The sequence below is a fragment of the Carex rostrata genome, chromosome 19 (genome assembly GCF_964058835.1).
Source record: "Carex rostrata chromosome 19, lpCarRost1.2, whole genome shotgun sequence".
NCBI classification, from domain to species: domain Eukaryota; kingdom Viridiplantae; phylum Streptophyta; class Magnoliopsida; order Poales; family Cyperaceae; genus Carex; species Carex rostrata.
Genome location: NC_135936.1, coordinates 8,965,872 through 9,037,960, shown reverse-complemented (window position 1 = coordinate 9,037,960; position 72,089 = coordinate 8,965,872). Strand labels below are relative to the sequence as shown.

The 72,089-nt window shown below is 31.9% G+C and overlaps 5 protein-coding genes, 2 long non-coding RNA genes and 1 other non-coding gene across 10 annotated transcripts; 4 read left to right on the top strand and 4 right to left on the bottom strand.

Annotated features, from left to right (window-relative positions):
- Positions 1-3,011: 3,011 nt before the first annotated feature.
- On the top strand, positions 3,012-5,086 carry LOC144571422 (putative GTP-binding protein OBGM, mitochondrial). Its single transcript, XM_078320706.1, has 4 exons — positions 3,012-3,279; positions 3,399-3,481; positions 3,579-3,641; positions 3,732-5,086. Exons 1-4 carry the CDS (start codon positions 3,012-3,014, stop codon positions 4,755-4,757), a joined length of 1,440 nt encoding a protein of 479 aa, XP_078176832.1. The 3' UTR covers positions 4,758-5,086.
- Positions 5,087-5,347: 261 nt separating this feature from the next.
- On the top strand, positions 5,348-5,420 carry TRNAK-CUU (transfer RNA lysine (anticodon CUU)). The gene has a single exon. It is a non-coding gene; the product is annotated as a tRNA-Lys (tRNA).
- An 8,839-nt stretch (positions 5,421-14,259) lies between these two features.
- On the bottom strand, positions 14,260-15,191 carry LOC144571696 (uncharacterized). The gene is made up of 2 exons (XR_013517556.1): positions 14,605-15,191; positions 14,260-14,472 (listed from the first exon to the last, which is right to left on the bottom strand). It is a non-coding gene; the product is annotated as an uncharacterized LOC144571696 (long non-coding RNA).
- Positions 15,192-16,236: 1,045 nt separating this feature from the next.
- LOC144571767 (uncharacterized) lies at positions 16,237-17,867 on the bottom strand. Its single transcript, XR_013517576.1, has 3 exons — positions 17,660-17,867; positions 17,439-17,585; positions 16,237-16,614 (listed from the first exon to the last, which is right to left on the bottom strand). It is a non-coding gene; the product is annotated as an uncharacterized LOC144571767 (long non-coding RNA).
- Positions 17,868-27,677: 9,810 nt separating this feature from the next.
- On the top strand, positions 27,678-31,543 carry LOC144571480 (multicopper oxidase LPR1 homolog 2-like). The gene is made up of 6 exons (XM_078320774.1): positions 27,678-27,951; positions 29,355-29,701; positions 29,804-30,217; positions 30,335-30,580; positions 30,769-31,213; positions 31,373-31,543. Exons 1-6 carry the CDS (start codon positions 27,739-27,741, stop codon positions 31,424-31,426), a joined length of 1,719 nt encoding a protein of 572 aa, XP_078176900.1. The 5' UTR covers positions 27,678-27,738; the 3' UTR covers positions 31,427-31,543.
- A 103-nt stretch (positions 31,544-31,646) lies between these two features.
- Positions 31,647-36,914, bottom strand: SOS4 (pfkB-like carbohydrate kinase family protein). 3 transcript variants are annotated; one of them, XM_078320775.1, is made up of 13 exons: positions 36,724-36,914; positions 36,513-36,612; positions 35,961-36,054; positions 35,539-35,643; positions 34,991-35,074; positions 34,821-34,894; positions 34,641-34,705; positions 33,366-33,429; positions 33,127-33,192; positions 32,962-33,018; positions 32,779-32,823; positions 32,250-32,303; positions 31,647-31,961 (listed from the first exon to the last, which is right to left on the bottom strand). In XM_078320775.1, the coding sequence occupies exons 1-13, from the start codon at positions 36,831-36,833 to the stop codon at positions 31,821-31,823; spliced, it is 1,059 nt and encodes a 352-aa protein (XP_078176901.1). In that variant the 5' UTR covers positions 36,834-36,914; the 3' UTR covers positions 31,647-31,820. The 3 variants fall into 3 exon arrangements, with proteins under 3 accessions (XP_078176901.1, XP_078176902.1, XP_078176903.1); XM_078320776.1 differs by having other exon boundaries at positions 36,513-36,616; positions 36,724-36,905; XM_078320777.1 differs by having other exon boundaries at positions 36,513-36,608; positions 36,724-36,850.
- Positions 36,915-45,301: 8,387 nt separating this feature from the next.
- On the top strand, positions 45,302-47,166 carry LOC144571863 (myb-related protein 308-like). The gene is made up of 3 exons (XM_078321252.1): positions 45,302-45,512; positions 45,988-46,117; positions 46,533-47,166. The coding sequence occupies exons 1-3, from the start codon at positions 45,380-45,382 to the stop codon at positions 46,756-46,758; spliced, it is 489 nt and encodes a 162-aa protein (XP_078177378.1). The 5' UTR covers positions 45,302-45,379; the 3' UTR covers positions 46,759-47,166.
- A 2,411-nt stretch (positions 47,167-49,577) lies between these two features.
- Positions 49,578-50,381, bottom strand: LOC144571862 (uncharacterized). Its single transcript, XM_078321251.1, has one exon. It carries the CDS (start codon positions 50,244-50,246, stop codon positions 49,764-49,766), a length of 483 nt encoding a protein of 160 aa, XP_078177377.1. The 5' UTR covers positions 50,247-50,381; the 3' UTR covers positions 49,578-49,763.
- Between the last annotated feature and the right edge of the window lie 21,708 nt (positions 50,382-72,089).

Below are 72,089 nucleotides of genomic sequence, written 5' to 3'. Positions count from 1 at the left end.
TTCATTTCGTAGAAATTAAAAATTATATCATGTTTTACATAAATATGCAGTGTACATTGGATATTAATTGTGCTGATGCCAACAGCGAGCATATTTTACATGTTTGATTCCAAGAGTAGCCCGAAAAAAGTTTACAAGATCATCAAAGCGCTTGAGGGGTAAGTTTTTCATACTGCTAAGTTTAATTGTAAATTTTTGCTCTCTTTTTTCTTTTCTTTTTTCCGATTCCATGAGGTTTTGGACTTGCAAATCATGTTCTCTTGCATATATATAAGACATACATGTTCTCCACTAGTGCAACCCACAAAGCATCGAATTTATGCGCTCTCACAATTGAATTATTTTTCAACAGCCCATTCCTAACAGATTCATGTACCGAAGGACCTGGAAAAACTAGGTGGAAGCGTTCAAATGTTAAGGTAATAGTAATTAATTCAAATATTCAATGGAAAAGAGATGATGTGAATAATTCATATATTTCGACGTCATATATGTTTGTATCATTCGACTTTTTGGATAGTGTCCTAATTTGAAATTTTTTAATGCAGTGCCCACAACAAGATGGAGGTTGGGAATGTGGATATTATGTCATATTATTTGTGTATGACATAATAACTTGATTCCTTGATATTTTCCGAATCTCACGGTATGCATTTTTTTTTTTTGGCAAAAGTATGCATAATTAATTTATCTTACGCCAAAAATATGAAATTTTGATATTTTATCATTTCAAAAAATGCAGGACTTCACCAAAGAGTACAACGGAGTAAACATCAAATACATGCGAACAATGTGGGGTAAATATTTTTTGAAGGAAGTATTAGAGGTGAAAAGTAAATCAATTTAGGATGTGTTGTTTAAACATGCTTAACTTAGATATTTAATTTAGGATGTGTTGTTTTGTATTATTTGGTGAACTTTGTAATTTAAACATGCTGAACTTAGATTTTTAATTTAGAATGTGTTATTTGATCTCTCTATATATATAGGCCAGCAAAAATTAATATACGATAGCTGGCCAAATTACAAAATTTATTTATTTAAAAAAAAAAAAATTAGCGTCGGTTATTTATTTATTCACTAACACTAATACGTATTAGTATCGGCTCATTAATATAAGGTCGACACTAATACTCATTAGTGTCGGCTAATAATAATTACAGGGAAGTGTCGGTCTATAGATTTAGTGTCGGCTCACTTGTATTAGCCGACACTAATGTTTATTACTGTCGGCCTTTTAATAATTAGCCGACACTAAGGTCTATTAGTGTCGAGTGATAATTAAAGAGCCGACACTAATATACATTAGTGTCGGTTTAATAATATAAAGCCGACACTAATTTGTATACCTTTAGTGTCAGGTTTTTATAAGTATCAGTATCAGCCCCATTAGTGTCACCTGATATTCGATATTAATACCCATAAAGAACCGACACTAATTTCAAGTTCTCCACTAGTGCTCAGTGTTTAATCTAGAGGCCATCCAGCTGTCTGGTGGCAGATAACAATTAACATGACATGCTAGTAAAATGGTTCTTGTTGGTGTTGATGTGTATATGTTTTTGTGTGGTGTCCTGAATTATATTAGTGCATGGCCATTATAAGCTTGTGATTTGCAAGTACATGAATGTCGTCATAATTGCATGTAACGCGGTGGTAAATTGGATTGACATGTAGGTTTGGATGCGGTAACAGTGTTGAATTGGTAATGAATGCAGCGGAGATACATTATTCTAAAATTATGTGTTCTGCCATCATGCGAACCTATTCAATCCGGGGCTAACTTTTGTGCGTCGTTAGAAATATTTGCTAACTTCAAGTTTACTTCTGATATTTTTGCCCTTCTTTTTAATCTTAAAAAGGGGGCAAGAGTTGCATAAAAAATGTCAACTCATTTTTATTCTAAGCCAATCATTCCTAGCGATTCTATTATTTTTTCTGGCGAAAATTCAGTAAGACTTCCAGTACTTGTGTTTTGCAGGATTTGAGTTAATTTCACAAACAATAGTTCACTTATCATCTGTGCGGAATGCTTTTTATTGTGTAATGTTTTGTGAGCACTTTAGTTTACACCGGATGTGAAGCCTTCCACTACTTGGCTTGTTATTAGATCATTTTCTTAAAATTAGCTGTTAAAAGTACATTATAATAATAGAGGAGAAGAATTGAATGAAGTAAAATTTGAAATATGTAAATTATTTAGTATTACTTCAAAAAATAAATATACAATCGTGAATAAAAGTTTTAGCAAAAAATTATTTAATATGTGTTTGTATGTATTTAACAAAATCGTGTGAACATTGTTTTTTTAGTTGGTGTGTCAACTGATATGAAGAAGACAAAAATACATGCATATCATATACACATTGAATCAATAAATTAATAATATAGGACATATTATTATTACATTTTTTATTATATAATATATATATAAAGCAATTATATGAACTCCATATTATCTTACGTCTTCGAAACTAGAAATTAAAAGAAGGAATAATATGCATTGAAGATGTTTTCTTTGATAGAACAAAATATGAACTTTACATAGCCGTTTCTATACGTTCAGTCAATGTTAAACTGTTGAGGACATCTTTTTGGTATGAGAATTGCGAAGTTTAATATGAAATGAAACAATTTAATAAGATGATTTCTTCAATTTAAAATATAGCATAAGAATTATTAAATCCAACGTTATTTCGTGATTATTTGAATAAAATATATAAAAAATAATATAAATCATAAAGATCAAGAAAGAAGAAGATATGTATACATATCAATCATCAATCTATTGTAAAAAATAAAAATGTAATAATACATTTGCATTTCGAACACCACTGTTGGGCTTGGGCCGAAGCCCAGCTGGAGGGGTACGCCGTAATTGCAACAATAAGAGGAAGCAGATCGAGCGGGGGCAGGGCATGGTCGTCATGATCAATTAGTGTGTTGCCATTGCCATTGCCATTGCCATGTAACTTGCTCTCATTTTGATCGAAACTAGAAGAGAGAAGAGCATGTGGTGGCGTAATAATTTAACTGTTCGTCATGCCCATGCCCTGTTATCTAGGAGGTCCTCTTCTACTAACGATATCACTTGGTGGTCTGTTTGTTCTTCGGTCGCATCTTACTCAGACGATGCTCCCATCAAAAACGGAAAGCTAGCACCTTTACAGGAGAGAAGAATGATTGATAGGTTTCGTGTGTGGGCCAAGGGAGGAGAAGGTGGAAATGGCTGCTGTAGCTTTAGGCGAACCCGAACTGACAGGCGTGGCAAGCCTGATGGTGAGATAGATCCTCATTATCTCTATTCATAACTTATGAATCATAAGTGAGCGGTGCGCCCACCAACTGTTTGTGTTAATTCCTCAGTTAACCTTTTCTTTTCCTTTTTTGCATTTTAGGTGGGAATGGAGGCAGAGGTGGTGGTGTTTTTGTGGAATGCTCTCAAGCTGTTTGGGATTTCAGTGGATTACAACACCATGTGGTAGCTTTACAAAAACAAAACAGACTTGTCTATCTAGAATAAAAGAGAAAGACAATGAATTATGGTAACCTCTTATTCCTTTTTTTTTGTTATTCAGAATGCCAAGCGAGGTGGGCACGGAATTTCTAAGAACCAGATTGGAACACGTGGATCAGATAAGGTTTTAGATTTTATCATGATATTCCATTTTCCCCTTTCGAGTTATAAGACCTTGAGATGAATTTTAAGTTTCAAATAATTACTGGTGCAGGTAGTTCATGTACCAGTTGGGACAGTAATTCACCTTGTCAGTGGTGAAACCCCATCATTCATAGAAGACAAATCGACCTCATCCTTAAACCCATGGGATATTCCAATAAGTACTGATGAAGAATTGCAAACAAACCCTGAAAATGTCTCAAATGAAATTTCCAATCCTCTTGAGCCACTTACAAACAGAGCAGAAGAGTGCATTTCATCTGAAAAGGAAACAGAATTGGGACTCGAGACGGAGACAGAAATGGAAGAGATAAAGTATTCGATTGCAGAACTTACTATGCCAGGTCAACGGTTATTAATTGCAAGAGGTGGTGAAGGTGGTCTTGGTAATGCATCTCTACCCAAAGATCACAAATTTCAAGATAAGACTGATAACAACAGTGACACTGGGTTTAACATAGGTAAACCAGGATCTGAGAACATTCTCATATTAGAACTAAAGAGTATTGCCGATATTGGGCTTGTCGGGTTTCCAAATGCAGGTAAAAGCACTTTACTTGGTGCACTCTCTAGGGCTCAACCAGCTGTTGGAGATTACGCATTTACCACTTTAAGGCCTAACATTGGCAACTTGACTTACGGCGATTTCTTTTCCGTGAAAGTGGCTGACATACCAGGGTTGATCGAGGGAGCACATGAAAATAGGGGTCTGGGCCATGCCTTTTTGAGGCATATAGAGAGAACTAGTATTTTAGCCTATGTGGTAGACTTATCAGCTGAGCTGAGTTTTAAAAAGGGCATTTCACCGTGGCAACAGCTCCATGATTTGGTGGTGGAATTGGAATGTTATAAGGAAGGTTTGAGTGAGAAACCGTCATTAGTGGTTGCAAATAAGATAGATGAAGAGGGGTCCGATTTAGTTTTAGAAGAGTTGAAGAAACGGATTTGTGGGGTGGATATATACCCAGTTTGTGCTGTATTGGGGGAAGGGGTGGATGATGTAAAAGAAGGAATTAGAAGGCTCATGGATGGAAGAGATTGTAGGAGCCTTAATTTGAGTAGCATTAAGGTTGATTAGGTTAAATTAATTATTTTATTAGCAAATAGCAACTCGGGATAGTTAGTTGTGTATGTTTTATTTAGAAAGGACAGCGAATGAAAAGATGTTAATTTTTGGCTCATAACTCTTTTCTGATAAACAGTTTATGGAAGTGAAAAACGAAATGGAATAGATGTTGAGAATCAGAGCAGCTTATTTTTAGGGGGCTTTTTATGTGATGTACTTGTTTTAAAGACCCATTTATTATTATTATTTTTGAGGCGAAAGGACCCATTAAATTGATACAGTTCTCAATGCTGTTCTGACTGTTGTACTTGATGGCATTTCTAATTTTTACATCTTGATACTGGAATGTGCTATGTACTGAACTTGTTGTGTGCTAATTTTCATATGGTGTCTGGATTTCACTGAAATCGGTGGAGTAATTCCACTTTTGTTCAACTTCTTTTTTCTAATATACAGTTCTCAGGCTGTTCGGACAGACTGTTGCACTTCATGGCTGTGACCTGTGACTGTGAGCAAACAACCGCTGCATCACAGTGTGTACAGCCTTTTTCTTTTTTGAAAGAAAGAAATAGTTTATCGTAATGATTACAAAATAATATGAAGCCCGTCTAGCTCAGTTGGTAGAGCGCAAGGCTCTTAACCTTGTGGTCGTGGGTTCGAGCCCCACGGTGGGCGTTAGAAGTTCAACCTCTTTTTTTTTTTTCGAAATAATTTGATTAAAGGATTAACTGACTTTCAGCCAAATACAAAAAGGAATTAGTAACAAGAAATTCTTTCTCTGTTGAACTAAACAGAATTTTGTGACTCAAGCCAATATAAATTTCTACGAATGAAGTCCATCAGAAGATTAATTTTTTTATTAATCTTGATATTTAAAGGGTTTTATACCAAAGGGGATGAGACCCTAAAAAACGAAATTTTTATTAATAGAAAAAAAATATAACACTCTAGAGTAGTGTTTGGTAAACGGTCCGGGCAAAACCCGGGCACAGGCACGGGTAGACATGGTCACGGGCATCACGGGTGTCACGGGCGTCACGGGTGTCACGGGCGTCATGGGCACACGGGTACAACGGGCCAAGCATCACGGTTTTTTTTTTTTTCAAAAATCCTGCCCTGCCCGTTTAATATCCGTTCCCGTCACGGGTTCGGGGCAGGATGGTCCGGGTAGGGGGGTCGGGTTGTCCGGTCCGTTTTTTTTTTCCTATTTTTTATGTTTTTTTTCTTTGAAAACCAATAAATTATAAATCCAAACTCATACCAATTAAAATTCATTTGACATGGTTGTATATTTGAACTCAATAATTTTTGTTATAATAAAATATAAATCAACAATTTCTTAAATCAATTCCTTTAAAAATAATTAAGCTCTTATTTTAAAACAATAGATTAAAAAATAAAAGTTATCCTCCTCTTTTATTCCGGACTTGAAACCAGTTATGTAAAATAACATAGGCAGAGTTCTAACTTTTTTTTGTTAGTAATTCTTCGTTAAAATGAATAATTTAAAAACTAATTGAAATGCTTAGAAATTTATAATTAAAAAAATAATTTAACCTATTTATTTAGTTCGATAATTTAAATCTAGCATTTGGTCTCTTCTTTGATAATTTTATGAATAATTAGGTGGATAATTAGATGGTGGCATTTGGGAGGAACTATCAGGATAATTGGGTTGATAATTTTATGGATAATTAGGTGGTGGCATAACCGGGCCAAAAATATCGGTTGAATATCTCTCGATTTGTTCTTCCACCGATTCGCGACGAGGAGTTGTCATTTTTTAAACCTATTCAAAAAAACAAATCTAATTACTTCACATATTCACAAAAAATAAATCTAACATATTTATTTAACCTATTAAAAATAAATTCGAATTTCAAAAATAAAATCTAACCTATTCAAAACAAATCTAATTACTTCAAATATTCAAAAAAATAAATCTAACATCTTTATTTAACCTATTAAAAATAAATCCGAATTTCAAAAATAAAATCTAACCTATTCAAAACAAATCTAATTATTTCACATATTCAAAAATATAAATCTAACATCTTTATTTAACATATTAAAAATAAATCCGAATTTCAAAAATAAAATCTAACCTATTAAAAAAAAACAAAGCTAATTACTTCACATATTCACAAAAAATAAATCTAACCTATTTATTTAACCTATTAAAAATAAATCCGAATTTCAAAAATAAAATCTAACCTATTCAAAACAAATCTAATTACTTCACATATTCAAAAAAAAAATCTAACATCTTTATTTAACCTATTAAAAATAAATCCGAATTTCAAAAATAAAATCTAACATATTCAAAACAAATCAAATTACTTCACATATTCAAAAAAATAAATCTAAAATCTTTATTTAACCTATTAAAAATAAATCCGAATTTCAAAAATAAAATCTAACCTATTAAAAAAAAACAAATCTAATTACTTCGCATATTCACAAATAATAAATCTAACCTAATTATTTAACCTATTAAAAATAAATCCGAATTTCAAAAATAAAATCTAACCTATTCAAAGCAAATCTAATTACTTCACATATTCAAAAAAAATAAATCTAACATCTTTATTTAACCTATTAAAAATAAATTCGAATTTCAAAAATAAAATATAACATATTCAAAACAAATCTAATTACTTCACATCTAACAAATCTAACATAAACTAAATAAATCTAACAAATCTAACATAAAATAAATCTAACAAATCTAATTACTTAACATTAAATAAATCTAACATAAACTAAATATAACATTCAATTTAAATTCTAAATTTCTCTACAAAAATAAATCTAACATCAAATTTAAATTTTAAATTACTCTACAAAAATAAATCTAACATTCAATATTTCAATCTAACAAAATTTAATCTAGCAAAATTTAATTTAACAAAATTTAATCTACCAAAATTTAATCTAACAAAATTTAATGTAACATGAAATAAATGTTACCTTTTTAATCAAGCGGGAAAATCTTCGAGAATACCTTTGTAATTCCGTTTCCGTTTAGTATGACCGACAAATTTTCTATCATTTTGAATTTATTTTTCTGAAAGCTGGTATCAAGTATTGCATTAAATAAAGAGTTTACATCTAATTAAAATTTGTGAAATTTTATTGAACCTTTCAATTTAAATATCTATTAAAATATTTTATTAATTTTGAACCTACGAGATTTCTTATATATGAAGAATATTATTAGATCCGAACTAATGCATATTACTGGTGGTCAATTAATTAACTAACATTATTAACAATTGAGTAGAACTAGGGTGTTCTTAAGTTCATCAAGCTCCTTTGTGAACTCAATTTTAAAATCAATCGGATTGACTTCAAATTAAGAATCCAAACTGTTGAAATTCATCTACCTTACGAGTGATGCGTCTATATGCAAAAAATTTTAACTTTCAAACTAATTTTATAATCAATGGATTTGCCGATTTGATCAATAAAAATTCGGATGACTCTTGGTTTTTCTTCATTGGTGTGCGTTGAGTTGTTGTTACCAATTATTAGCATTACTAATTTTCAGTTTGCATGCCGAAAGAGACATTTAACATGTACTTTCCTTAATTAGTTCTTACTCACTAACAGAACCGCGTGCAAGGAATTTTATTAAAAATCTATCAGGATCTTCCTCATTATTGATTAAAGAATAGACTTAGTTTTATGAAAACTAAGGGTGTCAATGATGCCTTTTTAGCCGTTTACCTGACCTGTATCGTATTCGATAAGGCAGGTATGGGTAAGATTTTTTTTTCGTTAGCTTATTGGGTATGGATATGGGTAAAAAAATAATTTTGTTAATCAAATGGGTAAAGATAAGGGTATGGATAATGACTATTTCGCACCCGTTACCCTATAGAGTAACTATAAAATTTACACATGTGTATATATATATATATATATATATATATATATAGAGTAAGGCTATGCTACTTCGCGAATTAAACAGATTGTTTTAATTCGCGCTTATATCTCTAGTTTCGAAGTCAAAATAGCTGATCCAAACCGTTAGATGTTTAATCTATATTAAAATGTGCTTGGAGACCAAATTTTACATTTTTTGAATTTTTTTTACTATTTATTAAGATGGTTTGAAAATCGCTGTTTTTTAATGGTGCAGAATTTTAATAAAAACAGCGATTTTCAAACCATCTTAATAAATAGTAAAAAAATTCAAAAAATGTAAAATTTGGTCTCCAAGCACATTATAATATAGATTAAACATCTAACGGTTTGGATTGGCTTTTTAGACTTTAAAACTAGAGATATGAGCGCGAATTAAAACATCTCGTTTAATTCGCGAAGTAGCGTAGCCTTACTCTCTCTCTCTATATATATAGAGTTAGGCTGGGGTGCTATGGATAGCATAGTGGCCTCCCGTGCTACGGCTCAATATTCAAGTTTTCAAAATCCAAACGGTCGATCCGAACCGTTCATCTTATTCTCCATATTAATATCTGCTTGGAGACCAAATTTTATAATTTTCTGAATTTTTTTACTATTTATTAAGCAACTTTGAAAATCGCTAATCCAACGGTTTTACTGTTTTGTGCAGCCACCGTTGGATCAACAATTTTGTAAAATACTTAATAAATAGTAAAAAAATTCAGAAAAATGTAAAATTTGGTCTCCAAGCAGATATTAATATGGAGAATAAGATGAACGGTTCGGATCGACCATTTGGATTTTGAAAACTCAAATATTGAGCCATAGCATAGAGGCCTCTATGCTATCCATAGCACCCAGCCTAACTCATATATATATATATATATATATATATATATATATATATATATAGAGGAGGGTTCAAATGCATCCAAATTTTTGTGCACCAAAATGCACCCTATCATTTTTCTCTATTTTTAAAGTCCGAATAGTCAATCCGAACTGTTAGATGCGATCTATATATTAAGATGTGCTTGGAGACCGAATTTTACATTTTTTGAAATTTTTTTACTATTTATTAAGCCACTTTGAAAATCGCTGATCCAATGGTCCAGAAAATGTAAAATCAGCGATTTTCAAAGTGACTTAATAAATAGTAAAAAAAATTCAAAAAATATAAAATTTGGTTTCCAAGCACATCTTAATATATAGATCGTATCTAACGGTTCGGATTGACTATTCGGAGTTTGAAAACAGAGAAAAAGAATTTGAAAGATAAGGTGCATTTGGGTGCATATGCATTGGATTGTGATATGAGTTGGATTTCAATTGCTTCTATAGGTGTTGCATATGCATTTCTTTTATCGAATTGTTGAATTGAAACTCGTTGCGGGTTTATTTAGTTCCGGTAATGGATTTCTTACAAATCCAGTAGCCCTGACTAAATTCCGCACTGAGAAAACGGTTGACAAGTTTTCTCACCCCCTATCCCCTCGGGGAACTTTATTCTTTTGTATGTGTTTGCAGGTAAACGCGAATAGAAGGGATTCAAGTGCTCGACCAGTGAGGTTTAAGCCGCATAGCGATAGGGTATGCCTCACATTGAGTCCATTTTGATGTCGATAGGGTTTTGGTATGGTATTTGTGTATAACCATGTTATCGGACCGTGTCGAGTGGTTTTGTAAACCTAATTGTATATTAAACGGTTACTGTGATTTAATATGAATTTTTTTTATGTTTTAAACTGTGTATAAAATATTAATGGGAATGATTTATATTGATTTGGAAATATGGGGATTGATCGATTTGAAATCGGAGAAAAGAAATGGTAACCCTTGCGGGCCGCAAGGAGAAGGCAGACTTTGGGATTTTAAAGTGATTCCGGGCCGTAACCAATGGGCTTGCGGGCCGCAAGAGGTGTGCAGAAATTGTTGTTTGTTGTTTCAAAGTCTGATTTAAATGGGAATTGATTTGGGATTGTTTAATCTTTCAATTATATAGTTATTGCACGAATTTATATATATACTATTGAGTATATTTTGATAATCTATAAATGTATTTGTATAAACATGATTTTAAATCGAATTAAATGATAAGTGGTGATGTTGTAAACCGATATTATGTTAGATTTACACCGTAATTGCCTTGTGAATGTATAGTCATCTATATATTCACGGCGTAACTGCACGACCCCTAGTTCCGGGGTGTGACAAAACATAGTAAACTTTTCATCTACTGTTTAAAGAAAATTAAACAAGTATTATATATATATGAAACTTATATATACTTCATGAAATTTATAACAAAAACTGGTTCTTCTAATGAAGTGCCTGTTCAACTAATTCATTTTATGTCAAACTTCTTTGATTTGACGCATAAAAAAAAATAGAAAAAAATTCAAACTAATTTTAAGTCCCTAATGCGGAAAAGAAAACATAAAATTAGGACAGTAAATGAAAACATATATGCAGTTTCAAAGCTCTTGTCAAGATCACTATGAAATATTTGCATGTTTCTAGAACAATAATGGGATTGTACTCTAGCCGGTTAGCTAGGATGCCGAATTTTTTTTTCTTACCGCACTGATAAATCAAAATTAATTGATTATCATCTAATTGGTCAGATCTCAAAACATACTACCTACGCATATTCAGTCGGCGCACCAAATTAGACAAGTGTGCAAACTGGATATGTGCACCAATTTGGTATGCATAATGAGTTCGCACACCAATTCGGTTCGTATACTGAGTTCGCACACCGATATAGCCTTTGACTTAGAAAACTATAAAAAAAAAAATAGAGAAAAATACCATCCGTGCTTTTTGAAGATATGGTAAACAAGAAAAAGGACAAAATCATGATTTTGATTGAAATGGCATTGCATATACAAGTGGTGTGCGAACTCAGTATGTACACCGAATTGGTTCACATCCGCAATCTTTGCACCATTCTAATTTGGTGTATCAACACGTGGATGATAGATTTTGAGAATTGGCCAATCAGATAGTAATCAATTAATTTTGATTTATTAAGGTGGTAACAAAAACAAATTCCGGCTAGGATGGTATCAACTATACACAGCCAGAATTATATTTTTCTTTATAATTAATTGTACTTTTGCCGGTTAGGATCGATCCACTTGAGTCTAGTTGGTAAGGATTGGGAACCGGTACCCAGTATTCTGAGTCCGGCATGTTGGAAAATTTTGAGACACTAACTCCAAGTTTGGTTGTGGCCTAAAGCTAAGGAGGCCTAAATTGGTTATTCCAACTTAGGCCGGTCTAAATTATTCATGTTTGGTTGAGGCCTAAAGTTAAACCATAGCTTAAACTATTCCTGTTTGGTTAGAGTTAATGGAGAACTAAAGTTTTAAAAGCCTAAATTGGTTAATTATTTATAATAAGATACTAATTATATAATATTAATATATTAATAATAATTGTAATATATTATATATTATTATAAAATTGATTTAATATACTAACAATATAAATATTAATTATATATTAATAATAATTATTAATAATAAAATATTAATTGTATAATTATAAATTAATAATAATTACTAATTATATAATCTTATTAAAATAATAATTTAATATATTAACAATATAAAATATTAATTATATAATTATATATTAATAATAATTATTAATAATAAGATACTAATTATATAATATTAATATATCAATAACAACTATAATATATTATAATATTATTATAATAATGATTTACTATAATAATAATATTAATTATTATTAATTATTAATAATTAATAATTATTAATAATAAGATACTAATTATATGATATTAATATATTAATAACAATTATAATATATTGTAATATTATTATAATAATTATTTAATATATTAACAGTATAACATATTAATTATATAATTACATATTAATAATAATTATGAATTAGAAAATATTAATTATATAATATTAATATATTATTATATTATTATAATAATTATTTAATATATTAACAATATAGGGTATTAATTATATATCAATAATTATTATTAATAATAAGATACTAATTATATAATATTATTATAATAATTATTTAATATATTAACAGTATAACATATTAATTATATAATTACATATTAATAATAATTATGAATAAGAAAATATTAATTATATAATATTAATATATTATTATAATAATTATTTAATATATTAACAATATAGGGTATTAATTATATATTAATTATTATTATTAATAATAAGATACTAATTATATAATATTAATATATTATAATATTATTATAATAATTATTTAATATATTAACAATATAACATAATAATTATATAATTATTTATTAATAAAAGGATATTAATTATATAATATTATTATAATTATTATTTAATATATTAACAATATAAGATATTAATTATATAATTATATACTAATAATAATTATTAACAATAATATACTAATTATATACAAATAAAATATTATTATAATCATTCAAGTTAGGCCACGAGGTGGAATAAAAATTAAACCACCATGTGAGGTGGCTTAATTTAGGCCGGCCTAAACATCGGCTTATGCCATCTTAGGCCGGCTCATTTAAGGCACGTTTGGTGGAATAACGAGGCTTAAACTCCTTATTCCACCATTTAGGCCACAACCAAACATGGTGTAACAGTGAGATTACGGATAATTCGTATTGGATTATAATACTAATTATATATTTGTTTGATAAGGTTTGAGATATTATGTAAAAGAGACATAAGATTGTTCTTGAACTTGCTTGATATTTTCTTTATTAGTTAGTATCATATCATGTCACCTCTCTAGCTATATATATATATACTAGTAATCGTGCCCGTGCACAGCATCGGGAGCAAATTATGTAGTAGAAATCATTAAGCTCCTTAATAAGGAGGAGAGATAATTTAAATCAAATTTGTAGAGAAAAATAGTTAAATACTATATTTATCTACAAGATAACACATGTGAACTCTAATGTAGTGGTAAGAATTTTGGCACCAATAGAATCCAACTGGGTTTGAATCCCGCCTTCAGCAGAAAAAAAAGGTAAATATAAAATCACCCTCTCATTCTTTCGTACCGGTACCGATACTGGTATTGATATGGCGTGTATTTCCAAGTCTTAATGTGCATTGGTGTTGTTCTCTATATGGCATGTATATCTATGAAACTTGAGTATTTGTTTGAGTATAATACATTTATGTATGGAATTCACTACCCCAAGCACCTTCATGTGAAAGTGTTGATTTGTTTGTCAAAGCTTATCTGCTGAAATCAAAGAAAATAATGAAATTGTGTGGTGTTTTGTAATTGTAATAACTGTTTATGGCTTCAATCAGCACATAGATGGTGCCACTGTTAATTTCTTTTATCATGCATCTACAAAGCTTGATATGTGCAAGAACTTTAGTATTTCATCCTAAAAATATCCAAGATGATTACATATTTTTAAAATTGTATCACATCCAAGATTTATTCTCTTTTTCTTGTAAGCAATTCTTGCGCGCTTTCAATCACAAATGATATAAAGGGCCACATATATAATTTCAAGATTCAAAATTGTCACATATAATTTTAAGAGAACAACACACAAAACAGATTTCCAAAACCAAATAATATACATTTAGCTATACATATTCTTGACATAGCGTCTCTTGTTAGACTTCCTCTTACACAGATAGTTTCTTATCAAAAAGATTTCATCATCTATTGGCGTGCTAGGATCTTATTCAAACTTTCTTTTTATCTCTTCTCACTCACTCAGAGTCAAATGAATCCCATTCACTTTCAAGTATGAGTCCATTCCATATTCCTACAACACAATGCAAAGATGTACATGATGAAAGTAAATGTAATATTCAAGTAACTAATTGATAAAGTCAATAAAATACAACACAAAATTAAAACTCGGTAAGACTTTAAATGATTTCTCAATATATAGTACCTTAACATTCCTTGTAAGACCGTCCATGCCTGTTAGAATGCCATAGGGCCATCGCTTTATACCTTTAATCCTGCACCACGTCTTAAGCGTGGTCTGGCTCACTCGAAGCTCTTCTACAACTTCATTTTGTGGTTTTCTAATCATTGGACAAACCAACTCAATAGATAAATATCCAACGTTTCTCCTAAAAGTTATAAAACTTTACGAGCAGTTTGAGCCTTTTTGTAAACAATTTGATAAATTGTTAGTGCCTCATTTTCAATTTAATCTTTGGGTCTTATTCTTTCTTTAAACTCCCTAGTTCTAAAGAGATCTACACATGACTAAAGAAAGTTATTGAACTTTTTAAAAATTATTTTCTAATAGGACTATTTTGCCCTCATATGGCAGAATAACGTGAGATCCATTTTATAACTAAGAACTAAGAATAATTTATGGTTTTAATTTGTATTTTATCTAATAGGACTATTTTTGCCCTCATATGGCTTCAATGTAGCTCAAACACAATATTAATGGTAGCTAGTTTAGGCTTGGTAAAGATCGGTACAGAGGGAGATATTGTACCTGGAGCTTCTAGTCAACTTTGGTTATTATAATAGAATTTTTTTGATAAAGATCAATACATAGCTAGTTTATAAATTTAGAATTTAGTATAATAGAAAAGCTTACAGGTAGAAACTGGTACAACCCAACCCTTTCATAATTACACACATTCAGCTCAATTATGTAGTTGTAAACAGCTAGTATGCCAACATTTGTGTACCGGTAGTGCTCGTAAGGCTGGAAAAAAAAAATCCTTATTTGTTGAATTTGACATTCAAGTGTATTGAACAAATATAACCAACTTGATCCATGCATGATAATACATTGTAAATTATATAAATGACTTGCATATTTTTCTTCATTGTTTACACAAGGCAGTCAGCTTTGCCCCAGTATACAACAAATACCAGAAAACAAAGACTATTTACAAAGACATGAGAAACCATATATTAAGAACTATTTACATATGACTATTTTACCAAAACAAAAGTGTAGATTAAATAACACTACAAAAATAAAAGAAAGAAAAAACACTCTTCAATTAAACTTTGTCAATAAATGATATCCGAAGTCTGAGCAATATATGTACAAACAAGTGTAGATTAAATACACTTATAGTACAATCTCAATTTCGTCAAATATCTAAACTCTCTCTTCCCTCTCTCTTATAGTACAATCTAACTAAGTAATTACACAAATATAATGGTACATTGGTTTTTAAAAGGTATTACAAAACCAACAATTACCCAAAATGAAAAGAAAAAAAAATCTCTTGTCGGCTCACTTCAGTTAATCCATTTTTAAATATATCATAACATGGTCCACACTGGTAATGCTGAGTGAGTTTATGGTACTATGCATAGCGCGGATCGATCTGTACTATGTATCAATAGCTTTGTTTTCAGAGTTCAAACAATCGATCTAAACTGTCAACATGATCTCCATAGTAATTTTATTGATTTTTTTAGTATTTCTTCAGATTAAGTTATTTCGTTTATCTAAAAAAAGTAAAAATATATACAATAGTGTAAAATTTGATCTACAAGTACATTTTCATATAGAGATCATGATGTTGAACGGTTCAGTTCGAAAGTTTTTAGACCTTGAAGATGGAGATAGTGATCCATAGTATGAACCAATATGTGCTATGCATAGTACCGTAGCATCACTCCTATAAAAATGTATAATTTTTTGTTTTAATATCTGGTTCTGTTGGATGTAGTGCTTTATGATTTTCAAGTCAGTAGATGGTGGTACTTATATAGCTAATTCATACCATTTTGACTTCAGTTTCATACCCACAAAGTATTCAGTGATAGTTTAAACCCCATGCTTAGTAATTGTGATAGTGATAGAAAAATATATACTACTGAATCAAAACAAAGTACCTTGTAGCTCCTTTGCAGTTCAAAACTAACTTTTCTGAGTTTGTAATGCCTTACACTATGGGAATTTGCTGCATCAAAACTGTAAAAGACACATCAAGGTTTCAAATCATCAATTTTTGATAAATTCATACTTGTAAAGATATGTCATTATATGTTAAATGTATATTTTTTTGCAGGGGATTTGCTGGTAATTTAATTTTTAGCTGCTGTCCACTGTTCTGACAACCTGATTTCACAATTTTACTGTGATTAATTGACTTGGCCAAAGTAGGAGTTATTTATATGGAAATGACCAGCAATACTTGAACCCCATACCTAATTAATTTCAGAATTTTCATGGTTCAGGAGCTAATATGAACAGGTGGTTTTCTAACTGACAAATTTCAGACTGACAGCAGTTTTTCTACATTAGCCTCATTTTCAAAAGTTGGATTTCAAATATTCACTATAAATCGTAGAAAATTCCAAATCAAGAAATTCTTTTTTCAGTGTGTTCACATGAGTGTCCTCTATGTTTATGTATAACAATTTTGTCCAACTCGACCTGGAAACAGTGTTTTTCATTTTCTCTTCAATTGGAGGCTATTTTTGGGATGCAAAGTACCAGTTTAGGTGTTTTTGTAGTTTGCTTGTGTTGGTTGCTGGTACAAGTGGATGGCTAAGCTTAGGGAACTGTTTAAAGGTCATTGAGAGATTAAGATCAGGTTTTAGTGCTTTAGACCCATTGTTTATGTATGACGGTAAAGAAGAAACAAGAGCAATCATTGAAAGATAAAGATCCAAAGTTCAGATTCTAAATTGTGCTTCCTGTGAAAACAACAGCAATCATTGAAAGAAACAAGAGCAATCACTGTTTATGTATGACAGTAAAGAAGATAACCTTAAAATTAAAATATGACTTACTGTGAAAAGGAATATGAAAATCTGAGGTAATTGTAGCCATGGCAGTGACTTGCTGAATCTAGCCATGGCAGTGACTAATCAGCAATTGTATGACATCATCTTGTATTGATGACCTCTCGGCTAGTTTCTTTAAAAAATAGCTAACATCTACAACATATTTAGACCTCTTAAATAATTAGACAATTAATCTTGGCAAAGATGAGAGAATGACAAAAGAAAACCTGATTTAAATCTCAGACTGACTGACTTGTGGGCTCCACAATCTCTAACCCTCGCACCATCTCTAGCCAATAGCCTGAGCCTCTGTTGCACAAATCCCACTCTCCCTTTCAAATATACCTTTCAAATATATAAAGTACATCCAGTAATATTCACTGTAAAAAGTTGGAGATGGCTAGAAAAATGAATTCATATACAGTTTGGTACCTGACCTGGCCTAAACCCTAAACTCTATGAAAAATTGATTTTCTAGAGTCGTAGTGCAGACGGTGAAGGAAGGCGGAGTCGCAGTCCTTCTTTCCTTTCTCTCTCTATTTCTAGGGTTTTTTTCTTTTTTGGAAGAAGGGATCGGGAAATGAGGGGTGGGATCGGGGAGGGAGGCGCACCCAGCGAAATTTTTTTACAGATATTAGAATCGAAATGGTGCGCAGTAAGTATGGCATTACGTGTAGCGGGTAAATATTTAACTAAATATAGACTTCTACACATAAGAAAAAAAATTTAATAAAAAATAGATAAATTATGTAATTGAAGGGCTGATATTCAATCCGAAAATTCAACTTTTAATCACAACCCTTGCAGGATCTAGACATTAAGCTCCTTAATAAGGTAGGGAGATATCTAGATAATTTTACATCACAGTTTTATCGTTTTTTCTTAAATATTTTTCAAGTACACTCTAGATCACTTATATATATAATTAAATTATTAGCATTCGAGAACACATTTCTTCTAAATATTTTCATACATACTTTAAAACTTCAAGATATGTTCTCACAATATTTTAAACTTATTTATCTAACAAAATAAAAAAAAATTAAATTTATTCATTTAACACGGAAACTTTGTATACCACCAACTTCCATTAAATAATTATTGACAACCCTGTTTAATTTACGTCACACTACTAATACCAAAATCATCTACCAAACCTCAAAGACCACAAGTATAAACTAAGTAAAGTACTTGTTTAGTTTGACCAATAGTATGTAAATGTGCCGTTTTTTTTTTTTTTTTTTTTTTTATGTTTTGAAAGAATTATATATTTAGATCAAACAGATATCGATCACATATATAGTCCTCTTGGAATTAATGAATTTATGGTCCAAACTCTTAAAGTCTTCGGATCTACGCTGTTCGCCTGTCACGATTATGTATAGGCGTATAATTGGCAAGTTGACACCGGAAGTAGTCAAAGAAGAAATCCAAAGGTCTACTGGACAGATTTCTAGTAATTTCTTTCCTTCTTATATATATAAATAAAAGGAAAGTGATTGATTAAGCTTCTTGAAGATAACATCAGCACTATATAATCGGAAAAAAATATTAACTTATTAAGCCTGTAGGTGCCAACTGTCAACTGTCAATGACCTTGGACAATTTCATTGGAGAAGGAATCAACATTTGAAAAATTCATAGCGTGCATGCATGGCATCCGCGCGCATGTTATTTTTAAGTTCATTAATGAACAAGTCAGCAAATGGAACTTTCTTTGTAATTGTATCCATTCGACAGTTTGCAATAGCTGTTACGTTATGAAATTTTTACAATTAAATTCGAATGATTTAAAAGAAAGAATCGATAAATCAAGTTAATAAAATGGAAGTTTAAACCTTAATTAAGGTTCCCCTAAATAAGTAAGTTAATTGTGAATTGAAACCGCGTCGAAATTTCGAGATTTCGGAAATTTTATAGCCCCAGTGCGGATTAGGTTGACCGCAGTGCGGGTGGAAGCCATCCGCAGTGGCTCAGGCTTTTTCTGGAATTTTGCCAAAAAAATGACTAAGTAGTGAGTGCGGGTGAGGGATCCGCAGTGCGGATGAGTTTAGCCGCACTCATGAATTTCTGTATTGCACTGAATTTTCCTGAAATCGGCTAAGTAGTGAGTGCGGATGAGGGTGAACCGCAGTGCGGATCAGGTTCATCCGCAGTAGGCTCGGACTTTTCCTGGATTCGGCTGACAACCGACTAAGTCTCGAGTGCGGATTAGGTAACCCGCAGTGCGGATTGGCTAATCCGCATTCAGGGTAATTTTAACCCTAAAACCCAAATTAAACCTTCTCTCTCTCTCACTTCACCATTATCCCCATTTCTAAGTTATTTTCGGTTAAGAGAGAAGGAAAAGATCCCGTGAGTTTCCGTTTCTTCCAGACTCCCGATTGTTGCGAGAAATCGAGTTTGGAACCGAGAAAGCAGCCGAGGATCTCTCAGAACCCTTCTATTTGGTATTTCTTTCTCTCCTTTTTACTTTCGAAACCTCGAATTTTCTTGATTTCTCGGATTCTCATTTTAAACCCGAGATTTGTGCTCGAATTGCTCGAGGACTAGTTCCTCTACACTCCTTACTAGTTTGTTTGTCATTCTTTTTCCCGATTTCTTCCGATTTATGAAATCTGATTTCTAGGGTTTCGTGCCAAAATTGAAAGTTGGCATAATCGTGATTTGATTTGCCTAACCCGACCAATTAGACTTGTAATCGGTAGGGTTGCCTCCTGATCGTGAATTTTTAGAACATTTAACGGCCGATTTGAGGTTTTGACCAAATTAGGGTTAACCAAACGGTGGATTGAATTGAACCGAGAACCAAAGTAGTGAAACGGTGATTGATGGTCACCAAATGGAGTTTGTATGGTCCCGAGGACCTAGATGAATTTTGTGTGGTTTTAGAGGATTTTGGTAAGAAATAATGAACCGAACGAATTGATACCAAAAACATCGAAATTGATTAGGGAAGGTATAAGCCCTAGAAGTAACTCGAGTAAACCTCTCGACCCTGAACCAATGTTAAACCTAGTATACGTATGATATAGGTGTAGGCTCGGTCGAGCAAGAACTTGCGAGACCATACGAGACGTCCGATCCTTAGCTTAAGCGGTACGCTCGTCAAAAAGGTGCGGGATTCTTGGACTTGTTTGATACTTTATTTTCAGGAATTAAACTGTTTATTCGTTTGTCATGTTGAATGATTAATTGTTGCATATTTTGGAATTCATACTGCATATTGATTCTTGCATAAATGAGAAGGATTGAATGGTTTTAGTTAAGGTTGATTGGCATGTTGGTACGGTTATTAATTGTTTAGTTCTATGAATTGTTCTTGTTGTGAATGAATCTGCCAGGCCGACCTGTTTAGGTGGCTGGTTAAGGTAACGGTGGCCTATCCGTTGACCGGTGTTTATGAATTTGCCAGGCCGACCTGTTTAGGTGGCTGGATAGGGTGACGCTGCTGACTTATGCGTTTGACCTGTTAGAATTTGCCAGACCGACCTGTTTAGGTGGCTGGATAGGGTGACGCTGCTGACTTATGCGTTTGACCTGTTATGGATTTGCCAGACCGACCTGTTAAGGTGGCTGGATAAGGTGACGGTGAGCTATCCGTTGACCATGTGTTATGATTTTGTGAGACTAACCTGTATGTGTGGCTTTGAGATATATTTGCTTGAGATTTAGCAAAGTTGACCTGTATAGGTAACTTTGATTCCGTGTGTTGCATTTGTGTCAAGTTGACCTGTATTGGTGACTTGTAACCGAACCTTAGGAAATGGTTAAGCCAAACAGCAATTGCAGATGGGTGTCCGATAAAGGTTCAGCTTGGTTGGCCATCTGTAGGCGCTTGTAACCCTACAGATGTGGGTTTGATAACGGTTCAGCTCGAAAGAACATCTGTAATTGCTACCAGCCCTAATGAACTGAGTTAGGAATCGAGTTAAGCCAAAATAGATGTTGTGTTTTGAAATCCATATTGAAATTCCGTAAACTGTGTTTCAGGTTGATTAACTGTTGTCGAGTAGTGGCATTCTGTTATTTATGTTTTCTTATATATTGTTGCATTGTTATTGTTTGGGTTTCATTATTGAATATAGAGTTTGATTGCAAGTCCAATAATTCATATGTGGCAAAATTCGCACTGAGAATTTATTCTCACCCCCACCTTCCCCGTTATTTTACAGGTATTGGTGCGATGGATTCCGGAGAGGCACGAGAGTAGTAGGCCTTAGTAGCTTACCAGTATACGACCCTAGATATGTTTTGTTGTATAGATTTAGGGTAGGCCTCGTGGTTGGTATCCGGATGAGATACTTAGATTGTATTATTTACTGTCCAGACTGTGTACTCTGATTTTATATATTAGAAACTTGTTTTGAATTGCGTGTTGTTGGTTTAAATTTTGATTAGCCTTGTAAGCATACACGGCATTGTATGCTTACGGCGGGGGACTGTTACTACCCGTGGCCGCGGGGTGTGACAATAGCTGTAATAAAAAAAAAATAAAAAAATCATTTTTCTAATTTGATAATTATTTCCAACCCTGTTGGAAGATTCTCTCGTTAACTCCAATATTCTTTTCTATCTCTAGTATTAATTGAACATGCGTATTCCATATAGAGTTTTTTTTTATTCATATAGAGTTGATGTCCATCATTATAAATATATATATACAGAGAGAGAGAGAGATGGGCAATAGTCGAACTTTAGTTGATGTCCAGCATTAATTTACATACCATTAGATTTACATATATTAGATTTACATTTTTTTTTAAATATTTCAGTAATTTTTTACTTTTTAGTTATTGCACCATAGTCGAATTTAGTCTACATGTTTTATTTTTATTTTTATATCTGTAAATATCTTACCTCGATAACTATTATTAATATCCTATTCAAGGAGGAGTATTCATAAGAGAAATTAATATATATATTTTCAGCCTTTGACCTTTATTTGATATACTTTGTATATTCACAAGGGGCAGAGAGAATGAATTCGTATCCTCTGAGATATCTCAAACTTTGAGTGACATTATGAAAAATCCCAACCGTTTAAATATGCTCTGCATGAATCTCAAAGCACACATAATACTGACCCCTACATCACCTCCGAATAGGCACTGGACACGTCCAAAAGTTGAGATATCTCAGAGGATATGCACTCATGTGAATTCATTTAAATTAAAAAAGAAAAGAAATTAAGAAAGAATATTGGATTTAACCATTGAATTCGATTCAAATTTTTAAATTGAAAATGTTGAATCTTATCTTTCTACTAATATAAAAACTATAGTACTCTTTCTACTTCTCTCTTAAATTTTAATATTTTATTAATTTCCACTATTATAGAAATGGTCATTGTATACTGCACATTGTACACGGATTTGGCAATTTTATATAAAAAACGTGTATCAAATAAGATTTTTTGGAAGCCCGAAATATCTGTGGAATTTATACATAGATATTTATTAAAGAATCAGTGTAGAAAGCCTTGAGAGAGCTACACGGACGTTTATTAGGAATTGTACACGGATTATTGTTTAAATAACAGTATAGAAAGCCTTAAGAGAGCTACACGGATATTTATTAAAGAACCGTGTAGAAAGGTAGGAATTGTACATAGATGTTTGTTTAAATAACAGTGTAGAAAGCTTAAGAGAGCTACACAGACGTTTAATAAAGAGCCGTATAGAAAGGTAGGAATTATACACAGATTTTTGTTTAAATAACAGTGTAGAAAGCTTGAGAGAGCTACACGGGCGTTTAATAAAGAGTCGTGTAGAAATGTGGGAATTATACACTGCACATTGTTTAAATAACAGTGTAGAAAGCCTTGAGAGAGCTACACTGATTTATACTTAAAAATCCGTGTAGAAAGGTTATTGTAGGGTTTTGGTTATATAAAAGGCATTCTTCCAGTGTCGTTTTGATTAATTAATACTCTCTCTCTCTCTCTGTATTGAATGTTGGTCTAATTTATGCGTACAAGGAGGCTGGATCTGAGATCTTTGAAGTTAATTTGTATTTCTCCTCTCTATCTTGCTAAGGTTAGTCATATATATATATATATATATATTTCTCTTTTCTTTCTCTAATTTTCTGTAACTTATTATTGCTTATTTAGGTCAATTATTAATTAATGCATGCATGCTTGATTTGTTTAGATAATATAAATAATTAGTGTATTGTGGTCCAATAATCGTCCTATTGATGTTTTTAGGTCCATGTCTGTTCAAAATTAATCCAATAGGGATTAATTTGGATAGTCCCCGGTTTGGGACTGCTCTTTGAATATTGTGTCTCATTTAGGATGTGAACACATATTAGTGGGATTTAATTAGTATTTGAGAAAAGTTCAACAGTATTTCTCCTTATTGCTCCTACGAGTATGTGGTTTGTATGCATACTTGGGGAGTTAAGGGGAAATGCTGCCAATTTTTTCTCAAATACTAATTAAATCTTACTAATATGTGTTCACATATGAGGCATAATATTCAAAGAGTGGGTTAGGATTGTAAACCGGCCCTTTGTAAGCCCAGAATTTGGAACAATTTATATGTTGACCATCATGATTAATGAAAATTATTTTTTTTAATTTAATTTACATATGGATCGAAGTTAGATGTACGAATTGCAACGTGATAGTGCAGAATATTTAGCTCGCGTTGATGAGTTTATAAAATTTGCTGAGAGTTATAGAGTGAAGACAAAAGATGATGTCATTTTGTGTCATTGTAGAGATTGTAAAATTTTTATAAGATTTGGAGACTCGGAAGAAATTAGAGCTCATTTGATTTGTCGGGGATTTAAGAAAAGATATATATGTTGGTTCATGCATGGTGAGAAAATTGGGAAAAGTAGCGGTACCAATAATAATGTTGAAAATGATGAGAATGTAGAAATTTTTGATAATTTTGAACTTGATTGCAACGATGATTTTGAGAATGTCAAAAATTTTGATAATAATGTTGAACTTGATTGCAACGAGGATGATGAGCTGGAGATGAATATTGATGAAAATGTAGAACATGAGTTTACTGAAAATCTAGAGGACATGTTATGTGATGTTGAAGATGAAATTAGTGATAAAAATTATCAAAAATTTTAGTATCTGTCTAATGAATCCAAGAATCAGTTATATCATGGGTGTACAAAATTTACAAAACTGTCAGCTGTGTTGAAATTATTGAACTTAAAAGCAGACAATGGTTGGAGCAATAAGAGTTTCACGTTTTTATTAAAGCTTTTACGAGAAATGCTCCCAGATAATAACGAGTTACCATGTACAATATATCAGGCGAATAAATTGATCTATCAAATGGGTTTGAACATCAAAAGAATACATGCATGTCAGAAATGACTGTGTATTGTACCGTGGAGAGTACGAGGCCAATAATGTTTGTCCTAAATGAGGTGTTTTATGGTATAAACGTAAGGACCAGGACACTAACGATTGTAACAATGAAGAAAAAAAGGGTCGGCCTCTAGCTAAGGTGGTGTGATATTTTCCAATAATATCGAGATTCAAACGATTATTTGCAAATCCCAAACATGTGAAATTGTTGCGTTGGCATTAAGAAGAGCGCAAAAAGGACAGTAAACAAAGACACCTGGCTGATTCTCTTCAATGGAGAAACATTGATAGAGAGTTCACCGAATTTGGTGGCGAATCACGAAACCTTAGGATTGGGGTGAGCACAGATGGAATGAGTCCGTTTGGAAGCATGAGCAGTCGGCACAGTACTTGGCCAATTCTTATATGCATCTACAATCTTCCTCCTTGGTTGTACATGAAACGCATGTATATAATGATGTCATTACTAATCCAAGGACGCAAACAATCCGGAAATGACATAGATGTATATCTCGCACCATTAATTGAGGACCTCCAAAAATTGTGGAGGGATGGCTTCCAAGTGTAGGATGCGTATGGCAAAGATCAATTTAAATTGCGGGCCATGGTATTTTGCACCATAAATAATTTCCCCGCGTACAGAAATTTATCAGGTTACAGTACTAAAGGAGAAAAAGTGTGATCTATCTGTGAAGATGACACGCAAGTGCTGAGGTTGAAAAATTGTAAAAAAAATGTTTTTATGAGACACCGTATGTTTCTTTCTATTAATCACCCATATCGTAAGAAGTAGGTATTCAATGGAAAAATTGAGCTTCGAGTGGCACGTCGTCCATTAGATGGGGCATGTACTGTTTTCAAGCGGGTTAAAAACCTTGAAGTTATTTTTGAAAAATGTGCCAAAGTACTACGGAAAAATATTATTACATGAGATCTGACCACAATGAAGGATTATAGGCCGGTGTTTAAATAGTGGAAAAAAAAAGAAAAAAGGAAAAAAAAGAAGACAATGTATATGATTTATTTTTTTTGGGTAAATAACGGCGCGCTATCTCGAAAGTTGTAGGCCCCAGAGACATAGACGTTAGTACCGAACACTGCAAACAACTCTCGTGTCAAGTGTCTCTAAACTCTACTATTTACTTTTCATACATTTATTTAGATTAAAATTATTCTAGTTTCCGTCAAAAATAACTCATAGGTATATTACTTAAAAGTAACTTAGAATAAAAATTTAAAAAGACCCACATCACCCCTATCTAGGTGCCTTTGAGACCAACATATCTCCCATCTTTCCAACATTAATCTCTTCATCAACTTACAATTATTTATTTATTTTCATATTTATATTTTATTAATTATTAGTTATATCTTAAAGTTCATATAACTTAATTATCTGACAATTATTCGTTTTGTATCTATATTTGAATCTGTATTCGTAGATTATTTGCTTCGTATCCGTATCCATTTAAGATGGCTTTGATTTTACCTTTTGACATCTGTTTACTATCCGTATATGTATTCATATCTGCTCTTTGAAATGTGGATATGGATATGATTTCATCACTATCCACTCCGTATTTGCTCTGTTTTCACCTCTAGAAGTGTGTCATTAAATAACTGGCTAGTGAGCTTTATAACTGACTCTATATAATTATTTTTGCTTGTTTTTTTACGACATAGATTGATGGAACAACGGATGAATGTGAAAGTGTCATTTTGTTGTGGCAACTCCGGTTCAACGCGCGACAGAGACGTGACAAACTATTTTGAGTCTGAAAACATTGAGCTCAAATATACAAGAGCTCGAATTATTAGTATTTTTTATTTTGTGTACATATATTATTGTTATTTTAATTAAATAAGGTGGAAAGTAGCTAATATTTATTTTTATTCGAAAACTATGTAAGTATCATTATATATATGTTGATCATATAGTAAAATTAAAAAATTAACATTTATATTAAAAAAGATGTGCATCTTATATTATTGACTGAATTATATAAATTTAAATACACGCCAAAGCATGTTTGAATCAAGCTCAAACATGTTAGTTCAAACATTTTGAACTCAAATTCAAACTCCGCAAATAAAAAAATAAAAAATTAACGATCCGAATACAAATCCTAATAAAATTTAATTAGACCTACAAACTGAATTTGCAGTGCTACGTTATTAATTTGCAAAAGATTTCTTTAGCATCCTATCGGTTAACATGCAATGTGAAATACAGTAAAGACTCAAGAGTTCCTCTCAAAAAAATCTAATTAATTAATTGAGCAGCGATCTCATTATGTTTATTCAATGCATGCATGTCTAACATGCATGGACCACGCGCTCTCTCTTCCTTCTTTTTTATGTTTCCTTTAACTTTAACAACTAATACACAAATATATATATAAAAAATGATAAATATTGTTTTTAATTTTCCATTTTTTTGTTTTGTTCTAAACTTGTAATTCTGCTAAAACACCAAAGAAAAAGGATTCGTATCCTCCCAGGTACCTGACTCAACACAATTGAAATGGATGGGTCAGATTTACTCTCAGCCGATCAGGATTCGGGATGATAGAAGGGCAGGATTATTTGTGCTTTGAGATGCGTGCCAATCCATTTTCGGACCGTCCGATTCAATTCTACGCAGTCAGGTAACCTGAGGGGATACGATTTCAAAGAAAAATATATGGGTTTGCACCGCGCATTGCCCCATGTATAATGGGAAAAGCCCTGCTAGCTGAAGAATTGGAGAACTCACCAAAAAGCCAGCGGAGAATTAAGAGAGGCCGGGGATCTTGGTCAATCATTGTTTTCACATGCTCTCCACTCTTAAAATGTACTTGGTCAATCTTCTCATCGTTTCCTAGCTCCTTATATCTGACTTCTGAGAGGGAAACGAGAGAGAGAGAAAGAGAGAGAGAGAGATTTTTTGGCGGCCTCTGGCAAGCTTTTTGGAAAAGAATAATGGGAATGACACATTTGCTGACTTCCCTTTACCTGGTAATAGTACTGCTAGTGCAAATACGAGGTGACAATGGAGATAATTTACTGGATCCAAGTACTCTAGAGATGTTTGTAGATGAACTTCCTCAAATGCCAAAGATCAAAGGGTATGACATCAAGAATGGCATGTTCGTTGCCGGTAACCTCACCATCGGCATCTATGATACTACATGGGTAATTACTAATTATAACGTTTTCTGTCTCTCTCTGATGACCCTCTATATATATTTTTAGTTTTCTCTATGCATATATATATAACAGATCACATATATATTTTGGTTATTTCGTCCACTTTTATGCCTATATAAAAAGCAAAATAATATATTTATGCTGGAGGAGGGATATATATATCCACTTGCACCTTTAATTTTTTGATGACATTAGATTACATCCTATATTTTCCAAGTCCAAACAGTCAATTCAAATCGTTCAATATGATGGATATGTTAAAATGTGCTTGCAAATCAAATTTTACATTTTTTTAAATTTTTTTACTATTTATTAAGATGGGTACAAAAATTCAATGGTCTGAATATAGCGATTTTGTTAAATACTTAATAAATAGTAAAAAAATCGAAACACGTAAAATTTGATCTACAAGTACATTTTAATATATCCATTATGTTGAACGGTTTGGATTAACTATTTGAACTATAAAAACTTTGAAAATGGAGAGTGTAATTCAGTGCCACAAAAAAAAAAAAAGGTAATTAGATCCCTCGAGTAGGTACAAAAGAATGTCAGCATGGAAAAAAATCTTAGAATAGATTATTAGTATATAACAAAATTAAGCTTCTTTTCTTTACTTAAAAAAAAATAAGCTTCTTTTCGCAAAATATTTATGTTTTCTGTTCCTCTCACCTTGTCATGTATCAGCTGTTCAGGATGATGATGAGGAACGTATTTACTGTTGTCTGTTATATGGTCAACATAATTGGTCATACCCCTAACAATAGTTAGAGAAGCCTAAACCAATTATATTATTTAACACTTTACTATAATATCCTTTGTTCTATAAGTTTTTGCTTATTAATTTGTATGAACAGTACTCAATGGCTCTAATTAACAATCATTAACAACGCGGCCTTTGTAGCTAAGTAGAAGTTTCACATTGACTTTATATATAATAGCTGACAAAAATAGGAAAAATAATTTTAGAAGGTAAAGCCTTATTCTGCGTGACATATATACTGACATATTATAAGAATACATAATTCAGACATTGTAGTGGAGAAATTCTATTCCTTCGCCACCAACTCGCAAGAAACGGCACCTGGCAAAAGCATTTAATTTGTTTTTCTTATGTATAATTCAACCTAAGTATATCTCTTTTCTTAATGAATACAAGGCCCCCTTTAGTACGTTACTAGAATAAAGTGGTAACCCCGCTTTCCTACCTTCTAAAGTTGTCTGATTTTCGCATTGTATGGTGATTAAAAAAATATGGATTTTCATCTATTGGGCCCAAAAATGTTCACTGAAATCTTAACCCATAACTATATTATTAATTTACACTGAATTTAAAACTTCACCAAAAGTTAAAATTTTGTTTTTGTTTCCACATATATGACATGCAGAAATTTCACCGAGACATGCCACCCACACGTGTGTTCGCCTATGGCACGTGCAAGGAGGCTGCCACTGTGCCGGGACCGACAATAGAGGCCCTGCAAGGCACACCCACACATGTTACATGGCTCAACTATCTCCCTTCACAACATTTCCTCCCCAGGGACCTCACAATTCCAACTGCCATGCCTTCCTCTGGGGTCCCAACTGTGACTCACCTACACGGTGGGGTCCAGCCACCCACCTCCGACGGCAACTCCCTCGCCTGGTTCACTGCCTCCTTTGTCTATAAGGGTCCCCATTTCTCGTCTCCATTTTACTACTATCCCAATTCCCAACTTCCTGGCAACCTCTGGTAAATTTTCTGTTGAAACTTGATACTGTTATTGTCATTTATATATATATATAAGCTTTGAAAATTGATTAGAATTTCTTTTGGATTGTTCTCAATTAACAGGTACCATGATCATGCTCTTGGCCTCACTCGAGTCAATCTCCTATCAGGCATGATTGGTACGTACCAAATCACCTCTCCTCACATAGAGGACCCACTCGGTCTCCCGTCTGGACCAGAGTATGATCGTCATCTTGTAATTTTCGACCGACAATTTCGTGTAGATGGATCAATCTACCTGAATTCCACAGGCAACAACCCAAGCATCCACCCACAATGGCAGCCAGAGTACTTTGGACCAGCAATTGTAGTCAATGGAAAGGCATGGCCCTTTTTGACGGTCACTAGACACAAGTACCGGTTTCGTATATTGAATGCAAGTAATGCGCGGTTCCTACAACTCTACTTATCTAACGGTCTCCATTTTACACATATTGGATCTGATTCCAACTACCTCCACAGGCCTACTGTTTCAAGGTATAAGGATTTACCGTCATAGGTTCAGCTTAGATATTGCAATCTGTTACTGTGCTTATTATATTCATTCCTTATTGATTTTCTGAATAATAGTTAAATATGTGACCGAAATTTTAGGAAGTTCCTTCTAGCCCCATCAGAGATTGCTGATGTCATAATTGACTTTTCTCTCTCGACAAATAATGATGTCATCCTGCACAATGATGCGAACTTTCCCTTCCCTGATGGTGACCAGACCGACAACATCACCGGCACTGTAATGAAATTCATAATAAAACCAGATAAAGTTTATGATCCTTCGCAGATCCCGTACACTCTCCTCCAACTTCCTACTCCTCTTCTCAGTGAAGCTGCTCAAACAAGGTATAGACTGTAATTGAATTCAGAATTTTTTTTAATTCATAATAAGTAGCTACCATAATACATAAAAATATTTGTCATGTATACAGAAGGATGTGATGAACAAAAGATTGTTAGATAATCTATATATATAACACTTAATTTAACGACATGATACACTAATTAGTGCCTCATGCATATATGTCGAATAGGTACATCACAATGTATGAATACACGAGTGCATCAGATGAACCGACGCATCTATACCTAAATGCAAAATCATTCAAAGATCCTGTCACAGAGACCCCAAAAGAAGGAACCAGTGAGATATGGAAAATAATCAACCTAACTGAAGACAACCACCCTTTGCACATCCATCTCGGTACATTTACAGTGTTCGAACAGAGAAATATGTCTGACGTGGATGGATTTAAATCATGCATGGAAGCTGTGAATGATGTGCGGAAGTGTGATTTGGAAAAGCATTTGACGCAAAGTGTTTTTGTCATCCCAAAGCATGAGAGAGGGTGGAAGAATGTGTTTAAGATGAAACCAGGATGCGTGACGACCATTCTGGTCAGGTTTAAACCGATTGAATCAGAGACACAATACGGGTTCGATGTGACAGCTGAGCCGGGATATGTATACCATTGTCATGTAAGTGGATGCTCATTTATTTCGCAAAATTTTTAGTTTTAGAATCAATGGAAATGAGATTGGAGTCTTTATTGTAGTTTTGGTAATAATAATAAAAGATGTTACAATAGTTATTCATTACAAACTCCAATAATTGTGTCAAGTTTTACATGTTTACAGATTTTGGATCATGAAGACAATGAAATGATGAGGCCAATGAAGCTCGTTCACTGAAACGTGTATTCTTTTATCTTGTGAAAATTCCAATGAACATATGCTGCAATTGTATCTTTATATTAAACAAAATTAACGTCACGTTTTGAATGTTAATTGTTCGGAAAGAGCCAAAAAGTGTTGCTTGAGTATGGTTATGAACTTGTTTATGAAATGGAATGACGGATAACTAGTAAGTAAACAACAAATTAGAAGGTCAAATTAAATAGAGATGATGCCATTTTTCTCCATCTACTTTTAAACCTTTCATTATTATCTATTCTTTCTTATTTTTTTCATTATAATATGAAGCGTTAAGTTCTTTTCACCAAAATTATTGGATTGTCTGCCAATAAGATGTTACTAGGAAAACAAAACAACAAAGTTTCATGAATAGCAAAAATATCTCAACAGTTTAATTGAATTTCTCTGCCTTGTATTTGATTGGTGGGTTTCGGATGTCCTCTTGGCTTTGGACCAATCGAATCTCTAGGCTGCTTGTTTGTGGGTTAAAACCCGCCTTCTCATAATCTGCAACAGTTCTTCTCAGCACAGCCTACAAAAATCAAGATAACGTCGAAACTGAACAGCAATGACAATCCATCTGTTTTATCAGATTTCTAATTCTAGTGCATCAAGTTATTAGTACAACCCCGTGTAGTGCACCAGTTTACAGCAATTCAATGCCAGATTATTTATACATGATTAAAGTGGAAGTTCCATCATTACAGAATTACTCATTAAGGAAGGTTGACTGGTAGATGACACATCCGTATGACCGTATCTATTAAACAAAAGCAAGTACATAAAAAATGAAAAAATGAAAAAAAGGATAAAAGTGTACCTGTAAACTGGAAACTGCCAGTTCTGCTGCTGTTTCAAGATCATCTGGGTATTTCTGTTAAACAACAAAATGTTGTAAAATAATTTAGTGATAAAGAACAATGTACATTCTGAGCACTTTACACACTCAACAAAAAATTTGTACATGTAATCCATAAAAAAAGAAAGCCCATTTAGTTCCACTAATGTACTTGCTGCAAGATTGTAATCTTTTAGTGCATGCTTCTATACTAATAGCCCCACAAATTTTAGGGTAGACATGCAAATACTACATGTAGATATACAAATATACAGAAATAAATCAGCTACAGTCCTAAAGGGATTGTAGGGTCCTACGATTCCAAATCCAACCTTTTATTTGTTTTGAGATTCGTGCATAAAAAACAACTTTTATGGAGATTCGTAATACTCAAAAAATGAAAGGTTTAATTTGGAATCATAGCAGATTTATTTCCACAAATATACAGATGTGTATATATTTAGTAACATGTCTGTGGAAAAAATAAGAAAAAAAAAAACATTTGACATACGTTGCTCCATCCTAGAAGAAGAGCAGTCGTCAAGTCACCTGTACCCTAGAGTTATCAAAGAAATACACTATATAAAACATCATCTTATAATGTTGAAATTACCGTATCTTAATTTCAAAACAAAGACAAACATGAACCCCTTGAAAAGGTAACTAATGAATCAGAGTATTAAGGTGTCTATACTGAGAAGTATGCAGGTATCTTTGGTATAACAATCTTGAATTGTTCAGGAGCTTGACCCTGTAATAGAAACATGAGACCTCTTTAGATTTTTCAAATTTAGAAGTTGACCCAAGAAAAAGATAATTAGCATAATAAATATTATTGAGAGTATACATGTATTGATACCTTTCCTTTTTGATGGCTGCCAATTAACAGGAGTTTGTCTTGGACAACCATGCTGGTTATTACCACCTGAAAACATACCGTAAGAATATTATAACAAACTGATATTTTGTTCACCTGGTTTAGCACAGTACAACTCAGGTATTAATATCAAACAGCTTTTTTCTCTCTCTTATTCTTATGAACTTAAAAATATTCCAATAACAATTATGAGACTAATCATTTGATAGTACTAGAATAACCTTTGTTGGCCCCGCAGCATGAAGAATATTGCAAGCTTCCAAACCGTCCTTCTCAGAAACAATTCTGAAAGGGCAAATCAGAAAAAATGCACAAGGATTTCATGTTTGTTTTTTGGAAAAATATAAGGTAATTATAAAAGTAAGCAACAACAAATCAGCATTTTACAAGACAATCCCAGATCGCCCTCCCTCCCTCCCTCCCTCCCTCTCTCAAAAGGACTCGGACAAGATTGTCAAAATCATGACTATACAATTCTGAGATACGAAAACAACTTAAATTATACTCAAGTCAGAATCCTAATTCCATGGAATCAAAGTGGGTTTGGGCCTTGGCGTGGAGTTGTGTAGAGTCACAACCTCAAGTAACAAGGGGTAGAGTAACAAGAATTTTTTCTGCCACGGTCCAAAGAAAAGTGATACTCGTAGAGACAGCCTCTTTCTGGGATCCATATCCTTTTAAGCCATCCTTGGTGCCAAACGCATGAAAATAATAAAGAGAAAAACAGTACGTTCTCTCAATGGTTCCTGGAAATTGCAAGTAACAATTAAATCTTGCTTCTCTGTGTTTAAGATTCCCCTTCCTTTCAAGGTATTTTAATGTGGTTGAACCATGTTAGAGCTTAAATCTTCCCTGTTTATGGGAGAAGCGAGATAGTTGACTTCTTTACTTACTATATACCATGAAACTGCCAGCTAACCCTAGGCAATTAATATTTTCTTAATAAAGTTTTTTAGACAAAACTTGTAAAGTGATGATAATTTTAAATGGTAATGTGGTTTCATTTTCAGAGATTGTATCACAATTTCAAAATTGACCACCTCCTTTAAAAGATAATAAAGGAGCTCAACCATTGATACACATCACTTTATTTACACTTAAGTCTGATTTGAGTTCAGGAAGTATCCATCATTTCTACAGTCTTATGATTCTAGATATTATTCTATAACCTGACGCTTTGAACCCCAGTGGTCCTACAGACTGAAATCTTCCAAAATCTGAACACCTTCACTCAGGCCTCCAAGATCCCAAAAATGTTAACTTTGAAAAGATTCCAAAATGCATCAACAGATTATTTATATACACCTTATAAAGTACCATTATCCATTTTCTTTTCCAAATGGTAAAACTACCCTTGGTTATTTTCTCTGCCTTTCAATATCCCCTCCCCCAAAAGGATGAGCGATAAGGGATTGAAAGTTTATATTGCAAGTTACAAGGTACCATCTCTCAGCTTGTTGGAATATGGGGTTTTTTAGAATCAATAATGGTTTTACCTTATTCCTGTCAGAAGTTCAGCCTCAAATTGGTTTGGTGTAAGCATTGAAGCCACAGGAACCACCTGTCAACAATTCAGTTTAGAGATTATTTAATAATAATTTATTTTCCTTGCATACAAATTGCACAGTAATGAAATCAGAATGTAAAACAAACAATATAACTGGTACTATGGATACCTTTTCTCGATAAAGAGAAACTAAATCTTGAGGTACATAGAGCTTTCCTTCATCTCCCATTACTGGATCACACGCTACAGACCCATCCAAATCTAGTTACATTCAACTCGAAGGCCAATGTTATCTTAAAATCTATTTACTTAGTAAAATTAAAAAGTAAGATCCTTTACCATAGACAAGATTGGGATTTATTGAGCGCAACCTATCAACTACTTTTAATACAGTGGACAAAAACGAAGCTGATCCAATGTAACCTACATAAATGCAAACTCTATTAATTAATAATTCTAAGAGTTTGCAATTAAAACCCAACATTGTAGTGAACAATATTTGCAACTAACCTAACACCAACATCCGCACCATACCACCCATCTGTCATCTTACTGTAATTAGATGATATTTTATTACGTATTGCCCATTTTGCCCCCAACTATACTATGCTTGTCCCAGATAAAGCCTAAACTGTATTAAAATCAAGCAAGGTGAATTCAAGTGTTGGGTTTTAAGTTAAAATGTACATGTACCAATCCATTGGTCAAGTCAAACTTCCTATGCACTTATCCGTCATCTTAATGGTGGGATGTTTTGCCAATGAACCCAACAGTAGTGTCCATGCAACCACAAAAATGGCTGGTCTCATTTGCAAAAATGAAATGAAGTTGTGTATACCTTGTGAAAAGAAAAAAGAAGGGTACAAAAACCACGAAAAAAATCTAACCAGTCAATAAATGAGTATAGTACAGCAGATCATTATCCCCAAGGCCTTCAATCAAATCCCACAATTGATCACCATTTAGTACTTGACCTTTAAATGTGGGATAACCTGCATAATATTTAAGAATTTCAAAATTATGTCAATGCATCTGTAATAGGGAATTCACACCAATTTTGGTGCCTCCGCTATAACTCATTTTTAAAAGCATAAAAAAAATAAAACAAAACAAAAGTAGACATTTTCTTGATATTGATTTCCACAAAAATGAAGCCAAAATGTCATAAAATTAATGTGCATGTAGAGGAAGTGATATAGATCAAACCTAACAGTTTGATATTGTCTTAAGAGTTTCTGCTAACAAGGATTTAAATCTAGAGGCATCTAAACCACCTCTATGCAGTATGCAGTTAAGGATACCTACTTACCTGTATGATTAGAGAACTGTACAGAATTGATGGGATCCACATCATAGCCTAGAAGCTGAAGAGGAAATACAGCTGATTTGTTGCCGACATATCCCTAAGAAATTTTTAAGTATTGGATAATAACTCGCAGTAAACCAATTTAAGGAAGTACAAAGAAAACTGTACAGCTGACACTGAAAGCAAGATATTAGTGAACAATAATGATACTAAGTAACAACGGTCAGCACAACAGAGTGCGTAAATTTGAATTCAAATTTTGTTTGTATCTGTCTCAACTTTGGGGATCTTTGAGAATAAAAGCAAAAACAGATTATCCATTCTGATAATTCAGGAAATAGAAAAAAGAAAAAAAAAAAAAAAAAGTTCAAATTCAATTGCAGTGTTCTGATACATGTCTCTTCTAATCTCATCTAGAAACTTGTTCTGTTTAAATAGGAAATACAATATAGATGTTGATTTATTTCTGTTAGCTTGGTCCAATTAACACTTGATCAGCACCAATTGAATAATGAACAATAACAAAAAAATAAGAAAGAGGATTTTCCAAAGCACCTGAACGGTGTGGGATTGGATGCTGAGAACACGACCCGTCTCAGAAGGAAGCACGAGAGAGAGCACTGGTGGCCGCCGAGCCATTGCACACAATCCCTTCCTTTCTTCCAAAAAAAAACTCGGTATTTAATTTTCTCTCTATTATTATTATTATTATTATTATTATTATTATTATTATTATGGGACACAATTTAATGAGGGAATTGAATACCTGCAGAGAGTCGGTCGGAGGAATCGGATGCCTTTATTGATTGACAGAGAGAGCGTAGTAGAAGAACAAGAAGAGGTGTTACCGGGAAATCGCACGGGGTGCCTGCTCATAAGCGCCGTTTTTATTTCCAAACAAACTGATTGTTTTTATTCTTCTTTTTTCCATTTCCTATTTGCTGACCTGACCCTGACCCTGACCCTGCTCTATCATCTGATGATTCTGATCCGAGTGCCCCCGTCTTTCTTCTGCGATTCGTATCGGTTTTGGTCTTTTCGACGGGTTTTACTTTATTTATTTATACTATTTTCGACTTTTCTTTTTTCTTCTTTCTTTTTCTTTTTCTTTTTCTTTTTCTTTTTTCTTTTTTCTTTTTTCTTTTTTCTTTTTCTTTTTGCTGACTCAGCATTTGACTGACTTTCTTTGTTTGCCTGTGAAGCCCCTAGGCATTTTGTCTGATTTCTTCGACTAATGGTTTCTGATTGTCAGTGGGGAGTATTTTGGGCCGGATTTGGAAGGAAAGGATGCTTGTACGGCCCATATTCATATCTACGGCCTCAAATTGCGGTTGGTAATTAGAATGTAAATATTGGTTTGGAATATTTCGCCTCGTCCTAACAAAAGTGCGCAAATATGTCTGTTATTCAAGGTAAAATTAATACTAAGCACAAAATTAGTATTGATCTATGCAATACTATAAACTGTAATTTTGTTTCCTTTCATGAAAATAGGTTGCTTTATTATTGCTGTATATGTGTTGTTTTTATATTATAAGTTTGTCAAATATGTACTAAAATTTCTTTTTATTGTTTTCTATTTTAATAATATTGTGGTGATATTATAAAATCTTCGAGAACTAGACAGTTGTCGATTTTTTTCATATTTAGTTTAGTTAAGATCAAAACTTTATTAAATCATGCACATTTTGAACAGTTCTCTACATGCAAACAGTTTTTCTTATTAAAGGTCCAATATACTTATGCATTAATTAAACTAAGTATCGTGCTCTTGGGCAATGGCGGATTCATGTATACTAAATGGAAGTTAATTAATGTTCATTTATTTTTAAAATTTGTGTATAGACATAATTTTTTATATTGTTCCGAAAGTCTGGTTCTGCCCCTGTTTCTAGCCCCCGGAATAAAGGATTACATTTTCTTATTTTCAAAATCTAAACAGTCGATCCAAACCATTAGATGTTAAATCTATATTAAAATGTTCTTGGAGACCAAATTTTATATTTTTTTTGGATTTTTTTTACTATTTATTAAGATGGTTTGAAAATCGTTGTTCTTTAATGGTGCAGAATTTTAATAAAAATAATGATTTTCAAACCATCTTAATAAATAGTAAAAATATCAAAAAAATGTAAAATTTGGTCTCCAAGCACATTTTAATATAGATTGAACATCTAACGGTTTGGATCGACTGTTTGGACTTTGAAAATCAAAAAACTGAATTGTTTGTTTTGGAGGCTAGAAACAAATGTTTTTGAACTTAGCCCCTCTCTCTCATTATACACACACTCTTCAGAAATTGCCGGTCATCTAATTTATCATTTTCCGAAGACATTATTTCTCACTTTCTCTACTTCTGACACTTAAGCATATACTTAAATGTCACTATAAAAACGTATAAGTAGAGAAATTACGCATTTGTCCTCAGAAACCAACCAATTAGAAGACTGCCATGTTTCTGAAACATGCTACATTTTTTTTTCTTTTTTTAATAAAGGTTAAAAAGGGTATTTAGTGAATTTTAAATGAGTTTTAATACAAAAGATAAAATAGGTAAATTTGTGAGTTTTTAAAATTTAAGTAGGGTATTTTGTGAATTTATGAACTTTAGAGGGGGGGAATACATAATTTTGAAGGTTTTGAGGGATATACATAAAATTCTCCCTTTTAATTATCCTGAAAATCCTTGTTACTATGGCACATATTAAATGATGTATTCGCATGTCTATCCTAGAAATAGCTACAATATTCTCAAACGGATCGAATAGAGTTTTGGCGATTCAATTTATATCTAATCAAATTTATAAGGACCACAATTTTTTAATCCGTATTCAATATATTTTTTCATCAAATAGCTCATAAAGGAGAATTATATTTAATAATTTAGAAAAAATGGTAGGTCACAAGTTGGTATAAAAAAAATCAAATCGTTACTGACTTAGAAACTTTAAATTTTGATATCGACCGCTAGCTAATTTGGGAAGTGGTTCTATCGATCAAAGTTGGAAAGATTCAGATAGAGATCCGTATGAAACGGTGAAAACCAATAAACGTATGGCTCGGTGAAAGCCAACGAGGAAGGAGCCAATAGGTATACAAATATATAGGAGCACTGGTTGGGACAACCTTGATTACATAGCAACTTCTCTACGATCATAAATATAATTTCCCAACTGATGAATAACATTCTGATACACCGAAGCAGAGGTTAAGGTTAAGGTTAAGGAGCGGTTTGGCCGTGTTGGAGAAAGAGCTATCGAATATCGATCAAGCATTGAATAAATAGTCCACTCTTTTTCTTCTATGGATGAATGAGGTGCTGAAATTGATGTGGCTCTCTATTGTGTATTCAAGCCAACGGGAGTAAGCAAAGAAACGTATTAATCACTGATAGCTGCTATCAGTTTTTCAAAAAAAAAGCAAAGAAACGTATTAAGATAAATTTTGGAAAGAAGAGGGTTCAAATGCCTCCATTTTTTGTGTCTTTACCGTGTCTTCATTTTTTAAAACTTTAATAATTCAAAATTCAAAACTTAAAAATCAAAATAAAACTGTTAGATATGATCTATATCATTTTATCTATACATGTGTAAAAAAATTTGACATTTCAATTTTATTTTGGTTGTCATCAAGAGCTTACAAAAAACGTACTAATTTGGATAATTTCTAGACGTTGATTTTTGAACTTATTGATTCACATAAAAATAAAATTGAAATGTGATAATTTTTTATGAGCACATAGAGAAAATAACATAGATCACATCTAACGGTTTTATTTTAACTTTTAAGTTTTAACTTTTGAGTTATTAAAATTTTAAGAAATAGAGCCATGGTGTAGGCACAAAAAATAAAGACATTTGAACCCTCCTCTTTTGAAAATATCATATTACTATTATGAACTTTGTAAAAAAAAAAAAATACTTTCCCACAGTAATGAACTGAAGTCTGAAGTTGGTGTATTTCATATATATGTGAATAAAACTAATTAATTAATTTCAAATTCAAATAATTAAAGTGGCTTATATATAGAGTAAGGCCACGCTACTTCGTGAATTAATGGGGTTGTTTTAATTCACGCTCATATCTCTAGTTTCGAAGTCTAAATAGCCAATCCAAACTATTAGATGTTTAATCTATATTAAAATGTGCTTGGAGACTAAATTTTACATTTTTTGGAATTTTTTTACTATTTATTAAGATAGTTTGAAAATTGTTGTTTTTATTAAAATTCTGCACCATTAAAAAACAACGATTTTTAAACCATCTTAATAAATAGTAAAAAAATTCCAAAAAATGTAAAATTTGGTCTCCAAGCACATTTTAATATAGATTAAACATCTAATATTTTAGATCGGCTATTTTGAATTTTGAAACTAGAGATATGAGCACGAATTAAAACAACCCCATTAATTCACGAAGTAGCGTAGCCTTACTCTATATATATATATATATGAGGAGGGATCAAGTTACAATAATTTTTCAGTTACAACAAGTTACCACAACCATTTTCTACATTTTCAAAGTCCAAATTGTCGATCCAAACCGTTAGATGTGATCTCTACAATAAAATGTGCTTGGAGACCAAATTTTACGTTTTTTTTGGAATTTTTTTACTATTTATTAAGATGGGTACAAAATTCAATGATCTGAATTTGACTAGTTTTTGTACCCATCTTAATAAATAGTAAAAAAATTCCAAAAAATATAAAATTTGGTCTCCAAGCACATTTTATTGTAAAGATCACATCTAACGGTTTGGATCGACGATTTGGACTTTAAAAATGTAGAAAATGGTTGTGGTAACTTATTGTAACTCAAAAATTGTTGTAACTTGATCCCTCCTCTATATATATATATATAGAGAGAGAGAGGGGGGGGGGTTTATAAACAATCGATTGTTCCTGAGGTCCCGTACAACTAAGTCGTTTTTCATTCTTCAAAGTCCAAAAAGTTGATCCAAACCGTTAGATGTGATCTTTATATTAAAATGTGCTTGGAGGCCAAATTTTATATTTTTTTTTTAATTCTTTTACTATTTATTAAGCCACTTTGAAAACCGTTGATCCAACGGTGACTTAACAAAACAATAAACCAGAAGCCATCGTTGGATCAGTAGTTTTCAAAGTGGCTTAATAAATAGTAAAAAAATTCAGGAAAATGTAAAATTTGGTCTCCAAGCACATTTTAAAATAAAGATCACATCTAACGGTTTGGATCGACTTTTTGGATTTTGAAAATTGAAAAACGACTTAGTTGTACGGGACCTCGGAAAGAATCGATTGTTTATTAACCCCCCGTCTCTCTCTCTCTCTATATATATATATATATATATGAGGAGGGATCAAGTTACAACAATTTTTGAGTTACAACAAGTTACAACAAGCATTTTCTACATTTTCAAAGTTCAAATCATCGATCCAAACCGTTAGATGTGATCTCTACAATAAAATGTGCTTGGAGACCAAATTTTACATTTTTTGAAATTTTTTTACTATTTATTAAGATGGGTACAAAATTCAATGGTTTGAATTTGACTAGTTTTTGTACCCATCTCAATAAATAGTAAACAAATTCCAAAAAATGTAAAATTTGGTCTCCAAGCATATTTTATTGTGGAGATCACATCTAAGGGTTTGGATCGACAATTTGAATTTTGAAAATGTAAAAAATGGTTGTTGTAACTCAAAAATTGTTGTAACTTGATCCCTCCTCTATATATATATATAGGATTTGACTAATATGCTATGGGTTGCATAGAGGCCTCCTGTGCTACGGCTCAATATTCGACTTTTCAAAATCCTAACGGTCGATCCAAACCGTTCATCTTGTTCTCCATATTAATATGTGTTTGGAGATCAAATTTTACATTTTTTGGAAATTTTTTACTATTTGTTTATATTTATTGAATATCGCTGTTTTTTATGGTCCAGATTTGTCTGAAAAACAGCGATTTTCAATAAATCTAAAAAAATAGTAAAAAATTTCCAAAAAATATAAAATTTGGTCTCCAAACACATATTAATATGGAGAACAAGATGAACGGTTCGGATCGACCTTTAGGATTTTAAAAGGTCGAATATTGAGCCGTAGCACAAGAGGCCTTTATGCAACCCATAGCACCGTAGCCAAGTCCTATATATATATATAGAGAGAGAGAGAGAGAGAGAGTTAGGCTGGGGTGCTATGGATAGCATAGTGGCCTCTATGCTACGGCTCAATATTCGAGTTTCCAAAATCCAAACGGTCGATCCGAACCGTTCATCTTATTCTCCATATTAATATCTGCTTGGAGACCAAATTTTATAATTTTCTGAATTTTTTTACTATTTATTAAGCCACTTTGAAAATCGCTAATCCAACGGTTTTACTGTTTTGTGCAGACACCGTTGGATCAACAATTTTGTAAAATACTTAATAAATAGTAAACAAATTCAGAAAAATGTAAAATTTGGTCTCCAAGCAGATATTAATATGAAGAATAAGATAAATGGTTCGGATCGACCGTTTGGATTTTGAAAACTCGAATATTGAGCCGTAGCAAAGAGGCCACTATGCTATCCATAGCACCCCAGCCTAACTCTATATATATATATATATATATATTGATAAACAACATTTATTTTGTATTATAATAAAACATTATTTCACGTTATTATTTTTTTAGATTATTAACTGATCCAACATAAAATTGCAAGACAACTAATCATTATGATATATAACTGTACGTTTAATTGATTACTAGTAAGTAATTACAGCAGTATCACTATATAAGCTCAGTAGCCAAAATCTTTATAAACTTCTATTATTTATTCATTGGCAACTAAATAATAAATAAATAATTACTCCAAGAAGATAAATATTATTGAATTTATATATAATCTCAATAGATAGATAGATAGATAGATAGACAGACAGACCGATCCGTTTATTCCGAATTCAGATTCCACCATGAACTCGGACTCAGTCTGCGGACGGATCTTCAATCCGAACTCATACTGGATCTGAATTCGGATCCGTCCGCATACTGAATCTGAGTTTGAATTGGTGCGCATACTGAATCTGAGTTCGAATTGGTATAAGTTGTATATCTCTCCCCATTAAGGAGCTTAATGTCTAGATCCCGCAAGGGTCCTGATTTACTATTTTTTTTTTCGGAATGATGCCCAGCCGTTGAATTTCCAGATCGCACATAGATGAATTTTCTAAATTATGAGTTTCAACACTTAAGTATGCATTGGTCGCGCCGCATATGATCCCAGTGCCCGTAGACTGCGCGCCGCACCCGTGAACCGCGCCTCTGAACCATGCACGGCACCTGCGGACCGAGCCTGTGCACCGCGCACCCTTTTTCTTTTTTTCTGCTGAAGGCGGGATTCGAACCCAGTTGGGTTCTGTTGGTGCCAAAAATTATACCACTATACTAGAGTTCACATGTATTAGAGTAGATAAATATAGTATTTAACTATTTTTCTCTACAAATTTGATTTAAATTATCTCTCCTTCTTATTAAAGAGCTTAATGTTTTCTACTACATAATTTGCTCCCGTTGCTGTGCACGGGCACAATTACTAGTTTTGTTTTATACATTGTCTGTCTGCTATACGAATGTACTTTTATTATATTAAATTAAACATTGATATTATCAAAAACATATGCCATGTATGTTCAAACGGTTCGGACAAAATAGACAGTGTATATTTACTATGAAGAGGGATCAAGTTACAACAATTTTTGAGTTACAACAAGTTATCATAACCACGTTTTACATTTTTAAAGTCCAAATTGTCGATTCAAACCGTTAGATGTGATCTCCACAATAAATGTGCTTGGAAACCAAAAAATGTAGAATTTGGTCTCCAAACACATTTTATTGTGAAGTTCATGTTGAACGGTTTGAATCGATGATTTGGACTTTGAAAATATAGAAAAAAATTATGATAACTTGTTGTAATTTAAAAATTATTGTAACTTGATCCCTCCTTATTTATTATATTAAATTAAACATCGATATTATCAAAATCATATGGGATGTAACATGTATGTTCAAACGGTTCGGACAAAATAGACATTGTATATTTTCAAACAGCGATATTATCAAAATCATATGTCATGCATGTATGTTCAGACAGTATATAAAATTAATATATTAAAATTTATCAAGTGAAAGACAAAATAGACAAAGTTAGCTTACCAATCTGAACTCAGATTTAGTATCCGCACCAATTAAAACTCAGACTGATCAGTATACCTACCAATCCGAACTTAGATTCAGGACACGGACGGATCCGTCGTGTACTGAGTCTGAATTCGGATTGAGAATTCGTTCGCGGACGTACTAAGTCCAAGTTCGTGGTGGAATATAAATTTAGAATAAATGAGTGGTATTTATTTAATTCTGATTTTTTAAAGTGGTAAAAAAAAAAATCGGGACAGATAGATAGATCCGAAATTTTTATTTGTACCATTTTCTGAAAAAAAAAAATCCTGATTTTTGGAGAATTTGACTTCTATCACAATCACAGAACACCGGTGCATGCGGACCTAAAGACTGAGGTCCGTACTATCAAAACGTTTGTTCCTAGGCAATGGAACAAACACTTCGGTTTTTACATTTTCGAAGTCCAAACTGTTCAATATTCAATCTATAATAAAATGTGCTTGGAGTCCAAATTTTACATTCTTTCTTGGAATTTGTTTATTATTATTAAGTCAGTTTTAAAATTATTATTTTCAATAATTCAGAAATTTTTCATTGTTTATTAAAATCATCAATTTTAAAATTAAAAATTCCAAAAAATATAAAATTTGGTTTCCAAACACATTTTAATACAGAGATCACATCTACCGATTTGGGTCGACGGTTTGAACTTTAAAAATTAAAAACCCAATTTGTTTTACCACACAACTCCGGAACAAAAATTTTAACTCTCTCTCTCTAAATATATATATAGCCCAATTGGAATTAGTCCACGGTTGGTCTTCTGTTAAAATTTTACTACTACTCAGTAGTCAGTACTCACCTATAATTAAGCTGCAGTTGCATAGGCCAAAGAAGAACCGGCCTAACGTACAAGCAAATAACGCGATTCAATTAATTCTTGTTGGTTGAGGTTTGAAAATTGAATCAAAAGATCGAGCCTAGAATGTTTTCAAAACAGGATCGAAAGATACAGCAACAATTTCTCCTACGTATACCACAACTAACAGACAACACCAGTCATGACTCGTGACCTTTTGTCTCATACCCCCTCCAAACCACCAGTCTTTGTGTCGAACCCCACCTTCTTAATTTGCCTTCTCTTCTCTATCTATTTATTCACAACAGCCGCACCTTCTCCTTTTCTACTCGATACCAAGTAAATGCATATATAAATCTTTGCAGTGATTGTACGTTTATTATATATTCAAGATCACTCTAAAATATGAGGAGACCATGTTGTGATGAGAAAAGAGAAATGAACAAAGGAGCATGGTCAAAGCAGGAGGATCAGAGGCTTACAGAATATGTGCAAATGCATGGAGAAGGAAGGTGGGCATCTGTACCAAAGGCAGCAGGTATTGTATATGCATATAAATATATAATTTAGTGTGGTTTCGTTGTTAGTAGTTAATTTTGCTTTACATAGAGAAAGTTCGGTCAAAGCAGAAGTATGCAAGAGCAAATATAGGAATTGATCTTTTTGGGTCATTAATTAATTTTATGGACTCTTAGTGCATATCGAAGTAAAACCAAAGAATGCAGTTGTTGCAGTGTATTTCGAGCATTACATATATGTCATGTGATACTTAAATCATTTGAGATTTAATATCTTTGACAACTGAGTAAAAACCATTCTCATGCATGGACCCCTATAATAATAATGTTCCATCACATAATTAACTTCTCCAATCTTTTTATTTTATGTCAATATATATTTCTATATATCGTATGTAAATTAGCTAGTGTAACTTTGTTGAAAGTTTCAGCTAAATGCAAAAGACAAATATATCACCTTGTTTATTAATTTGAATCATTACTTTTACGACATAGGGTTGCTTCGGTGTGGGAAGAGTTGCAGATTAAGATGGATCAATTACCTCCGACCCGATCTCAAAAGAGGGAACTTCTCTGAGGATGAAGAGGATCTTATTGTCAAGTTACATGCTCTCCTTGGTAACCGGTACATGTCTCCCTAATCTAACTGAAATTAAACCTCCCTCTCCATCTCTGCATTTTCAAAATCCTATCACGTGATATTAAGGCTGATTAAATCAATTCTAAGAGGAATCAAAAAATAGGTATCGTGATGTTTAAGTTACGGCGGTTGTCAATGCTCAAGCGATTAATTTAGTTCATGAACATTGTTCAAGATCGAACATCATAACAAGATGCATATATGTCTGTATCAAACTACCAACCATCTTTGAAGTAAGCATGAATTGGTTTATCAAATTAACGTCATACTAAGTTGAAGTACCAATATTTAAACTAGCTGATCTTCGTGTAATTGTTAATTTGATATCTTAATTAATGACATAATAGCTTGAAATCTCAAGCGTGAATATTGATATGTGATGCTACCAATTTTGTTTCAGTTGGTCATTGATAGCGGGGAGGCTACCTGGAAGAACTGACAACGAGGTAAAGAACTACTGGAATTCTCATCTTAGCAAAAAGCTCGTGAATCACACGAGAGAGGACGTAAAGCAATGTACTCTTGGCAAAGATTCATTTCAACTCTCCAGTGCTTCAAACTCCTGGAACAATGATTTTGGTGCACAACCAGACCTAAACCTTGATCTTGCCATACGTATAGAATAGAGAACAGTTCGTTGAAAAAGATGGGTCTGAGGTTTGTCAAGCTCCAATCTGGCTTAATTTGTCTCTCTAAGTTGGTGAAAATATGGTATAGGTTGTTAATGATGGAGGTACTAGGTTAGTTTGGTTATGAAGGTGAAAACATAAGTGCAACCATATAGCTATGTTTTATTATGCTGATGGTGGTTGATCAATGCTATATATATAGGTGTAGAATGAATTATATTCTTTAGAGGCTCTAATTAAGGTAGCATAAATTATCAATGCTGTGTTTATTTGCTTAACTGGATTGTCAGAAAGTAAGTAATTAATTAATTAAATATCTTAAGTAAGATATATGAAACCTTTGTATAGCTAGGTTGAGGTTCGATCTAGCTACCTTTAATTAGTTTGAGTTTTTTTATTATGGACTGTTTTGGAATATTTTTTTATGTTTTCTGATTCTGTTGTTTTTATTTCATTCCTTGCGTTGTTAATAATTAATACAGATCATCTTGTACTTTTTAATTTGACTTTAATTTTGCATTAATATTGTTGCATATGATCGAATCAGTGAGGTGCATGTAGTTGTTCTCTCCCTTGTTTTCCCCATCCTCAACAAGAGATAATTAAATATCAACTTCAAAAAGGATTATATATAGCATACATTAACCACAGACCACAGTCCATATCAGCTGCCTTTTCACACATTAATTGACAAGCATATATGACTTGCAATTTTAATCCAATCATTGAGATTGAAAATGAATATATAATTATATATAGATAGGAACCACAGCACTTATGTTTTATTTTTATAGCAGCAAATCCATATAAGGATATTACTATTGCATCTTGCACAAATCGTACAAGTAATGGATTCCTGTTCTCTCTCTTTTCTTTTTTTTTCAGAAGGTGAGATTCCATTTCAGTGAAGGGTTTGTCCGCGTTCAATTGGGGCTTCACGAAAAACAGTTCAAATTGGGCCTAAATTTTTAACCATACAGAACGAGGTTTCAAGGCTCCCATTATGTATAAATTGGAATAAATAGGCCGTAGCCCAAAAGGGGGGGGGGGGGGGGGTGGGTTCTTCGATAGGTCTTAAAGTTCTGCTCCACAATAGCCCAAATAATAAACATAACAACATTAATTAAAGAGGGATTCTTCGATATGCGTAGCTTCAATATCGGCCATTTTTTTTAATACCCCAAAAAAAAAGAAAAATATTAAAAATAACCTCTGTTTTGAATTTTTTTCATATATGCCCTGACCGCCTAGAAACGGGGCGGGCCAAAATTTTAGCAAACCGCCCATTGTATGGGCGCTTCATGCCATTACCAAACCGCCCATATAATGGGCGGTCCACTTTTTCTTTTTGTTTTTCTTTTTTTTTTTTAAGTTTTGTTTTTTTTTAAACAGAAATTTTTTTATTTTTTTTATTTTTTGTATTGAAATTTTAGAAATATTGAATATATTTCTTTAAAAATAGATGAAATACAATATAATTTAATTTATTAAAAAGACTACAACAAATAACCCGGATCAATATTTTTCAGGCTGGATTTTTCGCGGCTGTAAGAAAAATTAATATATTTCTTTATGTGTTATTGGACAAAAATAAAAATGCTTAGATTCCGAGTAATTGATCCCGGTTCAAAAGTTACTTCTATGTAATCTAGAAAATATTATAATCCTTCTAGGACATTTAATTTATAAAAAGTTGTATCTATTTTTGAAAAAAAAATAAAAACTTTAAGTTATTTAATAATTGTTATTCAAAAAGAATTCTCAAAATAGATACAACTTTTTATAAATTAAATGAATAGAAGGATTATAATATTTTTTAGATTACATAGAAGTGACTTTTGAACCGGGATCAATAACTCGGAATCTAAGCATTTTTATTTTTGTCCAATAACACATAAAGAAATATATTAATTTTTCTTACAGCCGCGAAAAATCCGCCCTGAAAAATATTGATTCGGGTTATTTGTTGCAGTCTTTCTAATAAATCAAATTATATTGTATTTCATCTATTTTTAAAAAAATATATTCAACATTTCTAATATTTCAATACAAAAAATAAAAAAAAAAGAAATTTCTGTTTAAAAAAAAAAAAAAAAAAAAATTAGAACCCAAATAATAAACATAACAACATTAATTAAAGAGGGATTCTTCGATATGCGTAGCTTCAATATCAATCAGGAGTAGCCCATTCCTCAACTCGCGTCAATCGGTTACATTCATTTTAGATTCGATATTCAATTTAACAAGTTAATTACGATGAAATTACATATTTGCTTAAGGGTAACCATTTTAGTGGTTGATTTAAGAACTTGGGAGACTTATTTAACAATATCATACACATTTTTACTTTTATAGGAGGCCAAATAAGTCTAACACGATATTAAGGATTAAATAATTTGAAAATTAAGATTATAACATTTCATACTTGTATTTTCATTATTTATTATGACAAATATTACAATTTAAATTGTTGTAGCGCAAACAACTACATTAAAATTACACAAGTTCTTACAACGAAAGCTGACAGTAATAGTATTGGTATTGTTTCTGTAATTACTGGAAATTTAAACCACATTTGAAAACACCACGTCTTTATTTTCCAGTCCAAAACAAACAGCACTTTCTATGAGAGGGAAATATTTCATGTGCAAGATAATGCCATATCGTTTTTAGTCACTTTAGTTTCCTTTTTAGTTCTTCAGCTCATCCACAACTTTTTCAATTTTATTTTGTTTAAAGGTATATTTGGCTATTCGCCATCATTGTATTTGTATGTGCACCCAAAAGCATTCATCAACCATCATGACATGACCATATATTTCTTTACTTTTCAAGATTCCACTAATTGTTTTTTTTTTTTGTCGTAGTTGCCATTTTTTAAATCAATTTTTTTTTCATTTTTCAAATTAAAGTTAGCACTTAACAGTCCTATTTTCCGAGATTAACCCTATTTGTCTACTACGCCACGGCGCGCTACCTAGGCTACTTTTTACCCGACCCATTTACAAAAAAAAACAATCTCCAACTCCTTGCACGGCTGGCATCGGCTGCCACGTCAGATCGGACAGATCCAACGGTCCGTATAAATCCTCGTCACCCCATTCAAACAACCCCGCTTCAAACCCGCTTTCCACGTCAACCAGCTTCTCCGCCACCTCATCATTAACCTCCTTCACCTCAACAACGACCTCCGCCTCCGTCGCAACCGTCTCCTCCGTTTCACACGGTGGTGGGAGGCCAAGCTCGTCGTCTGAGGCGTGCAGGAGGAATCCCAGCTCACCTTCTCTGGCAATTTCTTCCTCAAAGCTACGAATCACCGATTCAAGATCTCTCTCACCTCCGGTTTCATGTTCCCCGGCGTCAGGTTCAGCATCGTGCTCGAGTAGCTCTAGCAGATCCTCTGGTCTTAGCCGCTTCGACAAAGGGGTGTCCGGGGAAACAGGGTCAAGCGGTCTCTTAGGGTTAGGGTTTCGTGAGTACTCCATTAGGGATAAGATTGAGAATGGAAGGTTCAAAAATGGCGGGTCGATTTGAGTTTGATGACGAGAAATCGAGGTTTGCGTTATATAATAACCGGGAGAAAGGTTTCAAGGACTGTTTCGAGAGAGAACTTTTTTCCGAGGGGTTCTTATTAAATAAAAAGTTACAGCGATTGGTTGTTGTTTTTTTTTTTTCTGTAGTTAACGGAATAGTGACGTTTAACCTTATCCCAGTTTTATTGACTGGGAGGTTGTGCCTAGGTAATTCACTTCCTCTCCGTTGAGATCGATAATGGAGTGTCCATTCCAAAGAAAATTAGTTAGCAGTTGGAACAAGAGTAATTGGAACTTGTTAATGAAGAGGGGTTGGTAATTGATTTCTATCAAAGTCTCAGCTTGTCTTAAAATGGGTATGTTTGGTTCGTGTAAGAATAGACTATTTTTAGAATAAGAATATTCGAAATAGCTTTTTTTTTTTTTTTTAAATAGAGTTGAATAAGTAGAATATTGAATTAAATTATTTTGTCTTATTAGAATGATCTATTCTTACAAAAAGTTGAATTTAACTATTCTAATAAGACAAATGATAAAATAGTTATTCTAACTATTTTATTTTACAATCAAACATATCTTTAATGACCGAGAGGAACAAGACTAATTTGAACTTAAAAGTATAATTGATTTTTTTTTAAAACCCGACAGAAGCTATTAAGGGTATATACAACTGACAACTGGTACCGGTACCATACCAGTCCGCCTTTACCAGTACCTATACAGCAGCAAAATTAGAACTGCAACAATTACAAAAACACCCCCAAGAACACCAAAATTACAAGAAAATAACATCAATAATATTTCATCCAAAGTTCTGCTTCTCTTCTGTAAAAGTATAATTGATATTAAGTACCAAAAGTTGAACTTAGAAGTGAATAACAAATTCGGACAACCTCAAAAGGGATTGATTGTACGATGACATTTAGAGAAAATTATTGGACATTAATTACGGTCGGTTTACAGCCAAGCTTTAGACCAATTTCACTCCTAAGCTAATTTATTTTTGATTAAAAGGAATATCTGTAAGACTTCTTATATTCCATAGAATAAATGCTTGAAATGGATGGAACTTTAGAAATCTGAATAATTAACCGAAAAATCTTATCATAATAGTAATAGAAATAGCATCGTATATTCAGACGTAATGAAAACCACGTGATCTACCAGTCAATTGGTCAGCTAATATGATCTAACAAACATGCACGTGATAACCAGTCAATCTTATGATACTAATGTGTATCATAATAGTAATAAAAATACACATTAGTACATAGCTTATGTTACTAATGTGTTTTTTTTATCTTTTTTCTTTTGCCATATATAAACATACACTTTGTGCGGTATTATTATTTAAATTCTATGGGCAGTTCCACAAAAATAAAAATAAAAAATAGCATCGTTAATCGTTTACAGCGGTTGTGTGCATGATCCGACATTTTTATTTTTACCCAATTAACAAAATATTTTAATAATAATAACCACGGTTTAAGAATATTTTTAAAAATACTCAAACCATAGAATTTTTCCACGGCTTGCAATTTTAATTCCAAAACGTGAAAAAATTTCACAGTACCAAACTTTAAAAAAAAATCTTAAATTTTTTATTTTTTGTATTGAAATATTAGAAATGTTGAATATATTTCTTTGAAAATAGATGAAATACAATATAATTTGATTTATTAGAAAGACTGTAACAAATAACCTAGATCAACATTTTTCAGACCGGATTTTTCATGGCTGTAAGAAAAATTAATATATTTCATTATGTGTTATTGTAAAAAAAATAAAAATGCTTGGATTCTCAGTTATTGATTCCGGTTCAAAAGTCACTTCTAGATAACACAGAAAACATTGTCATCCTTCTAGTACATTTAATTTCAAAAAAAATGTATCTATTTTGTTAATTCTTTTTTAATAACAATCAATAAATAACTTAAAGTTTTTTTTCAAAAATAGATACAACTTTTTAGAAATTAAATGTACTAGAAGGATGACAATATTTTTTGTACTACCTAGAAGTGACTTTTGAACCGGGATCAATAACTCATAATCCAAGCATTTTTATTTTTTTACAATAACACATGGAGAAATATATTAATTTTTCTTACAGCCGCGAAAAATCCGGCCTAAAAAATGTTAATCCGGATTATTTATTACAGTCTTTCTAATAAATCAAATTATATTGTATTCCATATATTTTCAAAGAAATATATTCAGCATTTATAATATTTCAATACAAAAATATAAAAAAAAATTGTTTTGTAAAAAAAAAAAAAAAAAAACCGATTACTAAATTCATTGAAACCGGTAACCTGTTTTGGTTTTTTTTTCTTTACAAAACATTATTTTTTATTTTTTGTATTGAAATATTAGAAATGTTGAATATATTTCTTTGAAAATAGGTGGAATATAATATAATTTGATTTATTAGAAAGACTGTAACAAATAACCCGGATCAATATTTTTCAGTCCGGATTTTTCGCGGATGTAAGAAAAATTAATATATTTCTTTATGTGTTATTGTAAAAAAATAAAAATTCTTGAATTCTGAGTTATTGATCCCGGTTCAAAAGTCATTTCTAGATAATACAGAAAATATTGTCATCCTTCTAGTACATTTAATTTCGAAAAAGTTGTATCTACTTCTGAAAAAATAAAAAACTTTAAGTTATTTAATGATTGTTATTCAAAAGGAATTCTCAAAATAGATACAACTTTCTAGAAATTAAATGTACTAGAAGGATCACAATATTTCCTGTATTATCTAGAAGTGACTTTTGAACCGCGAGCAGTACTCAGAATCCAAGCATTTTTATTTTTTTACAATAACACATAATGAAATATATTAATTTTTCTTACAACCGCAAAAAATCCAGCTCGAAAAATGTTGATCCAGGTTATTTGTTAGTCTTTCTAATAAATCAAATTATATTGTATTCCATTTATTTTCAAAGAAATATATTCAACATTTCTAATATTTCAATACAAAAAAAATTCTTTAAAAAAAAAAAGTTTGGAACGGTGAAATTTTTCACGATTTGGATATTTTTGAAAATATTTTTATATCATGGTTATTATTATTAAAATATTTTGTTAATTGGATAAAAATAAAAATATCGGCTGCATGTTTGTTCTCATAGCGGACCTGAGAAATATTTATAATAACAATAACTTTACTCTTTTTTTATTCACATGACTGTTTTGTTGATAATTGTGATTCTAAGATAAGTTCGAAAGAGTGGTCAAAAAGTCAAAAAAAAAAAATAGCTATAGGTAGAACCGTAGAAGAGTAATGATGTCCTATTTAGGAGAGTGATTGATTTTGTTTCTCTGTTTCTCTATCCTTCTTTTCTGAAATTTGAATTTTTTTTTTTTTAAAGTATTATACTATTATACCAACAATTTTTTAAAGAGCAGGGTTCAAATGGCTCTATATTTTGTGCTTAACTATGTCTTTGTTTTTAAAACGTAAATAACTCAAAATTTAAATCATAAAAATTCAAATAAAACCGTTAGATGTGATCTATATTATTAACTCTATATGCTCATAAAAAATTATCAAATTTCGGTGTTGTTTTTATGTGAATCAATAAGTTGAAAAATCAACGTTTAGAAATTATCCATATTAGTACTTTTTTACAAACTCTTGATGACAACCGAAAAAAAGTTGAAATGTCATAATATTTTACACATGCATAGATAAAATGATGTAGACCATATTCAACAGTTTTATTTTGACTTTTAAGTTTTAAATTTTGTGTTATTAAAGTTTTTAAAAACGGAGACATGATGGAAACACAAATAAATGAGAGAACATTTGAACCCTCCTCTTTTTTAAATAGCAAAATTATCTTAGATAAAAAATGTTTGCACCTGTATTTGATATATGTATAATTTATTTTTAGTAAAATTTAGAGGACAGGTCACTTACATATTTAATATTCACCAAAAAATTATCCATTCAGATTTTGAACATGTGAATATTTGATATATACTAGAAAATATAATTTCCTAATGGCCTCAAAAAGTCTGAGTAGATTCCAAATAAACAAGAAGACTGCAGAATTGCAAAAAAGGGAGAATTTCATTTATATCCCTCGAAAACCTCAAAATTACATATAACTCCCTGAAATTTTTATAATATCATACTTACCTTTTAGTTTTTCAAAACCTCATAAAATTTATCCAATTTATTAACTTTTCTATTAAAACTCATTTTAAATTTATAAAAAGTAAAAGAAAACTAAAATTAAAAAAATAGTAGAAAAAATAATAAACTACATAAATTTATAAGTTCTAAAAATTTAGAAGAATAAATATGATATTATGAATTTTAGAGGGAGAAAACATATCGAGATCTTTGGGGTGTGTGCATGTGTGTGTGTGTGTGAAATTACCTCCTCCAAAAATTTACCATTGTGGTCAATTTAGTATACTAGTAACCTTGTTCGCACATTTTTGGATTCCATTTTTTTGTAAATCATTTCTCTTTCTGTTTTTCTGTGCAGTTAGAGCTCCGTACTGTGAACCTTTGTTTAATTAAATTGTTGAATAACTAGATTCTTTACGGTATATACTCTCTGCTTATACAACTACAGGTATATTGCCATGTTAGTGCACCGTGGCCGTGTACGACATATATTATATTATATCCGAGCCCAATAAGATCCAAACAAGTTACCAAAATCTGATTTATAGATAATTCATAAAGATTTCAGTAATCCGAAACTGAAACATTTGCTTTAATCCTCCTCAGTTAAACCGCAAAAACTTACGTCAAAGACCACAAGAGCCGTTTTTTTTTTTACCATTAAAAAAATTAGATAAATAAAATAACCATAAATTCTAATATGTTTTATTTTTGACACAACCACAATATTAGATTGTAGATACTCAATTCGTGTCTGCAATTTTAGATGGTGGATACATAACTTCTTCTTCTTTTTTACATAGAGATGGAACACTATTGAAAGGTTGTGTTCGCCATTTAAAATTGGGGATACAAATTGAATGTCCCGAATCTAACGATACAGCTGTGTCAAAAATAAAATTCTGACTAAATCATAGTTACTTGATTTAACTTTTTTTTTTAAATGATAAAAATAAAAAATTTGATGACTAGAGGTCGAAAAATATGACTCCAAATCGAGAGCTCTATTTTTCAAATCATGTAGCCCTCTATAAAGTAAAAATTAGTAATTTAGTTCATTAAATTTTATAATTTTTATATATATTAAATTAATAATACTTTGTAACCTTTATTATAAAGTAAAAAATTTCAACTTCCTCAATATTAATTCTTTAGTTCAGCTCCTGAATTCCAGCCACCTCAATATCAATTTTCTACTTATTAGGTGCATGATGACATCTAAAACCACCGAAATATATCCCGATAAGAATGTATATTCAATATAAATAATTTCCAACACCGGAAAAGTGCAATTCGACGAAAATAAAAGAGCGATAATTACATCGCCTTCACATTCCACCATATGTATTCCATATATATATGGATATCTTCGCATATTTATACTTCATAATAAAATTATGAGAAATGTTCTGGTCCCTCAACCTATTATATCCGATAATGTTCTCCAACCAGTTTAACTGAAAACGTTTTCCAATTTGGCTAACTTCTATTTTTAGCGTCCATATTCAAGTTTTTAAAATTTTATTTATAACATTTTAAAATGATACTTGTAAACATTTAAACCTCTATCTGAAAGCAACTAAATTCTAAATCTATGTAGTTTTAACTCCTAACTATTTTTGTCTTTTAGCCAAAAAAAAGAATGCTTTTTTTACCCACTCTTTTAAATTTTATCTCTGAGCATTCTCGTACATTTTCTTGATGATCCGTGATGAATATTACAAATCTAAAAATATGAGTGTTTTCTACTCAATTTTCTCTTTCAAATGAGATCCATTAATAAATACTTTCAAACTTTTTTGAATTTTTTTAAAGTAAATTCCATGAGGACTTTAAATTTTTCAACTTTTAAACCTGAGAATACAACCATTTAAACCTCTGATATCGATCCTATAGTATCACTATTTAAACCTATGTATACAATCATTAAAAGTAGTTGTGTCAAACATTTAAATAGTTCTCATGAGTTTTACTTTACAAAAAAAAAACGACTTGAAAAAAAAAACTCAAAAGTATTTTTTCGTGGATCTCATTTGGAAGAGTAAATCGAGTAAAAAACGTTTGCATTTTTAGATTCGCATAATTCATCACGGGTCATCGGAAAAATAAACGAGAATGATCAAAGGAACAAAAAAAAATAGTGGGTGAAAGGAATCTTTTTTTTGACTTAAACACAAAACGTAGTTAAAAGTTAAAACTACACAGATGTAAAATTTAGTTGCTTGTAGATAAAGGTTTAAATGTTTGTGAGAAACAAAACTTTAAAAGCTTGAATATGGATGCTGAAAATAGAAGATAGATATTAAATACTTGAGGGACGAGCTCAGAGATTTATTTGAGGGGTAATTATCAAGCCTCTAAAATTATTTATATCCTACTTGACAATAAAAGTATTAGAAATACAAATATTTTGACAATAAAATTATTAGAAATAGAAATATTTAAAATTATATTTTATTATGTTCTATAGGTGTTTGACTTGAAATATGAACACATTAGTTTGTTCAGAAAAAAAAAATGATGAATACTTTGTCTATTAAATGCAAGCACCATGAATTATAAGATGAACAACCTGGCTATTTGTACACATACATATTTTTCGAATGCAAATAAGCAGTAGACAGCACGTGTAAGAATAATTTGTAAAAGAAAAATTATACCTTTAAAAAAGATGATTGAAAGATAAAATTATGTGGCGTATCTGCATAATCTTATATGGGAACAAAAACTTTTTTAAAGATTAGCTGAACATATCTAAAACCGCACTCCGCACATATCATATCCTATCCTCAATTCTTAATTTCCTCTTTCCCATATATACCTCCGTTCCGTAGATTCGAAGGTAGATGTCATAATCTTCCAGAGACTTCAATTTTTATGCTTCCATTTCCAGCTTCTCTTTTTTTTTTTTTTTTTTGAGGAAAAGCCCTTGGGCGTCAGCTTCTCCTTTTTTAAATCGTATTCATATTCATATAGCTGCCGTGGCGTGCTCGGTGCTCCAATGAAATAAGGAATCTTTATGGATATTATAAATTAAAATTTCAGAGATAAGCAAATAAAAAGTTTCAGAAGCAGAACAAAGTCAAACAGGACGGATAGATCTTCATTAAAATTCAAAATCCAAACTAGCGGTTGCTCCCCTGGTCCCATATAGATCCGCCCCTAAATACGTATAATGATTATTGTTAAACACAAATCCAATTGTTGTAGAAAGTGCTAGAAAAACTATATCACACTGTTGGAAGGACATACTTGAATAATGACACAAAATAGTGATTTTTTTGGGGGATATCATATTCTCTCACGTCTCAGCTATCGTTGTTGCGTTAAATGATTTCATACGAACAATTCTAACGTATATCCAATTTTGTGTTACATCCGTTTGATATACGCAAAATATATATCATCTAAATTATCAATTTAAAATGAGCCAGGCTGTGGTACAATTAATGCATAACGCGTATTGATCTATACTAGATGGATTAATATATCCAATTTTGTAAGAAAGACGCTAACAATTTGATGATTTTTCAAAGTTGGAACAATAATTAGGTATTATGAAACCAGTTCCGATTGTAAAGAAATTGGGATTTTGGGAAGTGAAAAACAAATGGAAAGCGAAGCATTATCCATCCGTGACATATTCATATTTTGGAGGCAGAAAGTCAAAACCCAAAGCCGTGGAATATTCAGAGACAGGAATTCAATTCTTTTCTTTTATAATAAAAAGAATTGAATTCCAATCCTCTAGGAATTAGGAAAGATGATAATTGATAAGCAACAAGCCAACAACTACGACTCAGGAGTCAGGACTCAGGACCCTACACATGTTTCTAGAGGACCAAATAAATCCATCGAAATAAATAACGAAAAATCAACTTCCTCCAAGAACCTGTCAACCTGAGCTGTAAAGTTTAATAGGTAAGATATTTTTGTGATGGCTATTATAAAAATGACATTCCGATCGAATATGGATGGCACCATAGGAAAACACCGCAAAATAAAATTTTATAAAGGGACCTGCCTTTGAATCTTCAAACCGAGCGGGAAGCATGCATGCTTTTACTACCATTTTCCAAATCAGTAAAATTTATCACGAGTAATGATGGGTTATATATAGCATAAGCTATTCTTACTCAAGTTAATTAAAATAAAAAAAGTTCTTGAGATTGCTAAACCACTAGTAAGTATCATGAGTATCACAAGATATAACAAATAACAAAAACAGGGACAATAAAAGGAGGAAATTAATATCAAACAAAACTTTAACCCGAACAAATAACAGGGACAATAAAAAATATTTCTTCAACTAGTCAACTAGAGATATTAAGCCCAATTGGAGGGACTTTTTTCATAAACCATAATTAATAAATCGATTTTTAGGGAACCAATATGATTGATTTTTTTTTTTCAAAAACCATAAGGACCGTGGGGTTCCCACGGTCTCAAATTGTTTTTTTTTTTTTTTTTTTTTTTTCCAGACCGTGGGGTTCTCACGGTCTAATTTTTTTTTTTTTTTTTTCTAAAACAGAATTTTTTTTAATTTTTTAATTTTTGTATTAAAATATTAGAAATGTTGAATATATTTCTTTGAAAATAGATGAAATACAATATAATTTGATTTATTAGAAATACTGCAATAAATAACCCGGATCAATATTTTTCAGGTCGGGTTTTTCGCGGCTGTAAGAAAAATTAATATATTTCTTTATGTGTTATTAGAAAAAAATAAAAATGCTTAGATTCTGAGTTATTGATCCCGGTTCAAAAGTCACTTCTAGGTAATCCAGAAAATATTGTGATCTTTCTAGTAAATTTAATTTATGAAAAGTTGTATCTATTTTGAGAATTCTTTTTGAATAATAATTATTAAATAACTTAAAAGTTATTGTTTTTTTCAAAAATAGATACAACTTTTCATAAATTAAATTTACTAGAAAGATCACAATATTTTTTGGATTACCTAGAAGTGACTTTTGAACCGGGATCAATAACTCAGAATCTAAGCATTTTTATTTTTTTCTAATAACACATAAAGAAATATATTAATTTTTCTTACAGCCGCGAAAAATCCGGCCTGAAAAATATTGATCCGGGTTATTTGTTGCAGTCTTTCTAATAAATCAAATTATATTGTATTTCATCTATTTTCAAAGAAATATATTCAACATTTCTAATATTTTAATACAAAAATTAAAAAATTAAAAAAAATTCTGTTTTAGAAAAAAAAAAAAAAAAAATTTAGACCGTGGGAAGCCCACGGTCTGAAAAAAAAAATCTGTTTTTAAAAAAAAAAAAAAAAAAAAAAAATTGAGACCGTGGGAATCCCACGGTCCTTATGGTTTTTGAAAAAAAAAAATCAATCATATTAGTTCCCTAAAAAACGATTTATTAATTATGGTTTATGAAAAAAATTCCAATTGGAGGGAATTGGAGGGAATTGGAGGATATTTGATATTTGAAAAGCAAAGACAAAATATAACAAGAAATGAAATTGCAGAACAATATATTATATTATATTATATTATATTATATCCACATCTTGCCCAGAGGATGGAATCGTCAAAATGACATTATGGAGGAGAATAAAGGCAAACGCCGGAGAGGGACTTCATATTTGGTATTTGGAAACCAAATTTTCCCTGTGAACTCGGTTCAAGCAACGTAACTTTTTTCTATATTATAAAAATAAAAGATAATTAATCATTTTATTAAAAAATAAAAATTAATTATCATCAGAAATAAAATATATTTTTTTTCAATAATTTGTTATAAACATTAATGTGTATAACTTGAATCTTAATTTTAAAATGAACCTTTATTTTTTTTAAATACAAGTTTATCAAGCAATATTTATAATAATGTATGTGAAAGACCTCCATTTTGAACTAAATGTTTCATTCAAATGTACCCAAAAAAAAGATCAATTAGAAATAGTTTTTATACTTGCTCGGAATAAACAAATTGCTTCGGAACAGATATAGTGCAAGTAAAAACCAATAGCTCTCTTTTTAGTAAAAACTAAAAACCAATGGCACGTTTTTTTAAGTAAAAACTAAAGAGCAGCGGGACTCTTATTGAAGGACAGTGGTGCAGATATTCAAAAGAAAGAAGGAGAATTTCATGTATACCCTTTAAAAGCTTCAAAATTAAGTATTTTTGTCTCCACAATTCATAATGTCCCATTTACTCTTCTAGATATAAAAAAAACTCTCATGTTCTCATTTTATTGTCTTTTTATTAGAAGACATTTTAAATTTATAAAGTATTAATTTTATGTTTTATTAAAATAATGAAAAATATGTAAGACGTTTCAGAAAAATGTTAGTATGCAAATTGAACCATTATCGAGAATAATGAGTCATTTCTCTACTTTTGATGCATACACAGTGACATCTAAAATATATGCTTGTGGAAAAGACCTCATTCCTCGCCTTCCACGGGAACCACAAAATGTTGGCGAAGCGTGCTATCTGACACACAATAATATAATGTGTGATCCATAAAAAAATTGGTACCGCTCTAAATTATATCACATTCAGTAGGTAGTGCAACTTCAGCTATAACTAAATACTGATATATTTCAGATAGGATGGAGTTTGTCATAACTAGATGCGCACTATACACTCTAAGATTTACTCTACTTTTCTTAGATTAGGCTTTATTTTTTATTTCTATATTGCTTCTGATATTATATGTTGTACTATAAACTTTTTTTTTCTGTTAAGAAATGAGAAAAGGTTTCTGTCCACTGGATTTTGTCCACCATTTGTCCACAACCTTATCCACTCCCATCTAACTGTTTTTTAACGAAAATCAAAATTATAAAATTACGACAGATCGCCTCTCGCCTCTCGCCTCTCATCTCTCCTCTCTCTCACCTCTCGCCTCTCATCTCTTTCTATTTTCTTTCTCTCTTTTTGATATCTCTTTTTGATCTCTCTTTCTCTCTTCTTTCTCTCTTTTTGATCTCTCTTTCTCTCACATAAACAAAAGTTCCGATCTCTCTTTCTCTCTTTCTGATCTCTTCTTCCCCTTATTCGATCCAGATCTTCACGACACCGCCTATGACAAGATGAAGAAGGCGCTGGTGTTGAAGTCCATTAGCGACAAAGGAAGGGATGGGAATAAGACTTCCATCAAGAAAGCGGCTACCAGTATCATTGGGAGCACATAGATATCCACATACTCAAGGTTACACTTATTCTTATAATTTTCTGTAGATTTATGATATTTTGAAAATTTTCTTTATGAAATGTTACGATTTTGTGATTTTCCAGTTTAGATTTGCGATTTTGATATTTTAAAAATGTGAAGTACATTTTTTGTAGGATTTGTTATTTAAGTTACAACATTGAATGATGAATTTTACAGTATTGGTGCATATTGAAAGTTTCTGGATGTTTGAAAATTTGAATGACATTTTTTATAAGATTTGTTATTTAAGTTACAGCATTGAATGATGAATTTTACAGGATTGGTGCAAGTGAAATGACACTTTTTCTTTATGTTTGAAAATTGTTATTAGATTATTTTACATAAGTTACAGTTTTGAATTAGAAATTTTACAGGATTGGCGCAAGTCAGTTTTACATGATATATATTGTTATTTTTTAAATGTTATATATATCATTTTATGTTATAAATGGGTTTGATTTACGGTATAGGTGACAAATTTTACAGTATATAAGTAATGTTTTGATATGCACTTTGTATTATTTGTTATGATATGTGTATGTTACATTTTATATTAAGTAATTTACAGTTTATAAGATATACAAATACAGTGTTATGAATACATTTTGATGTACATCATTATATATATAATTTTTTGTGTCTAACATTCTTTAGTATTGATTTTTACAGTTTTGCCCCAATGGCTTTTGACTTGAATGAAGATTTGACAAGTGAAAATTCAAGCGTAAATAGTGTTGCAGAAATTAGGATTGTAGAAATCGATTTAAATGCCGAATCCGATATTGTGGAAGATGTAGGAATTGAAGAATCAGCAGAGTCAAACATTGTGGTGAACAGATTTTTTGTGTATTGAACAGATTTTTGTTGAACAGATGATAGATGTATGTATAGATTTTGAAATTTTACAGTATACATGGTATTATTTTATGGTTTATATTTTGAAATTTTACAGTATACATGATTCTTTGCAGGTTGTACTTTAAGCTGAAATATAGTATTTTTTACATTTTATCTTACAGTATACATGGTATTATTTTATGGTTTAGATTTAGAAATTTTACAGTATACAAGATTCAATTGAAAATTTACAGTATACAATATTCAATTGAAAATTTTACTGTATACAGGATTCAATTTTACAGTATACAAGATTCAATCGAAAATTTTACTTATACAACATTCAATTTTACAGTATAGAAGATTCAATTTTACAGTATAGAAGATTCAATTTTACAATATACAAGATTCAACTCAGTGCAGACGCTAATAACTAACTCTAACTGCCAATAACCACTAATAACTAACTCTAACTGCCAATAATTTCCTATAACTGTAATTTTCGAAAGTACAGTTTGAAAGTACATTTCTTTTATCGTTGCAATCTTTTTCTAACTATCATGAGACCACTTCAAATAGTTGTTGAATGTTTTGTGATTAACTAATATATTTTATGTGATATATTGTATAATTATACATTATGTAGAAGCAATTTTACAGTATTCGCGCAAGTCAAAGCTGTGGACAAATGGTGAACAAAAGGCTGTGGACAATTAGACGCTCCCTTCTGAACTTTTTGAGGGGTACAGAAGAAATTGCCTCAAAGAAAAAGTACTAATTATGGGAATTATTTTGTTAAAAAGAATTTGGAAAGGAACATGAACGGGGCAACGGGCAAAGAAAAAGTGTGTGGAGAGAATGAGAGAAGGGTAGTCTGGGGCCACCCGTCACGGGCGCGTCCGTTTTCTATCAATTGCATTTAATTCCTTTCTTTCAAGTCCCGTTATCAATTCCGCTTCAGGTCCGGGATTTCAAGTCCGACATACTTCTCTTTTTAGTTTAACAATTATTTGTCGTTAACACAAAAATCCCAATTTATTATTGTTCTCGATAATGAAAATACTTGGAACCGTGTTTACTTGAAAAGTATGCAACTGGCTGGTATTTATCATCAACCAAAATATTCTTTTAGGAGGAATTTCATTATATCCTTCAAAAATATTATAAGTATTTCTTTTAATATCAAGTAAACAATTTATGTGTGCATCTTAGGTTAAGGTAACAAATAAACAATTTATCCTAATATATATACTGACCGATGCAAATACCATGCATTCATCTCACCCAAGTTACAAATTGTTTTTCTTTCATAATCAAGGGTGAAATGAGATATTTCTAAATTTAATATGATTCTAATAAAAAAGACGACAGTTTTGGGTAAATGTTAGAAGTGTAAATATGATATTATAAATTTTAGAAAAAAAAAATGCAATATTGAAACTGTTTTAAAAATATACATAATATCTACAGTTAAATTTTAACACTCACAAATCATCTCTATTAGCGGCACTAGATTAGTAGTAATTTACCTTATATCAACTTCCTTTTTCCTACAATAATTCAATGGTTCTTTTTGTTTTTTTCCTTCTGTTGTTTATCTTTTTCAAACACAAGATTCTGAAATCGGAGACTTCGTGCAAATATGAATGTCGTAGAAGAAAGAAAAATGCCCAGTGTCTGGTGGCCAAATTTTGAGTCGTCGACGAAACAATTTTCAAATAAAAGTGCTAAATTTGAAATTGGATAATTTTGGAGGAAAAACTGGCTTTTGAAGTGATCCATGCCGACTTGATTTAATCATTATATTTGTTGTGTTTGGTTGAAATTTAATTTTACGGTCAGATTTTGATTTTGCTAGACTTAACATAAAACATACATTTAATTTTTATATTGAATGTTAAAATTCAAACTATCTAATTATTTAATATCTATAAAAAATTAATTTATTCATTTGAATTTTGAAACCGTAACAAGTCAACCTCTCACTTCCACTCACATGGTGGAAGATTACGTTATCTTTGTTACTGAATTAAAAACTAGTTTTGAAAAAATATTTTAATTATATCACTTCGAAATAGTTTTTGAAATAGTAAAATTTTACAAAGAAGCTATTTGTTGTAGTTGTTATTATTTTATTTTTTTGAAATTTGAAGACCGTACATTGAAGGTATTCGGATCCAAAATGGAGAGTTGGAAAGCTGGTGGTGGGTTTGGTACTGCGCATCTCATTTGATTTGTCTTCTTCTCCAACGTTACTCTGAATTTAAGGCGTCAGCAAAATATTTTATTTATATAAATTAATTAAAAAATATAATATACATATATATATATTTATATAGGAGTAAAGCTAGGGTGTGATGTGCTCACTAAGAGAATTTGGTGAGCACAACTTCAAAAGTATATCGGATCGATGTTAAATGCCGAATCCAAACCGTTCAAATCCATGTACTTCATGAGTGATGCATATACATGCAAAATTTTGAAAGTTTTGAATTTATTTGCTACAAGGTCAAGCGGTCAAAGAAATAATAAAAATTGAATATATAAAATAACTTATAAATTAAGTTATAAAATGTTCATTTCTTTGATCGCTTGACCGTGTAGCAAATACACTCGAAACTTTCAAAATTTTGCATGTATATGCATCACTCATGAAGTACATGGATTTCAACGGTTTGGATTCGACATATGAAGTCGATCCGATGAACTTTTGGAGTTGTGCTCACCAAACCCTCTTGGTGAGCACATCACACCCTAGCCTTACTCTTTATATAGAGAGTGACTAATGTGCATTTAAATGTATATGGGCCGAAATATATACGGTTCAAATTCGACTTTTCAAAATTCAAACGGTCGATTCGAACTGCTTATCTTGTTCTCCATATTAATATATGCTTGGAGACCAAATTTTATATTTTTCTGATTTTTTTCACTATTTATTAAGTATTTTACAAAATTGTTGATCCAACGGTGGCTCAACAAAACAGTAAAATCAGCAGCCACCGTTGGATCAACAATTTTGTAAAATACTTAATAAATAGTAAAAAAATTCAGAAAAATGTAAAATTTGGTCTCCAAGCACATATTAATATGGAGAACAAGATGAACGGTTCGGATCGACCATTTCGATTTTGAAAAGTCGAATTTGAACCGTATGTATTTCAGCCCATACACATTCGAATGCACATTAGTCACTCTCTATTTATATATATATATATAGAGTACGGCTAACGCGCTTCCTCTAGCATATGGGCCGAAATGCTTCCGGTTGAAATTTGAAATTTCAAAATCCAAAAAGTCGATCTGAACCGTTCATCTTCTTCTCCATATTAATATCTGCTTGGAGACCAAATTTTACATTTTTCTGAAATTTTTTACTATTTATTAAGCCACTTTGAAAATCGCTGATCCAATGGTTTTACTGTTTTGTTAAGCCACCGTTGGATCAGCGATTTTCAAAGTGGCTTAATAAATAGTAAAAAATTTCAGAAAAATGTAAAATTTGGTCTCCAAGCAGATATTAATATGGAGAAGGAGATGAACGGTTCAGATCGACTTTTTAGATTTTGAAATTTCAAATTTTCACCAGAAGCATTTCGGCCCATATGCTAGAGGAAGCGCGTTAGCCGTACTATATATATATATATATATATATATATATATATATATATATATATATTTAAAGCTCGCAAGCGATTTTAATTTATATAAAAAGTTACAATTACATGTTACATAGATTAGACCACAAGTGTCTTCGAGAGCATGCAGTTGTAAACAAACTAAAAACGCAGAAATGTATGTGCATCATGTGGATACACTTGATCATCCTTGCTTAATAAAAATTATAGGAGGCTACTGATTATTTCCTCTGTGTACAAAGTTTGTCATGCTGACTGACTTCGTCGTCGAAGGCACTGAATCAAACTGGAACGGAAACTGAATCAACCAGGCAAGGACAGTCACCACGCAGAAGTTCCAATGAAGGCATTGAATCAGACCAGACTAGGAATTGAATCAACTAGACCAAAACAATCACCACTCAGGATCCAAATAGAGAGCCACCAATATAGGAGCCAGAAAGAAAGAAGAGAAGAGGAGGAGAAAAAAATAGAGCACATAACAAACACCATCACAAATCAAAACAAATAACAACATATAAACTAAATATCTATATATACAGCTCGTTCCACCCACTATTTTATTACCAAAGAGAAGAAGAAGGGTTTAAGTGAAGAAAAGAAAAAAACAAACCGCTTGTCGAATAAAAACCTCCAGGAAATCAAAGACGAGCAGTGAGTAGATTTATTAGACTGAAGCTCCAGAAAACAATAACAAGGTTTGCTGGACAAAAACACCGACTCGAATGAAAACGAAACCACAAACGGTAGTCATATCTACCAGACAGAAGTACCTGTTCATACAAAGAAAATGAGTAAAAACAATGGTGAAGAGGAGAGGTGGAGTGATAAAAATATAATAAATTGAATAAATGCTATACTATGGAATTTCTTGAGAACGGTCTAATATTTTTATCAAGGATTCGATTCTTTTTTATGGATCGAAATATTCTAACAATCCACCTATTTTAATATATTGTTATAAATAAAATTTAGTGAACAAAAAATATATCTCGCTGTCTCGTCTGTTTAATCTAAAAAAAAAAAAATCAGATTGATATTCTGAAGCTATTTAGATTACAATAGCATGTCGATCAAGTGCGTTAATTTTAAATTGGATGACTCTGATCGAAATTCAATTATCCAAGTTCAAAATAACTGTACAATTGTTGGTACTATCTAGCTCAACATGTTTGATTGTTTGAATGACGTTAAAATTTTTATTATTTGCTTTTGTAGTCTTGATAGTACTCATGATGCGTAACTTTGTTCGAACTAGAAGTATACATTTAGGTAAATAGGGCCATGTGAACACGATTATCAAAAGACTAGGTTTGGGTCAAGAATAATTGGTTCCGGATCTTCATTAATGACCCGGGCTGAAACTAAGAATAAGACCAATGCCTCCAACCATGCCGAACAGCCCTGCTATGGCCCAGATTCTGTCCAAAGCATCATTGCAGGCAGTCATGATGGACTCAAGCCGGGTTCAACCCGAGAAACCCATCTTGGCTCGCGTTAGGATCACCTCCTTCGCTTCCGCACAAGACGAAGACGATTGGGTGATTATGCGAGGGTCACCGTCTTCAATGCGAACTCCCCTAATCATAAGCCTAAATTATATACATATTCAATCTAATTTTTATCACAAAATAACATCAAATATCTTGTATTTTGAATATAAAGTGAATAGAATACACCTAAGATAAAGTTACTGCGTTTGTTTAGTTTTAATTTGCAAAAAATGAAAAAAAATGCTCAGTGTGAATGCATGGTTTGCGATACGGCCGTACTAAATACTTAGATGGCTTTCTGGACGCGCGCCAATTTTAAAAAGGTATAATAAGTTATTTATCAAAATCCGTGCGGACGCACGGATTTTGATGCGGCCAAAATCTGGACGCACAGGAAAAATCCGAGCCCAGTGCGGGTGGCCTGGCCGCACTGTAGCAGAACGCATAAGTGGAGCCTGAACTTAAAATAGCAATAATTTTTGACTCGTAACTCCGTTTTGGGCTTATGACCACTATTTGGAAAGCTAACAAGAAGATCTACAACCTGAGAATCTAAAAAAAAGAAAATTTGGAGTCAGAGCATTTGCCTGGACCCGCAGAAAGCCAAAAATACACGTTTTCAACACGGTTTCTATTTTTGGCGCAACAAGGATGCGTTTTTACAGCTAAACTTGAACAAGGCAGCATGAGAAACAATCCAAAAATAGCACCCACTAACCCCACTCACCCCACAACTATGCCTCTTGATTGGGCATAGCCCTTGGCTATAAAAGAGAGTGTTCATTCCCATTAAAAAAAAGACATCTATTCCCATCTCTCTCTCCCTTAGCGCATGTCCATTTTCATAAAATATAGTGATAAATCTGCGGTAATTCTTGGAGTTCCAGAAGCTTTTCTAGGAAGGAGAAGAAGGTCTAAGTAAGATTTCGGCAAGATTGAGGGTTTTGATCCAAGAAAGGGTGTAATCATTTCTTCTTATTTTTGCCAATTTTTGTAATGGATCTCTACATGAGGGAGTAGATATCTTTCTAGGGGTTTAGGTCAATGCATGAACTTGTTTAATTGTATCTTATTCGGTTATTTATTTTTATTATGATTGTTTTATGTGATTTGATTGTTAATTTCTGTGATTTATCAGTTGTGTTGATTACATAGTTTAGTACTTGAAATCGAAGTAGTCCTGCTTTGGAATCTCTTTGTTATGTAAAGGATCCAAAGAAGTTAGGATGAGAGGAGAGTATCAAATTATGAACACAAATATCTTAGGTTTTGGGTTAGAAGCGACCGTACTTTGATATCCATAACCGGAACTATAGAAATTAAGGGTTAGGGTTTGGTGAAGAACGATCGTGAAGTCAGACCCCTACTTAGGATACCTGGATTGATTAAGTATTGATACATATTTTGTGTAAACGTGATTGTTAAATATCTCTTTAGGATGGTGACAGCACCTAAAATTCGAGGAACATTAACCCAACCTACCAAAATACTTGTGTCAATAATTAGTCAATATAGGCTAACAAGAGCTTAATGAGTCTAGATAACTAGGGTGAAGGACGATCGTGAAGTCCGAAATTATCTAGGCACGTTATTAATTCACGACCGTGACTCTTTTTAACACTTTAGGTTAGAAACATCATCAAATTATACATGAATTTAAACAAATACCAAATAGATAGAATTAGCAAGGGATTGTAGACCGAATGCCCCTAGATCTCCTCAACTAGAAAGCAAACCAATCTTTCTTTTATTTATTTACTTTAATTATTTTAAATTCCTGCATTTCGGATATTGAACCCAAACTTAGGATTATTTAGAACAAAACCCCCCATTTATTTTATTGTACTCTCTTTTCTTTTATTTTATGAAATTAATTATTAAAGTTTAAACTAAGTATTAACCATACTCTCTGTGGATTGATACCCGATAATATACTACGCGATGGGATTGTGCACTTGCAATCTGAACCGAAAGTGTATTTAGGGATAAAATGTACATCTCGTTGTACTGAAACTTTGGACTATACATTTTTGGTGTAACACCTAACTGCTTTGACAACGCGGAAAGACAGTTAGGGGATCGCCTATATAAGCCATAAAGCCCTGTGTATTGGGGGCTGGATTTTTGGACAATAAAAAATACCAAGAGGTTAGAGTCCAAGTCACTTAGCAGGACTCGAACCAGGTTCTCGGATCGGGGCGAGTCGAGCATCCGAAACCACCCAAAACCATACGATCTCGTCCTGCGGGACTTGTTCCGTATCATAGGTCATGTTTGACGGACACATGGGGTTGCGAACGGGCTTGGAATATGGATCAAATTGAACTGTCTGTTACTGTGTGCGTGGACTAAATTTTTTTTTCAACGCGCATAACAACTGCACCGAACAGGACCTTATCGTCAAAAGATATTCACATCATCAAATAATTTTAAACTTTTACTGTCCAATGCATAATTTGCTCAAAGAAATCGCAGAGTGAAGATTGAAATCAGTGTTGTAAAAAATATCCATTTAAACTGATTAATTGTTAGTAATGATCAAATTATTATAAATTTTTCTAATTTATTGAACAATTACTTCTGATTAATTGCTCGACGGTACTGCCTAGCTGCCCGACGATCAGATACTGTTATTTACAATATTGGTCCAAACTATGAAGCATTGCAGAGAGATCCGCGAATTCGGATTGGAGAGCAGTTAGAGATAAGGCTTGGGAATTTATTTATTTATTTTAGAAAAATATAACATCCAGAAACAAACAATTCCATAATTTACATTTTTTACACGCTGCCTAGGAAAATTCAAATTCAAACAAAAACTTGCAACCAGGAAGGAAAGAACGCCGCGTGGGACCTGGAAAACGAAAGGTTAATGGCTTTTAAAATAAGACAATGAACAGTTGAATAACCATTAAATAGGTTTTGTTTCACTTGCTTCCAAAAGTAGGCTACCAAAGTGGGCTAAACGACCCAAGCATTTTCTGAAATTTTTTATCTCACGAGGTGAAAATGTAAGAAAAAAATATAGAGTTTGGTATATTAAATTAAGAGTGAGTTTATGGTACTATGCATATTACGATTTGTTACCGTGCTACGGCTCTATATTTGAGTTTTCAAATCCTAACGGTCGATCCGAACCGTTCATCTTGTTCTCCATATTAATATGTGTTTGGAGATCAAATTTTACATTTTTTGAAAATTTTTTACTATTTTTTTAGATATTTAGAAAATCACTTGATCTGAAAATTCTGGACCATCCAAAAACAGTGATTTTCAATAAATCTAAAAAAATAGTAAAACAATTTCAAAAAATGTAAAATTTGGTCTCCAAACACATATTAATATGGAGAACAAGATGAACGGTTCGGATCGACCGTTAGGATTTGAAAACTCAAATATAGAGCCGTAGCACGGTAACAAATCGTAATATGCATAGTACCATAGACTCATTCTTAAATTAATTTATTTAAAGAAACGTCTTAAATTTACAACGACTGATTACTTTTGTTTAGTACATTTTTTTTCTGAAGTAATATAATCAGTGCTGTTTCAGTTGTTTAATAATTGAGGAACTTCATGTATACCCCTAAAAAATTTCAAAATTACATACTTAGCATTCTAAATTAAAAAACTAAATTCTTTTACTAAATTTAATGACTTTTCAATTAAATCTCATTTTAAAACACATGCCATTCTATAATAAAATATTACAAAAATATGTAACGTGTTTAAGAGAATATATAGTTTCCTAATTGGTTGGTTTTAAAAGCTAACAATTTCTTTTATATCACTATGTACGCGCCACGAATAGAATGATGAACCATTTGACTTCAAAACTCAATTATTTAGAACACGAGTATTAATAGAAAAGCCAATAAATTAGGTAATTTGTCAGCCTTTGAAAATAAAAAAGAGTAAATATAATACTATGAATTTAAAGAGATATATATGTAATTTTAACAATTTTTAGGGGGGTGCATAAAATTCTCATTGAATTTTACACCACACACTTGAGGTGTGTTTGGATGTTAAGGAATATCAGAGTTGGCTGGATTAGAGACTATTTCATGTTTGAGTTAAGAAAACAATTATTTTCAATATCTGAGTTAGCTCGTATTAACCGTTTTTTACTAACCAGTTAAAATATTGAATTAGCTGTTATTCTAAATTCAGAGTTAGCACACTATTCTAACTAACATCGCTCTCAATCCAAATGTATAATTTAACTTTGATCTACAGTTATAGCCATATAGGTACTACGTGTCTATTACATTTATTCTCATACACCATGTTTGGTTGTGGCCTAAATGGTGGAATAAGGAGTTTAGGCCTCGTTATTCCACCAAACGTGTCTTAAATGAGCCGGCCTAAGATGGCATAAGCTGATTTTTAGGCCAGCCTAAATTAAGCCACCTCACATGGTGGTTTAATTTTTATTCCACCTCGTTGCCTAACTTGAATGATTATAATAATATTTTAT

What these genes read in the sequence shown, in the direction of transcription:
- LOC144571862 (XM_078321251.1), bottom strand. Translation starts at nt 50,246, where the DNA reads ATGGAGTACTCACGAAACCCTAACCCTAAGAGACCGCTTGACCCTGTT.
- LOC144571480 (XM_078320774.1), top strand. Translation starts at nt 27,739, where the DNA reads ATGGGAATGACACATTTGCTGACTTCCCTTTACCTGGTAATAGTACTG. An exon ending in CAACTTCCTGGCAACCTCTG is followed by an intron (nt 29,702 to 29,803) that starts GTAAATTTTCTG and finishes CTCAATTAACAG; the next exon opens with GTACCATGATCATGCTCTTG. An exon ending in GATATGTATACCATTGTCAT is followed by an intron (nt 31,214 to 31,372) that starts GTAAGTGGATGC and finishes ACATGTTTACAG; the next exon opens with ATTTTGGATCATGAAGACAA.
- LOC144571422 (XM_078320706.1), top strand. Translation starts at nt 3,012, where the DNA reads ATGTGGTGGCGTAATAATTTAACTGTTCGTCATGCCCATGCCCTGTTA. An exon ending in CAGGCGTGGCAAGCCTGATG is followed by an intron (nt 3,280 to 3,398) that starts GTGAGATAGATC and finishes TTTGCATTTTAG; the next exon opens with GTGGGAATGGAGGCAGAGGT. An exon ending in GAACACGTGGATCAGATAAG is followed by an intron (nt 3,642 to 3,731) that starts GTTTTAGATTTT and finishes TTACTGGTGCAG; the next exon opens with GTAGTTCATGTACCAGTTGG.
- SOS4 (XM_078320775.1), bottom strand. Translation starts at nt 36,833, where the DNA reads ATGAGCAGGCACCCCGTGCGATTTCCCGGTAACACCTCTTCTTGTTCT. An exon ending in AAATCCCAATCTTGTCTATG is followed by an intron (nt 34,895 to 34,990) that starts GTAAAGGATCTT and finishes ATGGGTCTGTAG; the next exon opens with CGTGTGATCCAGTAATGGGA. An exon ending in AGATACCTGCATACTTCTCA is followed by an intron (nt 32,824 to 32,961) that starts GTATAGACACCT and finishes TGATAACTCTAG; the next exon opens with GGTACAGGTGACTTGACGAC.
- LOC144571863 (XM_078321252.1), top strand. Translation starts at nt 45,380, where the DNA reads ATGAGGAGACCATGTTGTGATGAGAAAAGAGAAATGAACAAAGGAGCA. An exon ending in ATCTGTACCAAAGGCAGCAG is followed by an intron (nt 45,513 to 45,987) that starts GTATTGTATATG and finishes TTTACGACATAG; the next exon opens with GGTTGCTTCGGTGTGGGAAG. An exon ending in CATGCTCTCCTTGGTAACCG is followed by an intron (nt 46,118 to 46,532) that starts GTACATGTCTCC and finishes ATTTTGTTTCAG; the next exon opens with TTGGTCATTGATAGCGGGGA.